Here is a 72,089-nt window from a genome sequence, read left to right as displayed (position 1 = left end):
CTCAGACCAACGATTGACCACAAGAGAGAGAGACGGGTGCAATGGGACTGGATATCGCTGGGACCTCCTGGGCCGAGGCACACACAGGAGCCCATACACCACACTAACATACCAATAGTAAACAATTGACCATTATTTATTTACTTGGAGCTCTTGGATCGATTACATGAGTACTGACCATTTTAAAAGTCATCTATGACATCCCGGATCAGTAACCCATGGAATCCATTGCAAAAGTTCCACCTCTGGGTGTCTACCCAATTAATGCCTGTGACAGAACTTCAGCTCTCTGTACAAGTTCTGTACTTTGTTTTGTATAAAACCTGCTCAATTAACTATTACTATTAAAAAAATGTCAACTAGCAGCCATTATACCAGTACTCTGTATATTGAACTCTTCACAAATTGCAATTCCCTGGTTATTTGATTGATTCATTGCTTTCCCAGAAGGCTGCAAAGAGCCTGAGGTTATGTTTCAGACATCTCCAGAACTCTGCAGTAAGCCTTTCATCTTTGGTGATATACTTGACACAGAACTACAAAGGTGCTGGGAATCCAGAGGTTTTTTTTTTAATTTCACTACAACATTGGGACTGATCATATCATTAGAGCAGACAGACCATGCCAGTTAGTATTCAGTTTAGGAAAATGACAATGACATGTCTCAGTGTCTACAGAGGAGAAGCAGACAGGAATCTGTAATGAGGTTTGTCAAAACCCAGAGCACTGTATATAAGAGCCCTGGAAAAGATTGTTTTTCTTCATCAAAAGTGAAATTTCACTTTTAACTTCTCACAAACATACTCGCTGGATATGTGTGTAGATTCAGCCTGCATTACATCACACAGTCAGGCGCTGTCTGTGGGATAACAATAAAAACAATCTGGTAATGCAGCGTCACCAATGGGTTGGTACACCAGGTCACCTTTAGGGCCTGTTATCAGTACATATATAACAGGCATTGGTGTGCTGCATTGCCATTCATTCCTGCACCTTCCTGCAGCACATGATAACACTGTAGTGATGCCATACAAAAATACTACAGGTCCAATTTTAAGTCTGTTGTGGTGCATTAGACAGCACTTTCAAATTAACCTCATAATGCATGTTAATGTGTGTAGGACCCTGTTCGTACCTATGTTGGGTTTTAGGTGCCATTTAGTTTTTTCCCTCTAAATTCCCTCCTAGTGGTAGATATAAAAGAGACGGAGGAATGTAGTTCAGGGTGCAGTGCAGTGGAGTAGTAGTACAGTAAAGATTCAAGTACTGAGGGTTGAACTCACCTATGGGTGTTCTAAGGCTGACATCTTCAAAATATAGACCCTTTATAGGTTCTTCCTTGTGGTAGAATGCTGTGAACCTTTCCCTTTAGCGGAAACAACACATGAGATGGCACGGCACTGGACCAAACCAAACATGCTTTATGGAACCATGAAGTAATTGACTGGTATAATTCCTGTTTCACAAGTAAAGAAGAGTTCCAAAATAAAGCAGAAGGAATATCTTCATCCTAGTGACCTCCATCTGTGGAACAAGAAGTATGTGCGGGAACTGGTACGGGTAAAGGAATGGTGGTAATCAAGAGAAGGAGAGTTGGCGGTGATGGGTCTCCTGTCTGGACCATGTGCAAGGAAATCCTGTAAACCTGTTGTGTCTGAATGTAAATTCACATAGGCCCCTAACGCAGGAACTGGCTTTCTAGACACCACCAGATGGCACTACAGATGCATTCATTAAATGCACCCGAGCGGTGTGAATGGGCCCCTATTGTCATGGCGAAGCACAATACTAAGTCGTCCAGGACAGCTGTACAACTTCCAGATTCCTCCAGACATGGTTCAGTGAAGGAGACAATCCTTCTCCAGGACAGATCCCTTTAGGGTGAAGGCCGACAGCCATCTTCTCAAGCTCAACAGCAACTCAGTCCACATGCTGCCTCCTAGGGCAGCAGCCCTGGATACTTTTGGAACCCTCCTGTCAAGGAAAGAACAATCTCTCCAGGGCTCCAGGCTATCAATCACCTCATCAGTCACCTTCTGGACACTCCTCTCCAGGAATTGGCTAGGTGTCAGAGCCTGGGTCTTAACTTGGGCCTTCTGCGGTGAGTGGCAATGTTTCTTCTTGCTGAGCCACCTGGAATGCTGGACAGCTCCCTTGACAATTACTTGGATGATCCTACCTTGACCTTGTTTATCTTGAACCTTGAACCCCTTGCTCCTCCTATGAACTTCCTGATATAAATCATGTCTTTGCACTTCCTGTTTGCCAGATTATTGTGCTCTCCAGCTCCTTATCTCTGCTGTTATCTGTATTTTGCTACACTCGTTATTGACCCTTAGCTTGTTCTTGACTACGCTTCTGCCTGATCCCAACCTGCGACTGCTCCTTACCGACCTTGGCTTGTTTACTGACCACGCTTCCATTTGATCCTTACCTGTTTATATGCTACCGGGCCTCCGCTTGCTCACCTCCTGGTGGGGTGATCCCGAGGACTGCGACCTGGTGCTAACACGCAGCCAAATCCATCTCCACCATTAGGAGCTTTGGTGAACACCAGTTGGTACTTAGACTCTGCACCTCGGGTGATCCCACTCCTCCGCCACAGTGACCTGCCTATGTACCTATCCTGCTTGTTTCAGGTAAGCCTTTCCACTGCTATAGTAACCGGTCTTTGAGCTTGACCCCTGATCGTGACACTAGGGCATGATAAATATTCAGGCTGGCCATTTGAATCTCCCTCCCTATGTTCTGGAAGCTTCTTCCAAAGGCAGGGGGAAGCAATTGAACGCCCAGCCGTAGTAGCCAATTTATCTAGGAGGCTCCCCTGAGCCCTGTTTATGGCAAATACATTGATTTTGGTCCATTGGAGATCTGCAACACTTCACCCCTTGCAGGAGAATTCTCTCTGTATGGGAAAATGCATATATCAACATAGAGGCTGCTCTGGTAAATTTGAGAAGTTATGGGTCCCCTGGCTAGACACCCCTGGATTCAGTCCTCCTGGAGCTGGACCAGGTGTGGCTCTTAAAGGGCCCCTTGGGCTGATGTGTATTTTCCTTTATCTTCTGTTTCTGTGGACTCTTTGTATCTGTGGCATGTGTATATTGTACTACCTATTGCCGGAATACCCTGCATATGTACACTACTGTATGACTAGGAGCTGTTGTAGTTCAAAATAATAGCAGTGTGGAGTTCTATTAGTGAGGTCATTCATTCTTTGAAAAACAGGTGGCAATTATTGCCCTTATTTAAGGAAGGAAGGCAGCAAATGTTGTACATGCTGGTTACAGTGCATTTCTCTCTGAAATTCTGAGGAAAATGGGTCGTTCCAGACATTGTTCAGAAGAAGAGTGTACCTTGATTAAAAAGTTGATTGGAGAGGGGAAAACATATAAAGAAGTGCAGAAAATGATAGGATGCTCAGCTAAATGATCGCAAATGCTTTAAAATGGAAACCAAAACCTGAAAGACGTGGAAGAAAACGAACAACTACCATTCGAATGGATAGAAGAATAGCCAAAATGGCAAGGACTCAGCCAACAATCATCTCCAGGAAGATCAAAGAAGGTCTAACGTTACCTGTGAGTACTGTTACAATTAGAAGACGCCTATGTGAAGCCAAGCTATCTGCAAGAAGCCCCCGCAAAGTCCCACTGTTGAAAAAAAGACGTGCTGAAGAGGGTACAATTTGCCAAAGAGCACATTGACTGGCCTAAAGAGAAATGGCGCAACATTTTGTGGACTGATGAAAGTAAGATTGTTCTTTTTGGGTCTAGTAGCCGGAGAGTTTGTCAGATGACCCCCAAACACTGAATTCAAGCCACAGTACACTGTGAAGACAGTGAAGCATGGTTGATCAAGCATCATGATATGGGGATGTTTCTCATACTACGGTGTTGGGCCTATTTATCGCATACCAGGGATCATGGAACAGTTTGAATACATCAGAATACTTGAAGAGGTCATGCTGCCTTATGCTGAAGAGGAAATGCCCTTGAAATGGATGTTCCAACAAGACAACGACCCCAAACACACCAGTAAACGTGCAACATCTTGGTTCCAGACCAACAAGATTGACGTTATGGAATGGCCAGCCCAATCCCCGGATCTTAATCCAATAGAAAACTTGTGGGGTGACATCAAAAATGCAGTTTCTGAGGCAAAACCAAGAACTGTGGAATGTAGTCCAATCATCCTGGGCTGGAATACCTGTTCACAGGTGCCAGAAGTTGGCTGACTCCATGCAACACAGATGTACAGCAGTTCTCAGAAACAGTGCTTATACAACTAAATATTAATTAATTGATTAAAAGGAAAGCAAAATCTTCAAACATTTTTCAGTTTATATAGTGAATGTTTGAGTTTGTAAAGAAGAATACAAACACTGCTATTTTTTTGAACAGTCTAATATTCACTTTTCTTCAATTTTTTTTAGAGGAACAACACAAATTTGATATATTTTTCTCCGTGTTTTGATTTGGAATAGAATGTGTAGTGTTCCCAATGCATTTGTGTGTATGGAAATAAAAGCAATTAAAAGGATTTTGAGCTTTATTCACTTTTTTCAACACACTGCTATTATTTTGAACACTACTGTATATATATATATACACATATAGGTCCATATATATTTGGAAAAAGGCATAATTTTAGTTTTTTTTTCAGGCATTTTGCAAAACATATTCAAGTGATAGTTATATACTGGATATGGGCTGAAAGTGCACACTCAGGTTTAATTTTAGGGTATGTACATCCAAATTGGAGGTAGGGTTTAGGAATTACAGCTCTTAAGAGTAGCCATCCCCCCTTTTTCAAGGGATCAAAAGTAATTGGAAAAATTAGTATAATCATAAATAAAATGTTCATTTTTAATATTTTCTTGAGAATCCTCTACTGGCATTGACTGCCTGAAGTCTGGAACCCATGGACATTGCCAAAGACTGGGTCTCCTCCTTTCTGATGCTTTGCCAGACTCTAACTGCAGCTGTCTTCAGTTGTTCTTTGTGTGTGGGTCTTTCTGCCTTTAGTTTTGTCTTCAGCAAGTGAAATGCATGCTCAATTTGGTTGAGATCAGGTGAGTGACTCGGCCATTGCAGAATATTCCACTTCTTTTCCTTCAAAAGCTCCTGGGTTACTTTTGCAGTGTGTTTTGGATCATTGTCCATCTGTACTTTGCTGCATGTAGCTGAATCTGGGCTGACAGTATATCTCTAAACACTGCAGAATTCATCCGGCTGCTTCTGTCTTCTGTCACATCATCAATAAACACCAATGACCCAGTGCCACTTGAAGCCACGCATGCCAATGCCATCACACTGCCCTCACCATGTTTTACTGATAACGTTGTCTGCTGTGGATCATGAGCTATATATGGACCTAATATATATATATATATATATATATAATCTCATGTAAATATAAAAACGTTGAATATTAAAAATGTGTATTTTCTTTTGGGATTCGTTTTCATGTTTGTTCCCTGTATATTTCTTTAAAAGAAAAATAACTCAGGCTAAAACTGTTGTTTTTTTCAATTGTACTGATTCTTTAGGTAACCCACATTGCTTTGAGAATCCTTTATCATGTATTAACTGTCTATTTGTAAATAAAAACATTGTATGTGAATTGTAAAATCAGATATAAAACAGCTTACCCACTTGACCTCTGGAAGGTTTTACCCCTGTCATGACCAGGCCATTTTTTTGCTATTCAGCATTTAACACTATACCCAAATGACATTTATAGCTTTTTTTTCACATAAATAGAACTTTCTTTTGGTGGTATTTGAACCCAACTGGGATTTTTATATTTTGTTACATTGTTAATATTTTCTACTTTCTGTTATAAAACATATCCAATAAAAGCAAATCTTTATACATTTAGGCCAAAACGTATTGTACTATGTGTCTTTGGGGAAAAAATCCCAATAAGTGTATGATTAATTGGTTTGTGTGAAGGTTATAGCGTGGTACCTGTGGTACAAACTGTGGTATGCAGTATATACTGGAATTTAGCCAGCTATAGATGCTATACTAGTAATGGCGGTGATTAACAACCTATAATGGGACTGTGAAAGTTTGGCGCCAACAAACACTGGCTGGGATGGACACTAACCGACACTGATGTCACTATACAGTGATCAGATATGATACTATACACTGTACTAATGACACTCGCTGTGAAGGAATTAACATCAAGGAGCAATGAAGGGGTTAACTGTGTGCCTAACAATGTGTATTGTGTGCTGCTTTTACACACAGATCAAGCTGCTTTTTCTTCCTGAACTCAGAGCTGATTTCAGGGAGCAGTAGCAGCCAAATCGCTGTCTGTGTACAGAGTTCTATGTGTTTGTAAACACAGAACTCTGTGCTGTGATTAGCCACAGCCGATCAGCAAGTTTAGAACCAAAATCACTGGCTGAAACCTGGTGACAAATTTGTAGTGAGTCCAATAACAGCACAGGTCAGCAGGGGACGTGTTCATGCATGCCGGAAATCCAGGAATTTCACCGTGATGTACAAGTACGTTGCGTTGCAGTGCCTGGCTTGAATGTACTGTTAGCTGGTGGCAGATGGTTAAAAAAACCAATAAACTTTAAATGGAAACAGCTAAATTAAAGTGATCCCAAACCATTATAGATGTTTTAGAGTCTAACTCTGGGTACAAATACTTCCCTTTACTCCTTGCTCCCTGGGACTTCCTCCACACCACACGACTGGTCCTCTGAAGCCACCTCTCTTCATCGCTCATCGCTGTTCATTATCACGTACAATGCAGGACCAGCAGTTCCCCATCCTGGGAGATCTTGGGGGAATGGAAATAGAAAGGAGAATTAGGGAGTTAAAGAGGAACTTCAGTTGTTCCTCTGTTTTTTTTTTTTTAGCCCCACTTACCCATTATGCAGCATTTTCCTGGATTCAGATACTCGCCTGCCCAGTGGATCTGGCACTGTCCTTCTGTGATCTGCTGACTATTGCAGCCCGGGTCCTGCATTACCATCTTAGTTTCCCTTGGTCATTGAAAGCAGGCTGCCTCTTCTAAGTTCAGTCTGCATGCACTTTAAAGATGTGGGAGAACTAATACTTCAACACTATAATAATGTCCTGGGGGAATCATCCTGTACAACATTAAAACAAAGAAATCCTTATATATGTTTGGGACGCTAATGATGCCAACTGGCAAATTAATTATGCACATAAATTACCATGTCATACAAAAGCATTACTTTTTATTTAGTCCATAGTCACAAAAACCCATAAAAAATTGTGACGCACAAACTAGCCATAATATGTACACTTAAAACAACTGTGTTAGCAGGGTTGAGATAGATGAGATTGGCTGAGTCCTAACAAAATGTGTATCAGATCTACGCGTTTCACAGACTAAGTCACTTCCTTAGGACCCAGGACTCTATTTTATCAAACTTGACCATCGCAGATTTAAACATACTGGAACAAAAACAAAATATAAATCCAAATATTTTTCAAATAATAAAAAAAAGAGGTTACCTTCTTCTTTCTGTGGGCGTCCCCGTTACAGGTCATGTGATATGGGGCATTCTTATGGATGCTCCACTGAGTTGGGCTGTGTGTATCCATAGACACACACAGCATGGCTCGTCAATGCCCTCTGCTCCCCCCACACAAGATTGCTCCCATTGCTGCCTGTGCTCCTTTGAGACCAGAAGGTGGAGGAGTGGTGCTGTAGACAGCACAGTGTTGGAGCAATGAAAAAAAATGTTTAGGGATGGGGGCAGTTAGTGAGGCATTTTATGACCTAAAAATAAAATCAGACATCCAATCACAGAAGCAAGAAAGGACATTTCTGGGGGTACGCTGTACACTAATAGTGCAGAGGTTGCCATACTGCATTTAATTTTTGGACGTGACATACATTTTTTTTTTTTTACGTCAGCTGCAGATTGATATGGGATAGGTAACTTTTAATAACATTAAATGACAAAATTGCTTGTGCAGCAGTATTATATCCTATATCAGGGATAGAAAACCTCAGCACTCCAGCTGTGGTGAAACTACAAATTCCTTTAAGCCTCTGCCTCTAGGATTCATGCCTATGGAGGTCAGGGTCTTGCAATGCCATATAGGGTTTTCAATGAAAGTGGTGTTTTCCTTTAAATGTCCTTGAAAACAAGTCACATAAGCCATGCATGAAGACATTGGCTGGAGATAGAGAGCCATCTAGTGCTGAAACACGTAACAACAGATTTTAGACCAAAAGCAAGTTTTCTTCTGTTACATGTAAAGTACATGATATGGGCAGCACAGTGGCTAAATGGTTAGCACTTCCACCTAGCAGTACTAGGGTTGTTGGTTCAAATCCCAACCATGACACCACCTGCCTGGAGTCTGCATGTTCTCCCTGTGTCTGCATGGGTTTCCTCTGGGTACTCCAGTTTCCTCCCACACTCCAAAGACAGGCTGGTAGGTTAATTGGATCCTGTCTAAAATTGGTCCTAGAATGTGAATGTATGAATCCCAACCATGGCACCACCTGCCTGGAGCTTTCATGTTGTGCCTGTGTGGGTTTCCTCCCGTTTCCTCCCACACTCCAAAGACATGCTGGTAGGTTAATTGGATCCTGTCTAAAATTGGACTTAGTATTATTATTATACAGGATTTATATAGCGCCAACAGTTTGCTCAGTGCTTTACAAAATAAAGAGAGACAATACAGTTCAATACAAGAGGGTCAGGAGGGCCCTGCTCCTTGGAGCTTACAATCTAGTATGTTTATGTATGAATGTAAGTTAGATTGTACACCCCTTGAGGGGTAGGGACCGATGTGAATGTACTATATATATATATATATATACATATATGTGTGTGTAAAGTGCTGTGTAAATTGACAGTGCTATATAATAAGCGCATGTGATAATATCATTGATAACAAAGGACAATAGTATATCTATTAAGTGCAAATACCCAATCTACTCCTTATTTCCTTATTTACTTAAATCTAGAAAAGTGCATCTTACTTCCTTGAATTCAATAGTCCCTTTACCTAGCCATGTAATGTTGATGATAGAAAGTATCTCCTGCTGTAAGCAACTAACTTATAATTTTAGAGATATTTGCCCCAAACTGCCTCTCTGTTAATTCCCATGACTTCCAGCACTGATCACTTCACTGTAAAGCCCTATTTTTGTTTAAAGCAGGGGCGGACTGACAACTCATGGGGCCCCCGGGCAATGGGGGGTCATGGGGCCCCTGTGTCCTTGCCCAAACTCAAAAAAGCCTATGAAAAAGGTACCAGGGGCATCTCATGGGGCCCCCTACTGACCCCAGGCCCTTGGGCAGTGCCCAAGTTTCCAAATGGTCAGTCCGCCCCTGGTTTAAAGTGTACCTGTTACAGGAGAAACATGGAGGCTGCTCTTCTTTCCGAAATTTGAATTGCCTGGTTGCCATGTTGCTTCAGCACTCTTGAAGTCATTAACCTATATGACAAATAGTTTTGACTTTAATTTACCCTTCCTGGTCTGAATACGTTTTGGTCACCAACTCAGAAAATATCAGAACCAGAGGATCAGCTTGAAAGCCCAGCAACTAGCATTATAACTAATATAAGCTGACATTATCTTTATTATTAAAGCAGAACTTATACCAATTGATAAAAAATAATGTTCTTTAGCAAGGAACATACATTCCACATTAATGATTAAACTACCAAAAATTTGTGTGTGCTGTAAATTGCCTCCAGCATTGCTCCTGTTTTGTTTCTTCTTGCTGGAGGCTGTCATTTTGTTGAAGCCCAGAGCCCCAAGAAGCAGTTAAAGTGGAACTTTAATCATAAAATTAAGTCCTGCTATATCACTTTAGAATGGTCCCTTTTGCAGGTATAGCTATGTAAAACATTATAAATAGGTGTCAATACTGTTTAACCACTAGCCCTCCTGAGGATTTACCCCCCTCCCTTCCTGACCAGGCCATTTTTTGTGATACGGCGCTGCGTTACTTTAACTGAGAATTGCGTGGTCATGCAACCTTGCACCTAAATTAAATTTATGCACTTTTTTTCCCACAAATAGAGCTTTCTTTTGGTGGTATTTGATCACCTCTGCGTTTTTAATTTTTTTGTGCTATAAACAAAAAAAGACCGACAACTTTGAAAAAAAAAACAGATATTTTTGGCTTTTTGCTATAAAATATATCCAGTAAAAAAGTTTTCAAAATCAAATTTCATCAAAAATTTAGGGCAAAATGTTTTCTGTTACATGTCTTTGCTAAAACAAAATCCCAATACATGTAAATTAATTGGTTTATGTGAAAGTTATAGCAGCTACAAATGGCAGTATATACTATACTGGAATTTTTATTTGTATTTTTTTTATACTAGTAATGGCGGCAATCAGTGACTTATAGCCGGACTGTGGCAGGCATATTGATACTGGGTGGGAACTGGAGATACCTCAGCAGGCAGAATTCCTCTATCCAACTTGTTTGTGTAGATGGAGGAATCTGGCTGAATGAAAAATAAAAATAACCCTACATGTACAGCTTAACCACTTGCTCTCCAGAGGATTAACCCTCCTTCCTGATTAGTCCATTTTTGTTGTGGTACGGCGCTGCGTTATTTTAACTGACAATTCCACGGTCATGCAATGCTGCACCCAAATAAAATTTATGTCCTTATTTCCCACAAATAGAGCTTTCTTTCGGTGGTATTTGATCACCTCTGCAGTTTTTATTTTTTGAGCTATAAACAAAAAAAGACCGACAATTTTGAAAAGAAACCTTTTTTTTTTATTTTGCTATAAGACATATCCAGTAAAAAAAAATTTAAAAAAATCTAATTTCTTCATAAATTTTTGCCAAAATGTATTCTGCTACATCTTTGCTAGAGAAAATCCCAATGTATATAAATAATTGGTTTGCATGAAAGTTATAGCATCCACAAATGGCGATATATATACTGGAATTTTTATTTTTAATTTTTTTATACTAGTAATGCTCAGGGACTTTAAGTGGGACTGTGGCGAGCATCCTGATACTGGTAGAACTGACTAACTGCTACTGATATCCCAATGACACTAATACAGTGATCAGTGCTAATAAAAAGCACTGACACTGTACTAATGATGCTGGGCAGGAGGGGTTAACATCTGGGGCGATCAAAGGGTTAACTCTGTGTGTGTGCTATTTTACTAAGGAGACATGCTGCTGTGCAGAGAAATATACAGCAGCATGTTACTGCTGGCAGAAGAGAGATCTGTGTTGTTTACACACAGGTCTCTCCCCTGCCAGTGTTTCTCAGAGATCGCCGAGGGCCAGCGGAGAATCTCCAGCCGGGACCCGGTGATTGACATCCGTAGCCACCAATGGTGCACCCTCTACCCGTAAATGCAAATCATAAATATATACAGTACATGAGTTTGCACAGCCCTGCTGCCCTGTAGTAGTATTTCTGCTGCAGGCAACTGGTTAAAATCCAGTGATACACTGTCTCACCCTGCTCTGCACATACTCCGTTGCTCTCCATTTTTAGGTACTGCTGAATGTGTAGAGGTCGATCTGCTGACAGCCTTAAAGCGGAACTAAATCCTCCTATCCTTTACAGCCAAGGAAGCTGCTTCTGTTTGATCTGCAACTGCCACAGTGCTGCCCATGTGATCAGTTATAACAGCAGTCATTTGATGGTTTGACAGTTTGGTTGAGGACACAAGATGTGACAGTTAACAATACTGGCATTTCAAGAATGTAACTGTTGAATATGATGTACTACTGCTCAGGGGCTCTGGACTTTAGCAAATTTGCACCAAAATAGCGCAGGTCCCTTTTTTTTTTTTTTTGGTCCACACCAGAATCAGATCGCATGAGTATTCACACTCATGCAATCCGATTCTGTACATCACATCGTTTTGCGAACCGATTTCAGAGTGTCGTTAACACACTCCTGCAGCGGTTCACATGAACGGGGTGTGATCATGATGCGGTGTGGAAATCACACAGAAACGTATTCCGCACCGCATCAGTGTGAACCCGGGCTCAAAGTGCAACAAAGCTGAAATCTGAAATTTGGTCAGGCAGGAAGGGGGTGAAAGTGCCCAGTAGGCAAGTGGTTAAACTGCACATTAACCTCTTTATCTCCATCCTGACACCGTATGCAACATACAGTATATACAGTGATTCCTCAGTTCACAAACTCTTCTGTTCATGAATAACTCGGTTCGTGAACAGAAGAGTTCGCAGAAATTTGCTGCGGTTTGTGAACTCTACTTCGGTTGAGGAACACGAGCCATGGCCATCTTCCCTGCTCTGACACTTCATCCTAACTTCCTTTAGGCAAGATTGCGGTCAGACAGACACTGAAATTGTACTGTGAAGACCCTTACAATACTGAAAAACCTTTTGATGTGCTTTTTAGCACATACTGTACAGCACTGTACATCCTTATGCACACTTGCTGTAAAGCTTTTTTGTGTGCTTTTTAGCACATACTGTACCGGATATCCAGTATGGCTCCAAAGAAAAAAAGCATGGTGGTAAGAAGAAAGTGTGGAGTGGTAATGAAGGTGACAAGAATGTGTGGAGCAGTAATGAAGGTGACAAGAATGTGCAGAGCTGTAATGAAGGTGACAGAAATGTGCAGAGGGATAATGAAGGTGACAAGAATGTGCAAAGAGGTGATGAAGGTGAAAAGAATGTGCAGAGCAGTAATGAAGGTGACAAGAATGTGCAGAGGGATAATGAAGGTGACAAGAATGTGCAGATTGGTAATGAAGGTGACAAGAATGTGCAGAGCAGTAATGAAGGTGACAAGAATGTGCAGAGCGGTAATGAAGGTGAAAAGAATGTGCAGAGCACGCATGTTGTTGAAAAGAATGTGCAGAGTGGTAATGAAGGTGACCAGAACATGCAGAGTGCTAATGAAGGTGACCAGAACATGCAGAGTGGTAATGAAGGTGACCAGAATGTGCAGAGCAGTAATGAAGGTGACAAGAACTTGCAGAGCGGTAATGAAGGTGACAAGAATGTGCAGAGCGGTAATGAAGGTGACAAGAACGTGCAGAGCGGTAATGAAAGTGACCAGAACGTGCAGAGCGGTAATGAAGGTGACCAGAACGTGCAGAGCGGTAATGAAGGTGACCAGAACGTGCAGAGCGGTAATGAAGGTGACAAGAATGTGAAGAGCTGTAATGAAGGTGACAAGAATGTGCAGAGGGATAATGAAGGTGACAAGAATGTGCAGAGCGGTAATGAAGGTGACAAGAATGTGCAGAGTGGTAATGAAGGTGACAAGAATGTGCAGAGCGGTAATGAAAGTGACCAGAACGTGCAGAGCGGTAATGAAGGTGACCAGAACGTGCAGAGCGGTAATGAAGGTGACCAGAACGTGCAGAGCGGTAATGAAGGTGACTAGAACGTGCAGAGCGGTAATGAAGGTGACCAGAACGTGCAGAATGGTAATGAAGGTGACCAGAATGTGCAGAGCGGTAATGAAGGTGACCAGAACGTGCAGAGCGGTAATGAAGGTGACCAGAATGTGCAGAGCTGTAATGAAGGTGACAAGAACGTGCAGAGCGGTAATGAAGGTGACAAGAACGTGCAGAGCGGTAATGAAGGTGACAAGAATGTGCAGAGCTGTAATGAAGGTGACAAGAATGTGCAGAGGGATAATGAAGGTGACAAGAATGTGCAGAGCTGTAATGAAAGTGACAAGAAAGTGCAGAGTGGTAATGAAGGTGACAAAAATGTGTAGAGCAGTAATGAAGGTGACAAGAATGTGTAGATCGGTAATGAAGGTGACAAGAATGTGCAGAGCACACTTGTTGTTGAAAAGAACTTGCAGAGCGGTAATGAAGGTGACAAGAACATGCAGAGTGGTAAAGGAGACAAGAACGTGCAGAGCAGTGATGAAGGTGACAAGAACGTGCAGAGCGGTGATGAAGGTGACAAGAACGTGCAGAGCGGTGATGAAGGTGACAAGAACGTGCAGAGCCGTAATGAAGGTGACAAGAATGTGTAGACTGGTAATGAAGGTGACAAGAATGTGCAGAGCAGTAATGAAGGTGACAAGAATGTGCAGAGCGGTGATGAAGGCGACAAGAACGTGCAGAGCGGTGATGAAGGTGGCCAGAACGTGTAGAATGGTAATGAAGGTGACCAGAAGCACCACCCCAACATAATTATAACAAACAGTGTTGAACTGATGAATGATAATGTGGTCTCATTTCCAGAGGGTTATGCAGCACAGGAAAAGACAAGTGGCATTGGACAGGTATTTTCACCAAAACTGAGCCTGCAGCTAAGAGACAAAGGAGAGAGGAAACCCCTGAAGGAGATCTCCCCAATGTCCTTATGGAGGGGGACTCTCCCTCTGAACAATAACTGTCTTCCACCGACCTTCCTGTCCTCCATGCCAGAAGTTGTCTCCAGCAAGGTTCGTGTTCTCTCTCTTCATACTGTACTGCTTTTTATATTTTTGTGGTTCAAAAACAAACAAAAAAAAAATTCAGAACGGATTATCCTTATTTACATTGAACCTTATGGAAAATTTGATTCGGTTGGCAACCAAATTCGGTTTGCAAGTGTACAATTGAAACACACACCTTCCTGCGTTAAAAATGGCTGTGTGTGTATAAGTGGGTTCTGCAGCAACCATCGGCTGGGACCAAACAGAATCAGCAAGGGAGAATGTCACCAGCATACTGTAAGCCATGTACTGGGGTGGGCTCCCCAGGATACAGTGAAGTCACGAACAAGGAAAACAACCTCAACACCAGCTTTTGCCACAACAGAATTTTACTTAGATGTGGCAAATAAGCACAACCACAAATGCTGGAAACATACAATAAATTTACATACACCCAGCCCAAAGGCTGAGACTCTTGTGCTGCACAGCACGGCGCCCCTGATGGATGAAGGTGGAAAGTGTAGTAATTTACCTACTGGCGGGCACAACTAAGCTGCCACACCTTACCCGTTATTACCCTAAAAGAGCAGGAATCAGTGTATGGATGTACGGTATGGGCTAGCCTGTGGTGCAGCACAACAGCTTACAATCTTACACAAATCTACAGTATTCCCTCTCCCATAACTGGTCCTGTAGCATGTGCCTGAGTATTCCTTCTGAGCAAAACGCCAGTCTGGCTTGAGTTTGTAGGATTTTATCAGCTCTCCAATGTGAAATGTCGCTTTAAGTTGTGGAGTCCTTCCAATAATCAGTAACAACACTTGTGGTCTGACACAAGGAGAGACCCTAACTAACTATAGGCCTGGACTCAGTCTCAAGGCACCAACACTGAAATGAGGTGCGTGCACGATCTTACCGACCCGGGTCTGCTTTGCATCCGCTGGTGACTCTGAACAGAACAAATGTCTCTCCAACAAGCATGCGGTCTTGCTTAGTTCCTCTGGTCTCATCAGCCTTCCTGGCAGCAATCTCATCAGCATTCCTGGCAGCAATCTCATCAGCATTCCTGGCAGCAATCTCATCAGCTTCCTGGCAGCAATCTCTGGTTACTGAGGGACGCTTTCACATGTCATCAGATTCTCAGCTCACATGGCCCCTTATTCACCATGCTCCAAAACATGGCTTCTCTCACTCCTTCCTGTTCTCTCCAACTCTGTGTGCAAAACCCCACCTCTTCATGAATATACAAATATCTATGCAGTATGAGGCTGTTAGAAAAACAGTGACATCTTGTGGCTAAACTGCAGAATGTCAGTCAAAACATTAATTTACTTCCACACAAACAGTGTTCAAAGAATGAGAGCTGTTTCCCCATTTCACAACACCAAGGATCACCAATATGGGTCCAAACGTTTAATAAATGATCACATAGTTACAGAAAGGCAACATTTCAGAGTCTCGCATGACCCCTTCATCAGGCATGTGACCACGGGTCATATTGGTGATCCTCGGTGTGCTGGTGACATTCTCCCTTGCAAATTCGGTTCGCGACCACGTTCGTAGGGGTCATAACGGATTAACCTGATTTACATTGAACCCTATGGGAAACCAATTCAGTTTGTGTCGTGGAATGAATTAAGTTTATATATATATATATATATATATATATATACACACACACCACTCCCCCTCCTCCTGCCTCTATGTATGATACTGTACCTAGTGCATCATGATCAAAGCTCCACATGTAAAGTGTTTGTAAACCATTGAAGTTACATACCGCAGAGCTCTGTGAGGAGACTTCTGAGAGCTGTTTGGAAGAAAGAGACACACCCCCATCACGCAGCACACAGAAACAGAGCTAAGGCTATGAATCTCCTGGAGGTCCCTCCTCATCACCATTTTTCTTTTGGTGTCACGAAAACGTGTCAGAAGTGATTCATGCTGATAGCAGAGGAACAAGGCAGGAAAGAGAAATGACACTTAGTACTCTGGATTTAGACAAGTACACATTACAGAGAGTTATGCTTTGTTCATATTTCATGTCTCAGGTTTAGGCCTTGTTCACACCTGTGTGCAGAAATATGAGTTTTTCTGCACTCGTTTCTGCAAGGACACACATAAAACATTGTTCTCTATGTGCCCTGTTCACACCACAACACTAGTATCATGTGTGGATTTTTTCTGTGCAGAAATCTGCAACGTGTATAAATCTCATTAAACACGTACGAAAACTGACATAAACTGATGTCTCTGCAAGTGAAACCTGTTTTTTCCATCATTATTACTGCATGTATGGTGTGAACGAGGCCTTATAACTAATCCTTCCTATCCTTTTCAGCCAAGAATGCCATCGTAACCTCTTTTTGATCTGCAGTTTCCATGGCTCTGCACATGTGATCAGTTATGACACCGGCCATTTGATGGTTTGACAGTTTGGTTGAGAGCACAGGCAGATGTGACAGTTGGCATTTCTGTCATGCTGGGAATGTAAGGCTGCTTTCACACTGATCAGTTTTTGTTAAGTTAAAAAAGTGGAAGAAAAATGCATCCCTTTAACCACCGCCTGCCATATAGTAATATGCAAGGTGGTTCTCTCGTTCTGGGAGGACGTCATATGACGTCCTCCCATTCTAACCGCGCATGCGCGGCTCCCGGAGTGCGCAGTGATCGGCGGTGCACTGTGTCCCTCGGGCACAGCGAATCACCGATCCACGGAAAGATGTCGGCTCGGTCATGTGATCAGCTGTGTCCAATCACAGCTGATCGCATGTAAACAGGAAAATGCCGGTTATCAGCATTTCTCTCCTCTCGAGCTGTCACGCTGACAGAGGAGAGCTGGTAATCAGCTTTCCGCGGAGGGGACATGTACACTGATCATCAGAGCACTGATGATCAGTGTGCCCTGATGATCAGTGTAGACCCAGCAGCGCCACCTGTCAGTGTCCATCAGTGCCAGCTGTCAGTGCTCATCAATGCCACATATCAGTGCCCATCTGAGCTGCCTTTTTGTGTCACCTGTCAGTGCCACCTATCAGTGCTGCCAGTCAGTGCCACCTAACAGTGCGCATCAGTGCCACCTATCAGTGCCATATATCAGTGCTGCCTTTCAGTGCCCATCAGTGATGCCTGTCAATGCCCATCAGTGCCTCCTTACCAGTGCCATCTATCAGTGTCCATCAGTGCAGCCTATCAGTGCCCATCACTGCATTACTGACCAGTGTGAAAGGGCCATTCAGCCTAGGCTCCCACGTATGTGGTTTTAAGTGCGTTTCTCAGTTTGCAGAAACACACTACAGTCCATTTAACATGATTTCCTATGGATCTAGTTCACATCTGTGCGTTTTTGAGCTGGTGCAGATATTTGAAAGGGTCAGGGATTTTTTCCCCGCAGCAGATTGCGTTTTGCATGTAATAGACTTCAATGGAACTGCATCAAAAACACATACAAAATGCATGTACATGCGTTTTTGGTGCACATGACAACAGACCCCTGCCCCTAGCAACATTAAACACATGTCAAAAAATGTAAAACATTTAAAAAGTGTCAAAACCGCGTGTGAAAACAATGCAAACAATGCACCGGGAAAAGGCAGCAACTGCAACCTGCACAAGTGTGACCCTAGCCCTAAACACGTACCAGACGTGCAAAAAAATGCAACACGCAGGACTTTTTAAAACGCAACTGACCAGTGTGAAGAATTCCATAGGATTTAAAGGGATGCATTTTTCTTCTGCTCTTTTAACTGAAAAACAGATAAATGTGAAAGCAGCCTGTCTTTTTAAACCATTAAATTGATGGATTTGGTTGCACTTTAACCCCATCAGTACCGGCATCTTTCTTTGGTATTTTTATTTTAACAGAAAATATAAAAAACCTTTTCTTTCTCCAAATATTTTGACTTTTTACAGTAAAACCTCAAAACTCAGCGATGATTAAATTCCAGCAATAGAAACTTGTATCTTAGACATGATATCATATTGATCTGATTGAGGTCTGTGCTGCACTACTAATTGTCAAACTATCACATCCCGCTAATGAGGAGGTATTGGTGCACAATGGGTTAAATCACATTTTAAAAGACAGAAAAAGTACTTTTTTTAATTCTAAAAAAAGTACACGTTGCCATAGTGATGGTTTTATCTCGGCCTGATTTGACCTGATCCACCCACCTAACACTAACTGGGTAGAGCTAATCCTAATCCTCGTGCAGAATGCTTCCAACCCAGAGATGGGGCACTTGCAGGTTCTGACGTCATCAGCAGGCGCCTACTGGAGGCCTCTGGAAATCAGCTAGTGCGCCGTAAGTGAAGTGTTGGGAGCTGTCAGTGTGACCCCTAGCTTGTGTCGGTCCTAGCAGAGGTCATCATGCCCCGAGGTGGACGCAGTGTCTCTTCTCGCCAAGCTGCCAGGTAAGATCTGATCTGACATTCTCCTCCTGAGAGAGGACACCACAATGACAATGTCACCACTGCAAGGGGACTGGGATCCGTGGGACTGACTGGGCACAGAGGGACTACAAGGGAGACTGGGATCTGTAGGACAGACTGGGGAATACAGGGACTACAAGGGGGACTGTGATCTGTAGGACAGACTGGGGAATACAGGGACTACAAGGGGGACTGTGATCTGTAGGACAGACTGGGGAATACAGGGACTACAAGGGGGGACTGTGATCTGTAGGACCAGGGGCGGACTGACATCCCCTGTGTCCTTGCCCAAACTCAAAAAAGCCTATGAAAAAGGTACCAGGGGCATCTCATGGGGCCCCCTGCTGACCCCAGGCCCTCGGACAGTGCCTGAGTTTCCAAATGGTCAGTCCGCCCCTGTGTAGGACTGACTAGGGAATACAAGGAGGACTGTGATCTGTGGGACTGACTGGGGCACAGAGGGACTACAAGGGAGACTGTGATCTGTAGGACAGACTGGGGAATACAGGGACTACAATGGGGACTGTGATCTGTAGGACTGACTAGAGAATACAAGGAGGACTGTGTTCTCTAGGACTGATTAGGGAATGCAAGGACTACAAGAGGGACTGTGATCTGTAGGAAAGACTGTGGCATACGGGGACTGTGATCTGTAGGGAAGACTGTGGCATACAGGGACTGTGATCTGTAGGACTGACTGGGGAATACAGGGACTACAAGGGGGACTGTGATATGCAGGACTGACATGGGAATACAGGGACTGCAAGGGGGGCTGTGATCTGTAGGACCAACTGTGGAATACAGGGACTACATGGGGGACTGTGATCTGTAGGTCAGACTGGGGAATATAGGGACTACATGGGGGACTGTGATCTGTAGGACAGACTGGGGAATACAGGGACTACATGGGGGACTGTGATCTGTAGGACAGACTGTGGAATACAGGGACTACATGGGGGACTGTGATCTGTAGGACAGACTGGGGAATACAGGGACTACATGGGGGACTGTGATCTGTAGGACAGACTGGGGAATACAGGGACTACATGGGGGACTGTGATCTGTGGGACTGACTGGGGCACAGAGGGACTACAAGGGAGACTGATCTGTAGGACAGACTGGGGAATACAGGGACTACATGGGGGACTGTGATCTGTAGGACAGACTGGGGAATACAGGGACTACATGGGGGACTGTGATCTGTAGGACAGACTTGGGAATACAGGGACTACATGGGGGACTGTGATCTGTAGGACAGACTGGAGAATACAGGGACCACAAGGGGGACTGTGATCTGTCAGACAGACTGGAGAATACAGGGACCACAAGAGGGACTGTGATCTGTAGGATCAGCTGGCGTACAGACGGACCATATAACTGAGGATTTATTTGAAGTTTTTGTTTAAAGTTGGAAAAAAATGCAAATTAAAAAAAAAGAAGTGTAAATCCCTGCCGTTCCTTCAGAGTCCCTGCGTCAGCTGCCAACAGGAGAGAATACCTCCTGAACTGTGCAGGTGTAGGAGGGGATCATTTTACCTGCAGGGAAGCTTTATTGTAAATGTACCTCTAGAGAGAAATCACAAAGCAGACTTTACTACGGCTTGTAGTTTGATGTGACTTTGAATTCCACCACAGCTGTGGATGGCGATTTGCTACGTCTGGTCATTTTTATATCAGTGCATTCACATATTAGTCCATGAAGGACAGAGGCAGAATAAATGATTACCAGAATCCTTGGAGCACGTGATGTTTTGGATTGCTATCCTTCAGACATAATTCAAAGGTCAAGCAGTGAAATGGAAAAGTCCGTAGCATCTGGAACCATGCTCTGGGCAGGCTCTAGAAGTATCCATTGAGCACAATGGATGTTTCCATTTGGTCACCTTTTGGGTAGTGATAGGTTCAGCGGTGCCTATAGAACTGGGTGGTATCTGCTTAGTTCTCAAGTATTGAAGGTCACAGACAGCTTCCCACAGACACCCATTTCCCCATACAAAATACACCATTTATCATACTGCATCATATCAGAATCATATCATATGTATCATATCAGAATGTGGAGCAGGTGTACATGGCAACCAATGAGCTTCTAGCTTTCTTTTCCAAAGCCTACATGAACAAGTTGAACATAGAAGTTAATTGGGTGACAAGCACAGCGACTCCAGTATGATAAATGCCTGTGTTTGAAAGCTTCCCAGTGGCAGAATACTTGTATAAGTACAATTACTAGTCCAGTTCCAGCTTTATGTATGTTTTAAAGCTGAGCTCCAACCTGGGGAATCTAATATCAATAAAGGCATAGTCCACCTTAGAGACCATGTTTCATGTTCTGTCCAACTCTAGGATTTACCATTAAACGTGGTTACATTTCCCAACCACCCCCTACCCTTCCTCTCACCCCCTACCCTCCCTCTCACCCCCTACCCTCCCTCTCACCCCCTACCCTCCCTCCCACCCCCTACCCTCCTTCCCCCTACCCTCCTTCCCACCCCCTACCCTCCTTCCCACCCCCTACCCTCCTCACCCCCTACCCTCCTTACCACCCCCTACCCTCCCTCTCACCCCCTACCCTCCCTCTCACCCCTTACCCTCCCTCTCACCCCTTACCCTCCCTCTCACCCCCTACCCTCCCTCTCACCCCCTACCCTCCCTCTCACCCCCTACCCTCCCTCTCACCCCCTACCCTCCCTCTCACTCCTTACCCTCCCTCTCAAACTGCCTCCTACTTGCCTGGTTTGGCATTTGTAGACACTTGAATTTTGGCTTTGTGGCTCTGCCCACACCCATTCACAGGGATCTATGAATGGGAGAACTACAAGTCCCATCTTCCTTTATAACAGAGGGACTCCCAGATCATGTTGGCACAAGTACACTGACATCACCACCGCCATTGTTTACTTTCTCCAGCCCAATGACAATAGGTTCATACCTCTGTATGGATCTGGGGCTGGGGGGTAAATAATGCACCGATGGCAGTTGCAATACTCTGCTGGCTTCAATGCACCCGGTCACAACCCATTCACATCCATTGATTGGCCAGATATGGGAGAATTTAGCAGCCAGCAAGTAACAGCCCTGTGTTCCACCCATAAATGCCCACCAATTTGGTGCACTTCCATGATGCAGTGCCTATACAGATCCTTCCCCTGTCACCCAATGTTTGGCAAGAATCTGTTGGCATTACAAGAAATAAAAGGATAAATTACACAAAAAATAAGGCATTTAAATAAAATGTAAACATGTGATGTTAATATGGAAGGAAAAAAAAGAGATCAGGATCCACAGTGACGGGGGACCTGGAGTTCAGCTTTAACAAGTTCATCAGCACAATTCAGGTATGTCTAAAGGCCCATTCACACTAAGTGCAATGACTGGCATCTTCCTGCATGTGATCAATGGCAGTCACAGCAAAGGCACACAGAAAACAGTTGTTTTCTATGTGCCCCATTCACACCACAACACTAGTGTGATATATGGTGTGGAAAAATGCAGACATGCTGCGGTTTCTGCAGACCATCTGGTGGCCCTTCAGCGCAACACTGCACTGAATGAAGTGGAGCTTTGTACACTCTAAATAAAGTAAAAAAGAGAGGAAACAACATTGCACTGCCCCTAACTGGACAGCAAAACAGAAACCACCCTTTTGATTTTGGATAGGGTAGGAAATTAATAAAACTCCAGTCAATGCCACCCCTCTGAAAAGCAATCTACAGGTTGCTTTTCAGAGGCATTTGACAGGTGGCTCAGAGATGATAGGTTGCCTCCTCACCACCTGTGATAGCCTGCCGCAACTGTGGTAGTGGTACTGTCTGCCGAATGTGACCTGTGCCATAAATTTTGCTGCACTGCAACTACAGCAATGTGTACTAACATGGCTACTGGCCATGCTAACCTGCAGCTTGGCGTTCGATGGGTGGTAAATCGGCCTCCTTCTACAGCTCCCTGCCTGCCTGTGAAAACAAGGCTTAATGTGATTCTAAAGGTTGTAATTAAAAAAAAACAAAAAACAAACATGTTATACTTACCTGCTCTGTGCAGTGGTGTTGCACAGAGCAGCCCCAATTCTCCTCTTCTCGGGTCCACTGACTTTCCTGGCTCCCCCCTGCCAAGTGCTGTATTCCTGTGAATAGAAATTGTCCATTCACACAGTGAAGGCAGCATGGCCCCGCCCCCTGCCCTCTGCTCATTGGCTCACTGGCTGTAATTGATAGCAATGGGAGCCAATAGCTCCCTCTGCTGTGTAAGCCAATGAGGAGAGAGAGAGACCCCGGAGAGCTGCTGCTCTCATGCACATTGCTGGATTGAGATGGGGCCCAGGTATCTATTAGGGGGGACTGATGTTGGAACTGCACCCAGGTTTTTAAAAAAACATTCTACCTTTTAAAAGCACTTTAAGTGGCAGGAAATCTTCCTAAAGGGGAATCCTCTCTTAGACAGTTGACACTGGAGCAAGTGATCCTTTTGGAAGATCAATAATCCTATTCCAGTGACTACCCTGAATTTTCTCTCATTTTCAGTCCTGGCGACAATGGTCATCAAGGTAAATCCCGAAGGTGAATTTCCTTGACAGGGACATAAACAGCAAAAAAAAAAAATCCTGACAGGTGTTCTTACCCTTCCTAATTAATCCAAAATGGCCACAAAAGCCAAAACATTGGCGTTAGACACACATCAGGTATATTTAGGGTGATCAGATAGAGTATGGTCTAGTGTTTTGGTGATTACGGATTTTGGAAGTTTTTAGTTGCGGTAACCAGATGTATAATCCAATAAAAGTCTATACTAATATTTTTTTTGATTTCTCTGAACAGCCCAGCACCTTCTCATGCTCCGTCTCCAGCACAGTCATCTCTTTCGACTGTGTCCGCTCCGTCTCAGGGGCCCGGACTGATGGCTCAGATGGCTACTACTGCAGCTGGGGTAGCTGTGGGCTCCGCAGTGGGACATGTTATTGGTGGAGCCCTCACTGGAGCTTTCAGTGGAGGTAGCTCAGAGCCAGCAAAGCCTGCTGCACAGGTTGGTAATAACCCATTTGTATGATCAGTGTGCTCAATGTAATGCCTGTTTGTAAAGAAACTTGTACTTGCTCCTCAACAAGTGGATAGTCCTCATACACATTGCATGGAGACATCTGCTTTTCAGTGTGTCCATGATGTGTGCTATACAGCTTAACCCCAACTATTCCTAAAACTGCTTACAAACCTTTAGAAGAAAGAGATATATACTTATTTTCAGGCTGCTTTGGTCCGGCCACGTGAACTCTCCTGTGTCATCCAGCAGCAGCTGCAGGGGAGAGGAGAGATAGCCCTGCAGCTGCTAATAAGGACTGGAGTAGTGCTATCACCCATAGGCTTCAATTGCCCAGCTGTTGTTGGCGCTCCCTCCTCTCCCCGGAAGCTGCGCTGGCTGACGCAGGGGAACGGAATCAAGTGACCAGACCAGAGCGACCTGCAAAGTATACAGTGTTAGGAGGGGAGAGTTTTAAGAGTAGTTAGGGTTAAGCTGGGATTACACTTTAAAGTGATTCTAAAGGTTCTTTTTTTTTTTTGTAAAATAACAAACATGTCATAACTACCTGCTGTGTGCAGTGGTTTCCCACAGAGTATGTAAATACTATGCCCATTATGGACTTCCTATCCTTCCTTCCTATCCTTTGTGCACACAGAGTTGAAGAAGGTATGCAAAAAAATTGATTTCTGTTTGTCCCCAGTAATCAAATCTAAATTATCTTGTAAAGGGCATACATGCTCAGGCCTGATCTTTTTTTTTTTTACTTTTTTACTAATGTACTTAATTTATACACTAGAAGAATTTTGGATGATTTGTCTTTCACGGTCTGTCATTTGTTTTGAATTTTTGAAGCTTTTAGTTCCTTTTATAGATATTCTAAATCAGCCACATAGGTTTTATTTTTAAAACCTCCCCTTCTCGGGCTCCTCGGCAGGCTCTCTTGGCTCCTCCTGTCTGTCGGGTGCCCCCACAGCAAGCAGGTTGCTATGGGGGCACCTGCTGCTCTGTGTGTCCATTCACAAATGGAGCTGTGGCTTGGCCCCGCCCCTTCTCATTGGCTGACTGTAATTAACAGCAACGGGAGCCAATGGCTCCCATTTGCTGTCTCAGCCAATGAGGAGGCAGAGACCCGGGACAGCCAAGGCTGTCATTCACATTGCTAGATTTCAATGGGGCTCAGGTAAGTATTGAGGGGGCTGGGGGCATTGCTTCACACAGATGTTTTTTTCCTTCATGCATTGAATGCATGGAGGTATAAAACCTTGAGCCTTTACAACCACTTTAAAGCTGGACTACGGGTGATATAAAAGTGGGGATGTGCCCGCACTGCCAGAATTACCTGCTCATTTCTGTCTAGGAGACCAGGAAAAGCACTCTTACTTACCTGATCCTCCACTCCTGCAGGCTTCTCAGTGCTGCTAGACCTGTTATCGCAGCCTCTTCACCCCTGTACTCTGGAGATTTAAGGTCCTATGACGTTATCAAGACCAATGCAGAGACCATAGCCCTGGATTAGACATGAGGACTCCAAGTGACAGTCCACTGTCAGAGCAGGGGGGAGAACTGTTTGCCAAGGAGTGGAGGATCAGGTAAGTACAACTGCTTTTCCCGTCCCCTAGACCTAAAACCAGCCATAGACAAGTCAAAAACTGAACGATTCGTCAATCGAAAAACAAAAATGGTGCATACGATTGTGCCATCATTTGTTTAATTCTTTTTTAAAAATCCAGCATGTTGGATCAGGCACTTTTGATTGCAGTATGAATATCGTGTGTCGCAGCTGGCACACTAATGATGCAAAAAACAAAAGATCTGACAACTGACAAGAATTTTCGTTTGGTTTTCAACTTCTCTATGGCCTGTTTAAATGAGTAACTAACTGCATGGGTGGACTTTTAGTTATCCTGCTGTTTAGTTATCCCGGCTTTAACTGTTACTATTTTTTCATTCTGCTGTCTCATTCTGGATCACATGTGAGAACTGTGTTATGTAATCTGTGTACAGTGCTTACAAAACCTGCCTCCCCAAGGACTTCTTGTCCTCTCCTGAACAAACCAGCTCTTATAGGTACAGTGTGTTTGTAATACTTTGTGACATATTTTGTAGCTTTCTATAAAGTGTATAAAAAGTATCGGTTGGTAGATATTTTCTTTCATTTTCTAGGCAGCTTTGGAAATTTGCTTGCTTGCATGCTACGGACAATAAAGACACTTTTCTTTCTGACACTTGTTAGACCTCATGTTTGTTGTTCTCAGTGCTAGAATTAGAATTAGGCATGGTTATTTATTTTATTGAATGCCACTGACACAGTAAAAGTAGCCATACACATTTAGATTTAGAAAATCAATGCATGGAGGAGGCAGCTGCACTGCCAGCTATTGTATCCAGCCAGCAGCAGCACCTGTGGACACCTGAATGTAGCTTCTGTTAGAACACGGTCCTTGTTCAGCCAATAATTTTCATCTTGGCTCAGTCGATTTTAAAGTGTTACTAAACCCCGGACCCTGCAACCACTATATCCGGTGTCCCACAGTACACAGAACATAGAAGTGCAATTAATTTAGTACAGTGAAGGAAATAAGTACTTGATCCCCTGCTGATTTTGAATGTTTGCCCACTCACAAAGAAATGATTAGTCTAAAAATCGAATGGTAGGTGTATTGTAACACTGAGAGACAGAATAGCAACAAAAAATTCAAAAGAAATGCATGTCTAACAAATGATGCACTGATTTGCATGTTCATGAGGGAAATAAGTATTTGATCCCCTATCATTCAGCACGATCTCTGGCTACCAGGTGTCTTTCATACAGGTAATAAGCTGAGATTAGAAGCAGTCTCTTAAAGGGAGTGCTGCTAATCTCATTTTGTTACCTGTATAAAAGACACCTGTCCACAGGAGCAATCAAACAATCAGATTCCAAACTCTCCACCATGGTAAAGACCAAAGAGCTGTCCAAGGATGTCAGGGACAAGATTGTAGACCTACACAAGGCTGGACTGGGCTACAAAACTATCGCCAAGCAGCTTGGTGAGAAGGTGACAACAGTTGGTGCAATCATTCACAAATGGAAGAAAGACAAAACTACTGTCAGTCTTCCTAGGTCTGGTGCAACATGCAAGATTTCACCTCGTGGAGTGTCAATGATCATGAGAACAGTGAGGAATCATCCCAGAACTACACATGAGGATATTGTCCATGATCTCCAGGCAGCTGGGACCACAGTCACCAAGAAAACAATTGGTAACACACTACGCTGACAAGGATTGAAATCCTGCAGTGCCTGCAAGGTCCCTCTGCTCAAGAAAGCACATGTCCAGGCCCGTCTGAAGTTTGCCACTGAACATCTGAATGATGCAGAGGAGGACTGGTTGAAAGTGTTGTGGTCAGATGAGACCAAAATCGAGCTCTTTGGCATCAACTCAATTTGCCATATTTGGAGGAGGAGGAATGCTGCCTATGACCCCAAGAACACCATCCCAACTGTCAAACATGGTGGTGGAAACATTCTGCTTTTGGGGTGTTTTTCTGCTAAGGGAACAGGACAACTGCTCTGCATCAAAGGGACGATGGACATGGCAATGTACCATCAAATCTTGCGTAAGAACCTTCTTCCCTCACCCAGGGCATTGAAAATAGGTCGTGGATGGGTGTTCCAGCATGACAATGACCCAAAACACATGGCCAAGGCAACAAAGGAGTGGCTCAAGAAGAAGCACATTAAGGTCCTGGAGTGGCCTAGCCAGTCTCCAGACCTTAATCCAATTGAAAATCTGTGGAAGGAGCTGAAAGTTCTAGTTGCCAAACGTCAACCACCAAACTTTAATGACTTGGAGAGGATATGCCAAGAGGAGTGGGCTAAAATCCCTCCTGAGATGTGTGCAAACCTGGCGGCCAACTACAGGAAATGTCTGACCTCTGTGATTGCCAACAAGGGATTTGCTACCAAGTACTAAGTCATGTTTTGTGAAGGGGATCAAATACTTATTTCCTTCATGAACATGCAAATCAGTGCATAATTTGTTAGACATGCATTTCTTTTGACTTTTTTGTTGCTATTCTGTCTCTCAGTGTTACAATACACCTACCATTCGATTTTTAGACTGATCATTTATTTGTGAGTGGGCAAACATTCAAAATCAGCAGGGGATCAAATACGTATTTCCTTCACTGTATATATAAACTGCTAAATACCTTTTATCATCATCAGTTAGAGCAGTCTTGTGACTTCTATCAGTGCCCAGCTGAGCACTGGTTAAAGCTTGTAGGAGTTTTGTTCTGCTCTAGGAGAATGCAGAACCCTTCACCTCAGTCTGCACAGTGCTGATTAGCCCTGTGCTGATCACATGCAGTCTCCCAAGAAAGAAAGAAAAGAAAAAAAAAATCTCTCTAGCAATATACACTAAACTGAGCATGTGCGGAGTGACTCCTAGGGCTCTGTAGTATAGCAGATGGATTGGAGACTGTGGAAGAAGGGGAGGATCAGACAGGAGCAAACAGCCTTTTTACACAATGCAGAGGATTAACCCCTTAGGTTCCACAGTGAGTATAACAAGTATGCTTTTATACAGGCTAATTTTACTGTTGTGGGTTTAGTAACACTTTAAATCAACTTTGTTAGTCCAGGTGGTACCAACAGGACCACCCATGGCTCTAATTCCAGCAGATTCAATAGGAATCAGCCAAAAAATATGAGCTGAATATGGCCAACTTTACACAACGGATGGAAGAATCATTTATGCCGCCACTTTCTAGTCTTTTAGACTGTACTTACTTCCTAAAGTGGTATTAAACCCAAGTCTGAAAATGTAATATATTGCAGCTTACCAATCATTAGATGTGGTAGCTGCATTCGGTTTCCTTTTTTTTTAGGCTCTTGTTCCCTCAGTTGTCACCTGGTGATGTAGCCAGTAACACACCGTCAGTATTTGAGAGAGACCACTCTGGAGGAATGAGCACAGGAGCACCTTTGGACAGCAGCATCATCAGTCTGGGGGGGATGTGTTAGATGTACTAGCAGATTTAGATACACTAAGGGCTCTTTCACACGAACATTCTGATCTGGTCTGCCTGCCCGTTTTTCAGGCGGACCCAATCAGAACTTCCATTCTTCTCTATGGAGCGGCGGGTGTAAACGGATGTGTGTCCGTTTACATCCGATCCGCCAAAAAGGGACAGATGGGGATCCAATTCCCCTTTCGTCCGTCGGATTGGATGAAAACGGACAGGCGGTCCATTTTCATCCGACCCCCCATTGAGGATAGCGAGCAGCTCTGTGTCTGCTCTGCAGCAACGAAATGGACACAGAGCTGTCATCCGCTGGCTCAGTGGGGATCAGAGGAGAGATCCCCCGCTGAGCCAGCGGATCCACTAAATGGCTCTGCTCCATGTGACAGGACTCTTATAAATTGAAGCCAAATCCCAGATAACAGATTACAGATTTTAACCGCTTAAGGACCGGCCTACAGCAGAAATACTGCTACAGGGCGGCACCTGTGCGCAAAATTATGTGTGTATATATACATGATTTTGCATATCCAGGTAGGGGGCACGTACCCTAACCGCACCGCCATTCGCGGCCGCAGATGTCAATCACTGGGTCCTGGCCGGTAATTACCCTCTGCCGCCCGGTGATCACCGACAATCACTGACTGGGAGGAAGACTACTTTGTTTACAAACAGTCCTCCTTCCTGTCAGCTCGGGCACACTGCTCGGGATGGCTGCGCACAGCTGTCCTGATCAATGTGCTTACAGTAAAGCACACACCACCTGCCCCCTAGTAAAACACTCCCTGCACACAGTTAACCCTTTGATCGCCCCTCACATTAACCCCTTTCTGACAAATGCCATTAGTACAGGGTCAGTGCTTTTTTTTTTTGGTAGCACTGATCACTGTATTGGTGTCACTGGGGATGTCAGTGACACCAAGTTAGTTCCCCCCAGTGTCAGAATGTCTGCCGCAGTCCCACTAAAAGTCACTGATCGCCGCCATTACTAGTAAAAAAAAAAAAATCCCCGTATCTGTACCGCCAATTGTAAATGCTATAACTTTCATGTAAACTAATTTACACATATTAGAATTTTTTTTAGCAAAGACATGTAGCAGAATACATTTTGGCATAAATTTATGACAAAATTTGATTTTTTAAAATGTTTTTACTGGACATGTTTAATAGCAAAAAGTCCAAAATATTGGGTTTTTTTTCTCAGAATTGTCAGTCTTTTTTTGCTTATAGCGCAAAAAATAAAAACCACAGAGGTGATCAAATACCACAGAAAGAAAGCTCTATTTGTGTGAAAAAAAGGAAGTAAATTTGGGTGCAGTGTTGCATGACCGTGCAATTGTCAGTTAAAGTAACGCAGTGCCGTAACACAAAAAAATGACCTGGTCAGGAAGGGGGGGGGGGTGTTAAATCCTCAGGAGGGTGAGTGGTCACAGCAACAGTTTGTGTTCCTTTTGGGATAAAGGTTTACATAAATACAAGCTTATCATTGTAAGCATCCCTGTCAGTGATAAATGGCTTGTCTCAACCCTCTAACTGTTACATCTGCAGGGCAGCTTGTTCTGTTGCAAAACAGCAGACTTACTAGCAGGATCACTAGTTGACAATAAAGGAAAGCCCAAAAAAAGAAAATTAATGCAGCCACCACATCTAAATTGGTGGCTCTATTGGTAAGCAGCATATGAAAAATGTTTCCTTTTGGGTTTATTACCACTTTGCAGTAACCCAACAGCTAACAAGAATTTATTTTGTATTAGTCTACATTCAGCAAAGTGAATTCTAATCAACTCTGCAATTTATGTGTATACAGCTTTATATTTCAGAAATCCAAACTTGTCCCATGCAGTCTGCCTGTGTTATTTCAAGGAGTTTAATTGGCCCTGCTCATTCTTTGTATGAACTACAAAACTCATCCATTATGTTATGAATAGTGGAGTGTTTTTGTAAAACAGAACGGGCTGGGCTGACAGCATTTTTTGCATTTCTAGTAAAAGGTGTTCTTGGCACACAACATAAAGTTAGTTGAGCTAAGTGCCAGAATAAACAGGTATTTTCTGTATTTGTGATGTCTTTAAATAGATGAAACATGGGGAAATATGCATGTATTGCAGAGATGTACATGTATGACTGTGTGCTGGGGACCATAGATTGTAAGCTCTTCAAGGGCAGGGAGTGATGTGAATGCACAATATATATGTAAAGTGCTGCATAAATTGATGCCATTATATAAGTACCTGTAATAAATAAATGTATTACTGCATATGTTTGTTTGTTTTTTTTAATTTGATCATGACATACATATTAAAGTAACCCTGGACTTTGTCCAGAACAAACAAATTTACTTGTTAGCTGCGCCCCTCTACTGCTGGTACTTACCAATCCAATTGCTCCCCTGTTCATCTGTTGAAGCAGAATGCCTTATGTAGCTTTCCGGGTATGGCAAGCAATATGGCTCTTTCCCATTAAAGTAATTAAACCCTCAATTTTTCAATTAATCACTTATGTATGCAGCTTCATTATTTTGTAATCCCTGCCTATGTTTTTTTTAAGCTGGTGCCATGACTGCTCCCCAGGTTTCCTGTTTCAGGGTGGCTCTGTTCTCTTGTAGCATCCAATGGAGCCACCCTTTTCTGCAGGTACTGTAGTTGTGCCTCCCTACACTGTGTGCATCATAAGAAAACCCCATAGCCATGGTAAGGCATTCCCTTTCTCCTCCCAGACTGGCTGGAGACTACACTGTCCACTGTTCCCTCTTTCCTGTGAAGATCAGAAGTTCAGAGAAGCAGCACTGAGAGAGCAGGAGCCAGCAGCATTGAAAGCTGCAAGTGCTGGAGTAAACATTTTAGTAAATAGTTTGCTGGGGAATGTTTATTTTATATTGATCAGCGTATTAAATAAAAATGCAGAGAGTTTAATATTACTTTACCCTTGTTTCTTTTCTTTTTACAACCTCTTGACTGGACAGTGAATTAGCTTTGTCTACCATGTAGTTCAAGGAAGTTTTTTACCTAGTGGTATAAAGTTCATTCTTTGTTGTTTTTCCTCTAGGAGGCTCCAAAGCCCCCCACCTACTCCCAGCAGCCACAGTCTACTCCTGGCCCCTGCCACTATGAGTTGAAGGAATTCTTGAACTGTGTTACCACTAACAACGACCTGCTCTTATGTGAGGGATTTGGTGAAGCCCTGAAGCAGTGCAAATACAACTATGGTGAGTTATGAAGAAGGAAGGGAAACTGATATGGGATTGTCTTCATAAATCCTTGTAATGATTCTTTTTGCAGGTGGAAATAACTAAAAGGTGAACAGAGTAATGATTCCTTGGGAGCATGTTATATATGAGTCCAGGGGTTGTGTAGGCAGAATATAAAAAAAAACAAATAAAAAAAAAAAAAAAAAAACACACTCTTGATTGTTAATAGAGGTGAGCAAATAATGAAAAATCTCCTCTTGCGATTCAGTGGTGCGGTCCTCATTGGTCTCTCATCCGTCATAATTAGTAGACTGGTAAAAAGCAGCCTAATAGACAACGTAGCAGGTCACTGTTCTGTTTGCAGGATGGCAGCAGGACCCCATCAACATGAAACCTGCACTTTAGGAGCATACATTGCTTTCTTATTTAGCTCAGCACACTACAATCTGACAGCACAATCTCTTCAACTCTCAAGTCACTTTGCCCCCAATCAGGCGAGAACTTGCACTACATAGTTGTTGGCAGATATAAAAGAGACTGTAAAGTTAGATTGTAACACGTGTGTTGGACTTTAGGCAACGTGTGTTGCAAGGGTAGGGTTTGTTGCTCTATAACTCTTACCATTACTCTGGTCATCCCCTTCCTTTATCCTATGCTCTTTCACTCACATCTTCGACCTCTCCCCCTCTACTGGCTCTTTCCCCTCCTCTGTAAGGCCTCATGCACACTGGATGTTTTTTTTAATGTTGCTGGTAGGTGGTGTCTGACATATTTTTTTATAAATACCCCGCATGTTAGCCTATGTGTCCATGCGCACATTTAGAGGCATAAAAAAAACTGTGTAAACTGACGCCATTTTATAAGTATCTGTAATAAATAAATATTCTATGTACTGTATATGTTTTTTTTTTTTTTCTTATTTGATGGTGACATACATATTAAAGTAACCCTGGACTCTGTCCTGGGCAAATAAATTTGCTTGTTAGCTGAGCCCCTCTACTGCTGGTTCTTCCCAATCCAAATGCCACATTTAGAGGCAGAAAAATAACAGCGTAAATTGACGCCATTATATAAGTCTTTGAAATAAATAAATGTTCTACGTACTGTATGTTTTTTTTATTTTATTATTTTATTTTGATTGTGGCATGTATATTACAGTAACCCTGGACTTTGTCCTGGGCAAACAAATTTGCTTGTTAGCTGAGCCCCTCTACTGCTGGTACTTACCAATCCAAATGCTCCCCTGCCACATTTAGAGGCAGAAAAAAAACAGCGTAAATTGACACCATTATGTAATTACCTGTAATAAATAAATGCCCTACGTACTGTATATGTACGTAGAACATTTATTTATTACAGGTGCTTATGGAGACATAGGCTAACATGCAGTGCAGAAAAAAAAACTCATTGTCAGCGCATCCAGAAGCTGCAGCACTTTGGCAGAAAAAGCATTTAATGCGTGTAAATGTGTAAATGCGTCAAGTGCTTGAGTGTTCATTCATTTCAATGGCCAGAATAAATTATTATTAATTATTAACACCCAAACAATTGACCCACCTAAAGGCATTTACAAGCTTCCAGTGTTTTTCTTCCAAAACGCTGTTGCCAGGAGGAAAGGCATCTAGGAGAGATGGGCAAACGCCCAGTGTGAATGAGGCCTCAAGCAATGCACAGATCATTCTTATAATTAAAACCTCTCACTGGATCCCAGTAGCCTGAACAACCTAAGACCCATCTCCTTGTTCCCATTATGGTCAAAATATTTAGACTGCTTCGTCTACAACCGTCTAGGTTCCTACCTCACTGACAACAACTTTCATAACCCCTTACAGTCTGATCTTCACTTGCAGCACTCCACAGAAACTGTCCTCTTAAACCTCACTAACAATTTACTAACTGCTACAACCAATGGTTACTATGCTGTACTCTTACTACTAGACCTCTCTGCGGCCTTTGATACTCCTCAGCGTTTCTTCAGTGTTACCTACAACTCTCCACTTCCTCTTTCTGTAGGGGTTCTTCAAGGCTCTGTTCTTGGACCCCTCCTTTTCTCCATCTACACCTCCTCTCTTGGTCGCTATTTTTTTGTTAAATAAATGAAAAAAGACAAAACTTTGGAAAAAAATGTGTTTCTTTGTTATAAAATTTTGCAAAACATCTTTCTTCAAAAATGTAGAGCATAGTGTATTTTGCTACATTTTTTGGTGAAAATAACTCAAATCAGTGTTTTATTATTTAGTTGGTAGGAAAATTATAGAGTCCACAAACTATGGTATATATCTGAAAATCGATCAAATCAATGTAGTGACTGCCTATCTCATTTCTTGAGGCCTAAAGTTTCAGAACAATACAAATATCCCTCAAATGAGCCCTTTTTCGGAAAATAGACAGTCTAAGGTATTTAGTAAGAGGCATGGCGAGTTGTTTGAAGTTGTAATTTTTTTGTCATAATGTTTTGTATAATTAAATAAAAAAAATTAACATTTTGTTTTTTTTTCTTTTTACACTCTGTCATCAGTGCAGTACAGTGTCATCATATAACTTGTGTGGCGGTGATCAGGGACACTGGCTGGTGACATTATGTAAAATAAAAATGAATCCTTATTTTTTTATTCTTTTTTTTTTTTTGTTTTTTTACCCCTGTGACCAGAGCAACACCATAATGTTACCATAATACCACTGCACTACTCTGGGCAATTATAAGGATTTTTTTTTTTTTTTTTACACAATATTAATACTTATACTAGTTAATTTCACTGGTATAAACAACCATTTTTACTGAATGGAACTGATTGATTCAGTAAGTATTGTTGTGATTAGCTGTAATTGGCCACAGCTAATCAAATGGTGTAAATGAATGTGATTGGCCATCTTTGTACAATGGATCACTTTGATTAATCTCAGCTATCAACACAATTGTAAGCAATTAATGGCATGAAAGGAAGCCATTCATTGTTTACATTTGTCATGTGATTGGTCACCGCTATCACATGGTACTGGATTCGGCCAGTACAGTGATCAGTCATCTGTCAATGGCTGTGTCTACTGGACACGGCCATTGACAGAATGTGCCACAGCGCGGCCGCACAGCCGCCTGAAAGGCACGTTTTCGGGAGGATGGAATTTGATGTCCACCTGGAACGATGAAAGTCCCGACCAGCCATCATATTACAATACACTGGTTGGGAACTGGTTAATAACTTCCCATGGCTTTCAATACCATCTCTAGCTGATGACACCCAAATCTATCTCTCTACTCTTCACCTCACTCCTTTGGTCAGCTCTCGCATTACTAACCTACTAAGTGACATATTGACATGGATGTCACAACATTTCATCAAAATCTATCTTTCTAAAACCAAGCTTTTAATATTCCCCTCCCGCTTGTGCCCACCTCCCTGACTTTTCCTTCAAGATCAATAATACAGCTATCAGTCCCTCTGCTCCCATCAGGCAACTAGATGTAACCCGGGACTCTTACCTGTCCTTTCAGTTCCAAATCCAATGACTCTAAAAAGCTTGTAGACTTCACCTCTGTAACATCTCTGAAATATGCCCGTTTGTAACTAATGAAACCACCAAGCTACTCATTCATTCTCTTGTTATTTCTTGCCTTGACTATTGCAACTTCCTTCTCATAGGCTTCCCTTTACACAGGCTATCCCCCCTACAGTCTATCATGATTGCTGATGCCGGAATCATCCACCTTACCAACTGCTCAGTGTCTGCCATCTCTTGTACTCCCTTTTACAGCAGGGCTGGAGCTTGAGGGGAAGAAACAGCACAAGGAGCCAGTCTGTTTATGTGCTGACAAGAAGCTTGCACATAGGAAAAGAAAGCAATGATTGCTAGGGATGCTGGAATTGAAAGCATTGCTACTGTAGTCAGCAAGTATATGACCAGTTAATGATAGTGGTAGCCATGGCCAGAGGTGTATGGTATGCTTTGCTGTATTCATGGCCTTCAAAATGTAATTTTCACTTTTGCTTTCTGCAGGTATTTCTTCCCTGATATAATAGTCTTCTGGGTCCTCGCTGAACTGTGAAGAACCATTTCTCAGCAGCATCAATATTGTTTAATTCTCTTCCCACTACATGCCGAGAGCACTGCATATGTCCTGGAAGTTATCTGTGTTGTCTTTCAACAGAATATTTAATAAATATATTTATATTTTAATTAAGCTTTAATTGTTGTATGTGATTCCATTGTACAACTCTTACCGTTAGTGTGGCTTCAAAATCCGTCACAAAATTACTTAATAAGATTGAAATAATATATGAATAACATGTATTTTCTGTACTGGCTAAAAATGTTCTTGGCCTGAAAAATGAAAACAAATGCAGTCGAAGGACTAATAAGCTGCAATATATTACATCTTTGTTTTGTTGGTTTAGATAAGCTTTAACAGAGAGACAGAGTAACTGCACTACACTACCAGTTAAAGCTGAATTAAAGGGATCTAAACTTACCTTCCCTTTCCTCCCTGGTGCTGGCATCTTCTGGGTGCTGGTCTTCGGCCGTTTTCATTGGCTGCTGCTGGATGACGTCACTCCTGTGCATGTATCATCCTGACCCTTAGGGACCGAGCACGCGCAGCTCAGTTTACATGCTAGAGAATGCTGAGTAGGCAGGAAGGAGTATTTAATTGCAGAAGAAACATTGAATGTCTCTTCTGCTATAAAGAGTCTGCCTGCTTGCAGTTTGTGACAGATTAACTTTAGTTCTGCTTTTATCTAAAAATCTAAATATTTATTGCCATAACAAAATATACAGTCAGGTCCATAAATATTGGAACATCAACACAATTCTAACATTTTTGGCTCTATACACCACCACAATGGATTTGAAATGAAACGAACAAGATGTGCTTTAACTGCAGACTGTCCGCTTTAATTTGAGGGTATTTACATCCAAATCAGGTGAACGGTGTAGGAATTACAACAGTTTGCATATGTGCCTCCCACTTGTTAAGGGACCAAAAGTAATGGGACAGAATAATAATCCTAAATCAAACTTTCACTTTTTAATACTTGGTTGCAAATCCTTTGCAGTCAATTACAGCCTGAAGTCTGGAACGCATAGACATCACCAGACGCTGGGTTTCATCCCTGGTGATGCTCTGCCAGGCCTCTACTGCAACTGTCTTCAGTTCCTGCTTGTTCTTGGGGCATTTTCCCTTCAGTTTTGTCTTCAGCAAGTGAAATGCATGCTCAATCGGATTTAGGTCAGATGATTGACTTGGCCATTGCATAACATTCCACTTCTTTCCCTTAAAAAACTCTTTGGTTGCTTTTGCAGTATGCTTTGGGTCATTGTCCATCTGCAACCAAGTATTAAAAAGTGAAAGTTTGATTTATGATTATTATTCTGTCCCATTACTTTTGGTCCCTTAACAAGTGGGAGGCACATATGCAAACTGTTGTAATTCCTACACCGTTCACCTGATTTGGATGTAAATACCCTCAAATTAAAGCGGACAGTCTGCAGTTAAAGCACATCTTGTTCGTTTAATTTCAAATCCATTGTGGTGGTGTATAGAACCAAAAATGTTAGAATTGTGTCGATGTCCCAATATTCATGGACCTGACTGTAGTTACATAGTTCGTCTGGCTGAAAAAAAGTCCATCCAGTTCAACCATAAAAAAAGTTATAATCCTATACCCACAGTTGATTCAGCAAAGCATGATACAATTTGCTCCAGCAGGGGGAAAAATTCCTTCCTGATCCCCGAGAGGCAATCTGATATTCCCTGGATCAACTTTACCTATACATGTTAGTATCCAGTTATATTCTGTGTATCTAGGAAATAATCCAGGCCTTTTTGAAAGCAATCCACTGAGCTGGCCAGAACCAACTCTTGAGGGAGTCTATTCCACATTTTCACAGCTCTCACTGTGAAGAAACCTTTCCATGTTTGGAGATTAAATCTTTTTAAAATATAAAAGAGCAAGTTTGTAAAGTTTAAAAAAAACACAATGCAGTTAAAGCAGAATTAAACTCTGCTGATACTTTCCTCCAATATGATGTCTGCAAGATCTCTCACCATCTGCAGCATTTTCTTCAGCTTCTTCATCCACCTTGATTGGCTGGCCTGGGATGATGTAACGTCCGGTTATAAATTCATTTATCCTAACACTTAGGCACTGTGCAAAAAATGTAAACTGACCAGCCCAGTGCATTCTAAAGAAGATTGCAAACAGGCAGGTAGGTTTGTTTTTTTGCAGAAGGGACATAGCAATGTCTCTTCTGCAATAAAGCATCTTTCTGTTCATGTTTATTTATTGTACCTTTTTAGTCTGGCTTCAAAAGTAACTGAAAATGTGCTCACAGGAACCACCCTGTTCTTTCACTATTAGGAAGTTGCCTGTCTACCCCGCATGATAATTTAGTAGCATGGTGTCTGCCCGTACATACACTGGGGGGGGGGGGGGCGCAATGGTTTCCCTTAATTTGCAAGGATTTCTTCTTGCTTCCTGCTTTGGCTATGGGACAGGAAGTGAAGGGAAATCTCTGCAATGACAGACACAGATGGCGAAAAAATATGACAGAGATTTTAATCCTTTAGTCTAGGTTTACACCTATTTATTTCTGTTACGTTTTACAGAAACGCACAGCAGTCCATTTAACATGATTTCCTATGGGACAGGTTCACATCTCCGCATTTTCACCCGCTGCGTTTTTTGGAAAGGGTCCGGGACTTTTTTTAAATGCAAAAAATTGCAGTTTTGGTTCTATAGACTTCAATGGAGACGCTGCAGAAAAGCATGTAGTGCATTTTTGACGCGATTTTGATACATTTTGCGTTTTAATCTGCCTAGCAACAAGTTGGAAAACAAAATGCACCGTGGCAAAAAAAGCAAAAAGCACTGCAGAAATGGATCAGACGCAAACTGCATAGGTGTGAACCTAGCCTTAATCTATCTGAAATGGAAGAAAAAAGTTTTGCCTATAATTCTACTTTAAAAATAGAGAAAATTGTTCTGACAGATTTGGCTGCTGTTGACTTCAATAGGGTTTGGATTCGGCATCCAAACTTTTGTTATGTTTGGCGAAAACCACTTTAAACTGACCTAGGTAAGTTTTCTCATCTCTAGTCGTAAGACTCTACATGTACCAGAGAGGTGTGAGCCAATGTCAGATAAAAGCAAATTGGACGGCAGTGCAGCTCTCACATGGTGACATAGAGTGAGGAGGATAAGATTCTTCTTTGTGCTATGGAAGATCTCACTAGAGGCCTAGATACTAGGAACCAATGTATGTGTGCTAAAAATAGTTACCTAGTTAGTCTGGCTGGAAAAAGAAAAGTTGATCCAGAGGAAGGCAAAAAACCCCAGCAAAGCATGATCCAATTTGCTCCTGCAGGGGAAAAAAATTCCTTCCTGATCCCACGAGTTCAACTTTACCTATAAATGTTAGTATCCAGTTATATTCTGTGTATCCAAGAAAGAATCCAGGCATTTTTTAAGGCAATCCACTGAGCTGGACAGAACCAACTTTTGAGGGAGTCCATTCCACATTTTCACAGCTCTCACTGTGAAGAAACCTTTCCATGTTTGGAGATTAAATGTATTTTTCTCCAGACGTAAAGAGTGCCCCTTGTCCTCTGTGATGACCTCTGGGTGAATAGCTCTACATCAAGTCCACTATATGAACTGGCGTGCTGTGCTGGAGTGTATAACTATAACTTTTATTTAGCATCCAAAGGGTAAAACACGGCCACAGGGGCATTTCAGCCTACGCAGACCCTAATCAGCCTGTACAAGGATTATCAGGAAAAGACACACATGTATGGATCAGACTAATCCTGATTCTGGTGTGCTGCCAGAAAAGCCACAAGAACCAGAATGAATCAGTACTGCCCTGCTTCCTATTAACAGTATATATAATGAACATGACATTACTATACCAACAATAACCAGCATGAAAATGTGTTCCACTATATTAAAATAATATCAAAACTATAGTATCATCAAATGCTATATACATACAAGGAACTAAAACCATCCACAGTAAATATCCTCAAAATATATACATTCACAAATGGAGCTCCAAATAAGGAAAGATTGCAACATAGTAAAGAAATACCATACTATAATACATGAAACAAATCTAGGCAAGTCTTGAATGGAAGCTCAGATCTACCATCTATTGGCAGAAATAAAGATTGCTGTTTAAATCTACAAGAATACAATACACTGTATGGTTGTAGGTAAACTGCTAAAATGCAAATAATATTAGGAATATTACCATTTTAGTCAAATATAAATAAATCAACATCATATCTAAAGATAGGTTTCTGTATTGTGTATATTTTAAGTTTGTCACCTTTAGGGTCCCAAAGCTGGCCTTTCTGCACCGAAGGTCAGATAACTTTATGTACCTTTCAAAATGTTTTGAGACATTATATGGGTGTATAACATCAGGATTAATTGCACTGTGTATGTTAATACTCTGTAAACAAAGTCTCATGGGCCTAATCAATTTTACTTGTCCTAGTCAGTTCTCCTATTGGGATGCTTCTATTGTATGGCGACAACCCTTAGCTTTTTATACGGGGTTGTCCATTGTAGATTTACAGGGAGGGGGGTCACCAAAGACGCCTAGGTCCTTCCACTAATGATGAAGTTAAATAACAAAGGTGAAATTTGTGGATTTAGAGATGTTTAGGTAAATGAATAATAACCATTTCAATTTGTCATTCATATACACCTTTCTTAGTCATAAGATTCGTTTTTTTTGGATCTCATTTTGATGGTGGTGGGAAACTTGAAGATAAAAGGTAGCACTACGTAGGAACAAAAAGTATTGTAAAATGCTGGCAAAAAGACATACAGTAGAGAAGTTTGATCTCATGTGGCTTCCCTAGTAAAAGACATTATAAATGCACGTAAATAAACATATTGACAAAACCATATTCTTAAATTGTATTTGTCTAAGCTGTATAGCTTCCCTAAAGACTGTAGATCTGTGGATAGTCCCCAAAATGTACACCAGCTCTTCAGGCTGGCCGGCTCTTCTGCTGTGAAGCAGCTCTTGGTTTTGTAGGAGAAGCAAAAGGAGTTTCTTTGGAGACTCGAGATTTTTTGCCGATAGGATTGCGCAATTTGTCCTTTATATGAGGATTAGACAGCTTTTGTAGGCGTTCTGGCAAAGAAAGACACACACGGTAATCTTCATTTCTGGAATTACATACATTCACTATCAAAATCCAAGACGTTAGAAGCCACCGATACTCCACAAAATACTGTACTGTTCAATAGTGGGTGAGGGCACAAAAAGAACCAGCATGCCTTCAAATGATTTCAATGCAGGGTGGACAAAAAACTATTGTCTGGGTAAGCAAATCAGCTAATTCCATTTATGGTCCTCTCAGCTTTAACAATAGAATAAAACAGTTTAAACTGAAATATCTAGACAGCTTTGCTAATATATGCAATCAAAGAGTATGAGTAGTAGAATAATAATAGTATACAGTATAGGATACTATACATTATAATATATTATCATTACTATTATATTTTATGTACAGGGTGTCTCTAAAGTCTAGACACATAGGCAAAATGCATATTTTCAATACATTTTTCAACAACATTTTAATTAATTGGAACATTAATCAATAACATCTTCAATGTAAATGAAGGTAATTGCAAGCGCAATAAACGTATAAGCAGCCAGCATATAAAAGGTAAACCTCTGCACCTCTATAAGACAGTATATAATTATAAATATGCAGCGCTGAGTAATAACATATAGTACACAATAATAATAAATATAAAGTGAGCGCTACTGTTGCGCATGTATGGTGATGTGATAGGTACATCTTAAGGTGACACTTCAATATGACAAGAACAGGACCTGATGAAGTCACGAGGTCACGTGACGCAACGCGTCGACGGCACTTACGTGTGACGCACTTCCGGCATGGCGCCATTTTTGTACACCTATCAGCGCTTTTTCTTCATGTAGTACACCTTGCATATTGGATTCTACCTTGATACAAGCTGTATACTGTGCTGTTTGGATTCTACCTTGATATATGCTGGACTCTACTTCATGCAAGCTACATTTATGTGAGTGCACTTCTGGCTTATTTCCTTTATATGCCATTAAACAGTAATACACTATGGAGATTATGTTCTCTTTCTGTTCTATGGGCATATGATTTATGACACCTATGAGAGTGCTAAGCCACCTGCAGACCGGTCCAGTGGAATGGTGATTAGTGATTACCTGTTGGCACCATCTGATTAATAGAGTGGTTACTCTGAGGATCTAGAGAAGTTTTTTTGCTTTGTGGCCCTGCAGGGTCATGAAGTAGAGGTGAGAGGCTATTGCAGCCATTCCTTTGGGGATCACATTGAGGGTGTTTTGACATCCACACCATGCATGAACAGGAAGATCACTACACCAATTTATGGACTTTTAAATCACTAAATATGTGATGTGTGTTTCACATAATGTGTTCTTTTGATCCCTCAGCAGGGATTCACATCAGTGTTTGCTATTATTGTGTCCCATCAGGGTACCTGGGGGTCACAACTTATTATATCCCCATGTGGATTGGGGTCACTTTTGCTGTGTGATCACTGATAGGTCTGATTCTTAGACCTTTTTATATTTTATCTGTTTTATACACTTTATCACTCATGATTGTTTATTTTTCTACAATAGCGCTGCATCATTATATGATTTAGACCTTATGGTATAAGATAGGATGTTAGCTGCTTCTTAAATATCTATATATATTCATATTTTTATCTGTTTACATAAGAGCGCAGGAGGATCTTTACTTTTTTAACATTGGGTAAAAGGTCAAGTATTGCAGAAATGTAATGTACTGGGTTTTTCTTTTTACTCTTGCACATACTTACTACTTTATTAGGCTCCATTCACATTTGGACAATTAGGAATCGCAGCAAAACATGCTTGCGGTGTTGGTACAATTTTGGTGCAACTTTGCAGCGATCATCAAACATGCTACAACTTTGCTGTGATCATCGTGTAAGAATTGTGACAAAACAAACATGTAAAAACATGCCTGGATAAGGGCCAAAATTTGGTCTCTGAGCTTCTTTGGAGTGACAAACACGCATAGGGCAGCCCATTTTAGTGAATGGGCTTCCCTATGTGTTACACACAGAGATGTGTGTAATTCCCGCATTTAAAATCAACAGCAGGAACCCAATTTCCACCTAAGAGATATGTGAATACGTTAATATGGGGGCCTTACTCTATATACTATATTTATATTAATACTCTACAGGGTGCCCCTAATGTCTGGACACATAGGAAATATCACTATATGTGTGTGTATATATATATATATACACACACACACACTGCTCAAAGAAATTAAAGGAACTCTTTGAAAACACATCAGATCTCAGTGGGTAAAAAATATCACGCTGGATATCTATACTGATATGGATTGGGTAATGTGTTAGGAACGTAAGGATGCCCCATCATTTGATGGAAATGAAAATTATCAACATACAGAGGACTGAATTCAAAGACACCCTGACAATGAAAGTGAAAAAATGATGCATCAGGCTAGTCCATTTGCTGAAATTTCATTGCAGCAACTCAAAATGGTAGTTAGTAGTTTGTATGGCCCCCACGTGCTTGTATGCATGCCTGACAATTTCGGGGCATGCTCCTAATGAGACGACGGATGGTGTCCTGGGCTACTTCTTCCCAGGTCTGGACCAGGGCATCACTGAGCTCCTGGACAGTCTGAGGTGCAATCTGGACCAAAACATGATATCCCAGAGGTGTTCTATTAGATTTAGGTCAGGCGAGCATGGGGGCCATTCAATGGTATCAATTCCTTCATCCTCCAGGAACTGACTGCATACTCTCAGCACATGAGGCTGGGCATTGTCGTGCACCAGGAGGAACCCAGGACCCACTGCACCAGCGTAGGGTCTGACAATGGGTTTCATCCCGATACATAATGGCAGTCAGGGTGCCATTGTCTAGCCTGTAGAGGTCTGTGCATCCCTCCATGGATATTCCTCTCCAGACCATCACTGATCCACCACCAAAATGGTCATGCTGAATGATGTTACAGGCAGCATAACATTCTCCACGGCTTCCCCAGACCCTTTCACGTCTGTCACATGTGCTCAGGGTGAACCTGCTCTCATCTGTGAAAAGCAAAGGGTGGACCTGCCAATTCTGGTGTTCAATGGTAAATGGCAATTGAGCTCTATGGTGCCGGACAATGAGAACAGAGCCCACTAGAGGGCCCTCAGGCCACCCTCATGAAGTCTGTTTCTGATTGTTTGGTCAGACATTTTACAGCAGTGGCCTGCTGGAGGTCATTTTGTAGGGTTCTGGCAGTGCTCATCCTGTTCCTCCTTGTACAAAGGAGCAGATACCAGTCCTGCTGATGGCTTAAGGACCTTCTACGGCCCTGTCCAGCTCACCTAGAGTAACTGCCTGTCTCCTGGAATCTCCTCCATGCTCTTGAGACTGTGCTGGGAGACACAGCAAACCTTCTGGAAATGGCACGTATTGATGTGCAATCCTGGAGGAGCTGGACTGCCTGTTCCACCTCTGTAGGGTCCAGGTATCGCCTCATGCTACCAGTAGTGACACTGACCCTAGCCAAATAAAAAACTAGTGAAAAACAGTCAGATAAGATGAGTAGGAAAAAAAATGGCAGTGGCCTCCACCTGTAAAACCATTCCTGTTTTGTGGGTCGACTCATTGTTGCTCAACTAGTGCACCATCATTGGTGCCAGTGGGATGAATAGTGCCCCATCATTGGTGCCAGTGCGAAGAATAGTGCCCCATCATTGGTGTCAGTGGGAGGAATAGTGCCCCATCATTGGTGTCAGTGGGACGAATAGTACCCCATCATTGGTATCAGAGGAAGGAATAGTGCCCCATCATTGGTATCAAAAAAGGAATACTGCCCATGGTATTATTTGGAGGACTAGTGCCCCAACCTTGGAATTAGTTGGAGGAATAGTACCTAATGGTTTATATCAGTGGGAGGTATTGTGCCCCATCATTGGTGTCAGTGGAAGGAAAAATGCCCCATAGTTGGTGCCAATGGAAGAAATGGTGCCTCCTTGTTGGTGACAGTGGGAGGAATAGTACACCGAGGGCCGAATAGAGGCAGGCAAAGGGCCGCAGTTTGGAGACCGCTGTGCTAAACCATACAATAGTTTGTTGCCTGTCCTATTTGAACTTCCCCATATGTGAATGACTGTTAGAGGTAAGAAAACAGCCCTTTCTGTAAGAAAAAAAAAAGCTATTATTATTTCCAAAAATTACATTGGGGTTACACTGTATTTAGCTTAAATTCAAACAGTGTATAGTGAAGTTACCTTTAAAACAAGAGCAGTATTTAAGCTGTGGTATCCCAAAGTACAACACACCATTATTCCCAGATCTTTATGCAGGATATACAGGTCCTGACTCTATTAAGAGTTATCTAAATTCCATTCTAGTGCACTACCACTGCTTGTGCTTTTCTGTACAAATACATTTAAACAAGGAAAATCTGACTGTTTCCTGACCGTGATGTATAAGGTATGTGTAGCATATTACTGCAAAGGTGTGGGATCCATCCAAAATTAGATTTTATGGCAGCAGTCCCAAAATCTATTGCAGGCATCAGTATGCGATGATGGCACTCTCATCCTCACCATGCACAGATATTTTCTAGGCCACAAGACAACAATCTAAGTGCCAGCAGACTGAGCGTGGTCATCACTGGGGGTCAGCTAATCACGCAGTTTAATCCTTACACACACAACAATATCTGCCACTACATGATTTATGGGAAAAAAATCGTACCATTCTCAGTTTCTGCTGTAACTATTTTGAATTTCAAGAAATACCTATGATACACAGTTTGGGATGATTTACTAAAACTAGAAAGTGCAAAATCTGGTGCAGCTGTGCATGGTAGCCAACCAGCTTCTAACTTCAGCGTGTTCAATTAACCTCTTCCCTACCACCCTATAGCAGAACTACTGCTACAGGACGGCAGTGCTGCACAAAATCACATACAGTATATATAAGTGATTTTGCATTTCTGGGTAGGGGGCACGCGCGCCGCCATTGGCGGTTATAATGGTCAGTCAACGGGTCCCGGCTGGAGATTCCCCGCTGGCACCCGGTGATCACTGAGGAACATTGACAGGGGAGAGACCTGTGTATAAACAACACAGGTCTCTCTCCTGCCAGCAGTATCATGTTAACTCCTTCCTGCCCAGTGTAATTTTTTTTAGCACTGATCACTGTATTAGTGTCATTGGGAAGTCAGTGGCAGTCAGTTCCCCCCAGTGTCAGAATGCCTGCCGCAGGTTCACAGTCCCGCTATAAGTCGCTGTTCGCCGCTATTACTAGTATTAAAAAAAAAATTTGTAGATGCTATAACTTTCACCTAAACCAATTATTTTACATGTATTGGGATTTTTTTTTAACAAAGATGTAGCAAAATACATTTTGGCCTAAATTTAGGGCGAAATTTGATTTTTTAAATTTGTTTACTGGATGTTTTATAGCAAAAAGTCAAAAATATTGGTTTTTTTTTTCAAACTTGTTGGTCTTTTTTTGTTTATAGCAAAATAAATAGAAACGCAGAGGTAATCAAAGAAAGCTCTATTTGTGGGGAAAAAAAGGACATAAATTTCATTTGGGTGCAGCATTGCTTGACTGCGCAATTGTCAGTTACAGTAATGCAGCGGTATATTGCAAAAAATGGCCTGGTCAGAAGGGAGGGGGGGTGGGTAAATCCTCTGGAAGGCAAGTGGGTAAGCTTTGACAAAATTAAAAAAAAAAAAATCATGGAAGCTGATGTTTCGAGCGAACGCCTTTGAAAACGAGCGTTCGCTCGAAACATGTTAGGGGATCCACCCAATTGACGCCTACACCACCAGGGAACCACTAACCACCAGGGGAATCTTTACACCAGACCTGGGTGGCTGAGAATCTGGTTATATATTGTTCTATTGATGAGACCACTAGCCACCAGGGACTTTTAAAACAGACCTGGATGTATGTCCTTTATGCTGATGGAACCACTAGCCACCAGGGAACCTATGTGTGAGACCTGGATTTATCGGTTTATGCTGATGTGAGTTCCTTCCTTTTATTTTGCTTATTTTTACTCTGAATAAACGTATTTCACCATTGATACCTTCTTGCCTCCTGGCTCGTTTTTAATGAGCTTTGCAAGGTGGTGATCTGGAATAAGGATTCATTGGATGCCTGGACAGCATTGGACCTACTGGTGAGTCTGAAAGGACCCCTGAATACCCGCTTTGGTAACCGGATACTACTCATGCTGCTGACTGGACCCTGATGTCCTGATGTGACCACATGCTGCTCATGCTGCTGACCAGACCATGATGTCCTGTTGCTGAGGATTTACATACAATGTCTATATTGTATGTATTTGTGGTAAGCGCATAACCGCACTATTTTTCCATTCTATCGAGCTGGATTTGGAACAATATAGAATTACATCCATTTGTCTTCTCGATATATCATATGAACAATCCATGTCCGATATTATTGTCACTGTATATGGTGACACCTTCTTGGTTTGATATTTACTTCTAGCGCTGCATACCCCATGTTTGATATATTTTACGTTTAAGGTACTGAGGATTACCCTGTATGTTAGCTGCTTATCCTGCTAGTTTGCGCTCACTTACCTTATTCTTTATATATATATGTTGCTAATCAACCTTCCCACCCCCAAAGTACACTGCCCCCCTCCATCCCATTTAGCTAAAAAGAAATGGGGGCGGGAAACAGAACACCTTGTATTCTAATAAATTCTTTGCATGCCTTTAATGGGTATTTTTGTAAAACGGGATTCCGAATTTTATAGAAATAAATCAAACCCCTTTAATGTATATGGTGTGGGGACAATAGATGATGCTAAGCCCAACAATGGTTGTGATTGCTGTGACTTTGTTCCTTTACTGGATATTTTTGTTAAATATAAGACATCATTATTGTTTGCTGATTTAAACTCCAGTGACTACAGCTACACATGACTATTTTCACAGGACTCTGTATTGTGTATAGTATATGCACTTTCATCACAAATATGTTATGACATATATACACATATATACAGTATGGTCTATAACTTACTGTTCTCTCCATCCTTCCGTATGTTATAACAATTTGAAATGCATACCAAAAGTTTTCGATAAATGATTGTCTATTTGATTTGTTCTCACCTGCTAACTCTGGATGACGTTTCGAAAGGTTCTCCAACATGGATTCATAGCGGGCTTGCTCTGCTCCTTCTCCTACAATTCACAGAATTAATTGCAGACAGCAACAGAAAACCTGTTACTACAGACATGGGCACAAAATATGATCTGCACTTATAAAAGGCACCATAGGGTATCTGCTACCAAGTTAGTCTTTGTCACTTCATGCCCATGATACACACAAACAAACACAAATCAGATTAGGCTAGCAGTCTTGGTACTTGTCTGTTGATTCACCGGATTTATTTATATATATATATATATATATATATATATATATATATAAATATATATATAAAGAAATATATATATATTTTTGATATATTGAAATAAAACATATAAAAAAAAATATATTTAGTTTTATATATTTGTATATATATATATATATATATATATATATATATATATATATATATATAAAGAAATAAATCCGGTGAATTAACAGACAAGTACCGCAGTCTTTTCCAGGTTGTGAGCTATAGGCACATTCATCCAACATTCCACATATAAAGCTGGTCATACACTGAAGTTTGACCTGATGACCTGGATGAAAGTTGCTTTTCAGGTGCTCCTGTCAGCCCACTCCTGCCCTACATCCATCAACTGAAAAATCTAAGGAGCTGGGTGGAACATTGTCAGCTGAATAGCGACTGCATCCAATTAGATGCAGCTTGTATTTGGGTTCTTTGGCAGCCGGCAGCAGCCCATCCTACATAGCATGAATGGAGGAATCTGTTAGATATTTTGGCCTGAAGGATGCCAGCTTAAAGTGATACTAAAGCTTTGTGTTTTTTTTATAAAATAACAATTATGTCGTACTTACCTGCTCTGTGCAGCTGCTCTAATCCTCTTCTTTTTGGGTCCCCCCGCAGGCACTCTGACTCCTCCCCTTGAGCAGTGCCCCCATGGCAAGCTGCTTGCCCTGGAAGGGGGGGGGGGGGTGCTACATCCATAAAACACATAGAGCTGTGGCCCAGCCTTGCCCTTCTGCTCTCTCCTTCTGGCTCACTGGCTGTGATTGAGAACAGCGGGAGCCAATGGGCTTCCGCTGCTGTCTCAGCCTATGAGGAGGGAGAGTCCCCATACAGCCGAGGTTATTGTGAACATCGCTGGATCAGAGGGGGCTCAGGTAAGGATTGGGGGGTGGCTGGGAGGGTGCTGCACACAGAAGGTTTTTTACCTTCATGCATAGAATGCATGGAGGTAATAAAAACCTTGAGCCTTTACAACCACTTTAATGCTCTGAGCCAGCACAATTCATTTTAAAGTGATTATAAAGGCAAACATTTTTTTCCTTAAAGTGTTACTAAACCCAGGACCCTGCATTCACTATATCTGGTCTCCCACAGTACACACAACATGGAAATGAAATTATTTTGCTAAATATAAACTGCTAAATATCTTTTCTCATCAGCAGTTAGAGCAGTTTTGTGACTTCAGCAGAGCACTGGTTACAGCTTTTAGGAGGTGTTTTCTTTCTGCTCTAGGAGGATGCAGAACGCCTGACCTCTGTCTGGACAGTGCTGATTGGCCCTGTGCTGATCACATGCACTCTCCCAAGAAGAAAAAAACCTCTCCAGCAATACACACCAATCTGAGCATGTGCATGTGACCACAGGTTCAGTCTGTATCAGGTGGTCATTTCAACAAGAGGAGGGGCAGAGAAGAAAGGATCAAACGCCCTTTTTACACAATGAAGAGTATTAACCCCTTAGGTTCCACAGTGAGTATAACAAGCATTCTTTGCTGCATATACAGACTGATTTTACTGTTGTGGGTTTAGTAACACTTTAAATGATAGATAAGTTATACTACCCACCCAGTGCAATGGTATTGCCCCCTTATCCCCTCTTCTGAGGTCCCCCACCAGTCTGCTCCTCCTCTTTTGCGAGTGCCCCCATAGCAAGCCAGCTGCTATGGGGGCACTCATCTGGGCATGCTCCCGAGCCAGGCTGTGTGCTGTGTGTCCACAGACCTACAGAGCACTGCTCAGCCCCTCCGTCAGCTCACTAATGACAGGATTTCATGGACAGCAGGAGCCAGTGGGGGTCTTGGGGTTATACAACTACTGAGACATTTTTTACCTTAATGCAGGGAATGCTTTAAGATTTAAAAAAGTCTTATCTACAGAACCACTTTAAGGCTCAGCTATGTTCATCAGAAGAGTTTTAGGTATGCCTATGCTTATGCAAATACTGATCTAAGAAAATAGGTATTTGCATAGACACTTTGTAGGGAGTGCAGTGAAGGGATGGAGACTAAAACTAATACTAAGGACAAATATTATATGGTATCTGTTATTATTCAAAAAGGAGAGTTGTTTAGAGAAATTTTTTGGGACTCCATAATTGTCATAGAGTAGCAATAGGTGTCTTAATCTAGATATATTATAATTATTTGTTTACTAAAACTATTTGATAAAGAATATTGCTGATGTAAACTAATGAGCTTATTATCATATTAGGAAGAGGCAAAGAGCTGTTATTTCATACCTAACACCTGACCTTTTCAAAAAAGTAAGCAATTCTCTGCATCAGGGTTATGTTTTGTGTTTTTGTTTTTTTACAGGTAATTCCTATTTATTTATTTTTTTCCACAGCATTAAGGAAGTTAATACACACATCTCAAAAAGAAATAGACAACATGTGAAACAGTAAACTTCATGATTTAAAAAAGTCATATTTGTGTGTACTTACGGATTATTTTGACCAATATATAGCACTGCCTTTCCTTTAGATGATTAGTAGCAACTTCTTGGGAGCCCTCCAGATCACTGAGATTTATTAATGTTCCTGATTCATCCAGGAGATCTATAGAAACTATAAGGTAAAAGTGGTAAGACAAAGAGGGAATTAGGTAGGGATTTAGGCGGTCTATAAATGGATTAATAAAAGAAAGCAATGTTCCAAGTTCCTTGTGCACTGTAATTCCAGTGTCTTATTTGTCTGCTTTCCACCATTGCTTGTAGTCAGCATTGTGTCTGGTTGCCCTGCATTCTGCTTCGTTCAGCCATTGGTAGTAAAGAAAAATACTTGTATTTAGGGGAAGTGAAGAAAGGAACACATTCTTTCACCAGTGGCAAAGACTTAGTTCAGCACCCCATTCCCACACCAAAGGAGGTCAATAGCTTTTTATTTTTATTATTTTTTTTTTATTTTTAGGAGCCCTGTTTGGGTGCTTTGGCAAAATATCAGGGGTATAAACAGACCCCTGATTTCTCACTGTTGAGACAGAGAAAAAGACAAATGACGGATTCCCCAGTCCCTTTATCTGCATCCTCAGCTGAACTGGACAGTGAATGAATGGGAAGTACTCTTTCCTGTTCATTTATAAACTAAAGCACAATAAACAAAGTTTACTATCCTATACTTGGGAATGTACACAGTGAGTGACCAGTCCTAAAGGAGGACACTAGTGCTCGGTGGGGAGACAAGGGAGCACTGGTGTTCATTGTAGGAACTAGGGGGGCACTGGTACTCAGTGGGAGGATATGGGGGGGTACTGGTGCTAAGCCTGGGCAGATAGGGGGGAGATGGGGGGGTCTTAGTGCTTAGTGGGGTGGAGTTGGGTGGTCCTGGTGCATAGTGGAGGGAGATGGGGGTCCTGTCGGGTGCTTAGTGGGTGCAGATTGGGGGCACTGCCAGTCAGTGGGGGGCACTGGTGCTCAGTTGAAGGGGGAGCTGGGGGGCACTGGTGCTCAATGGGGGAGATGGGGGCACTACTGCTCAGTGGGAGAATATGGTGGTACTGGTGCTCAGTGGGGGGACAAAAGGGGGCACTGGTGCTCAGTTAGGGGAGATGAGGGGTTCCAGTACTCTGTGGGGGAAGGGGGGTCCTGGTGCTTAACGGTGAAGCGGTCAACTGTTAGTGGTATTATAACAAAGTGGAAGCAACTGGAAACAACAACAACTCAGCCACCAAGTGGTAGGCCATGTAAAATGACAGAGCGGGGTCAGCGCATGCTGAAGGGCACAGTGCGCAGAAGTCACCAACTGTCTGCAGAGTCAATAGCTAAAGACCTCCAAACGTCTTGTGGCCTTCAGATTAGCACAACAACAGTGTGTAGAGAGCTTCATGGAATGGGTTTCCATGGCCGAGCAGCTGTATCCAAGCCTTACATTACCAAGTGGAATGCAAAGCGGCGGATATAGTGGTGTAAAGCACACCGCCACTGGACTCTGGAGCAGTGGAGACGTGTTCTCTGGAGTGACTAATCACGAATCTCTGTCTGGCAAACCAATGGACGTGTCTGGGTTTGGTGGTTGCCAGGAGAACAGTACTTGCCTGACTGCATTGTGCCAAGTGTAAAGTTTGGTGGAGGGGGGGGATTATGGTGTGGGGTTGTTTTTCGGGGGTTGGGCTCGGCCCTTTAGTTCCAATGAAGGGAACTCTTAAGGCATCAGCATACCAAGACATTTTGGACAATTTCATGCTGGGGTGGAGGAACCTGACTGTCCTGACCTAAACCTGATAGAACACCTTTGGGATGAATTAGAGCAGAGACTGCGACCCAGGCCTTCTCGTCCGACATCAGTGCCTGACCTCACAAATGCGCTTCTGGAAGAATGGTAAAACATTCCCATAGACACACTTCTAAACCTTGTGGACAGCCTTCCCAGAAGAACTCAATACTGAACCCTACGGACTAAGCCTGGGATGACATTAAAGTTCATGTGTGTGTAAAGGCTGGCGTTGCAATACTTTTGGCAATATAGTTTAGATATAAAAAAACACGCAACAAATACTTTTTGTTCCCTTTTTTTGTCTTTATGTTACACATTGTCCCCCCCCCCTTCTTGAATCTTTACTATTTGCTTGAAAAATTGATGTGTGTTAAAGCAGGTAAAAGCTTGTTCCTATAGTATGTGTCATTTATAATTATATATGTACATGGGGGCAGTCATATTTGTATTTTTCACACAGGATCTGCTTAATGCTTTGCAGTATTGCACAGTTTTTTATGGCTTTTTGTCTTATATCAACAGTTGCTGGGCAGGGAGGAGGAATTATTATAGTGGCTGATGTACTCTATCCATTGATGGCTCAATTACAAAACCTTGTATTTTAGACAGTATCAAAAATGTACAAGAGCAAAAATGCAGCCTGGTCTGTGCACAATAAAACCATGTAGGGGCAGGGAGACAGGATCTGAGTGCCACTTGCTGGTTGCATTAAAGAACTCTATTCACTATTCTTAGGCATGGCATTTGTTGGTCCTGACCAATATCAGTTAATAAAGAAAATAAGTACAAGATCACTATACATTGTTTTAATTCAGATGTCTAGCTTTTTTGTATTTGCTGTGCTGTCACACTTGTGTGAAAATATACACAATACAGTTATGGTTAATGCTAATATGCTGCCATCTTGTGGATATTTTGGCTATTGCACCTTCCTTTTCTGTCTTCCATCCTGTCCCCTCCCACTAGCTAGTGATGCATTTCCTCTTCTTTGTTTCACTGTCTTCTAGGGAAGAAAATGGCCGCTTGCAATCTGCTCGCATTTGGAAACACATTACCATGTTTTGACCTGCAAATACTGTCTTTTCAATCATCTGTCGCATCTGTTGTCTGCTGTTAACCTACTGCATGCAATAAAGATTTTGTGGATGGGAAAACAGGTGTTTGGTGAGTTCGACTATCTAATTGTCAAGGTCCTACCTTTCCTCAGACCTTGTGCTGCTCCATGTGCTGACATCCATCTTAGGTGTCTGCAAAGCATTGTGGGATCCTTTATGCTTTCAGCCCTCTGCGGCTCCTCCCCCAGGAGGTGGCGGCTTATCACATATAAGTTTGCTGTTTGTGGCTGTCCATTGCATTTGTGTCCTGTCTGTTGCACAACAGCAAGCTCCTGTTTAGCTACTCATTGCTTTCCTGGATACCGACTCGGCTTTGGCTAAGACTCCTCCTGGCTTCTGACCCCGGCTCTGCTCTGGTCTGAGCAAGGGATAAGTCACTAATACCACAGTTGGAGTCAGAATATTTGCCCTTAGGTTGATAACTTACCTTCACTTCCACATTGACATTTCTCCCTCAAGACTTCTGCTAAATTCACCAACTTGCAGTTAGGATTCAATAAAATCTGATGATCAGCTGAAACAGGATAAAATCCATGATTAGATTAGACATGGTATAACTGAAACCACAGATAATGCAAATCTAAACTAGAATGTAATAGAGTATAAATGATATGTAAACGTCTCCTGTCCTACTGTGCCTGGCCCACTGCTTCATTCATTGAATGTAATTTTTTTTTCAATTCTGGAGGCTCAGCGTCACATGAATGCGTTAACTAGGGCAATATACAAGCAAATGCAGACTGTCTAGGACCACCAACTCCCCCAGGCTGACTTCTGATCATCAAGAAATTAAGATATTTGCATAATTGCTTGACACAAGGCTGAGGGCTCTTGACAGGCGTACATAAACACACATACTGAACTGGACAAATTTCAGTCTGCGTGTACTGCTGTCTGATCAACAGAAGCCAGTCTAATGACAATGTACGTAGCCAAAAGCTGCAAGTGCTGATCTGTGTATTGTGATGATGATGGTGGGAGAGGGTTGTCCCTACCTCAGAATATAAAGACACAGTGGGAGAGATAGCCCCGCATCAACCTGCTGGTTGAACAAAAAAAAAACTGTACATATATACCCTAGACAGGGTGCTGTGTTGTTTTTAGGAAGCCATGTAAAGCACTCTGCCAGGCCCTCCTATCAGACGTCATCTGCCTACATTGCATTGAAAAGCACAAAATATGGTATATAATAGAAGTGAACATAAGGTATGTTATGAATGTAATGGAAATGGAAAGGTTTTATTTAACTGCTTCCTGACTGCCCTATAGCAGAAATACTGCTACAGGGTGGCACGGGTGCGCAAACTCACGTATATATACATACATTTTGCATTTCTGGGTAGGGGGCGCGCGCGAGCTGCGTGCACGCCCTACCTGCGGCTGTCAATCACCGGGTCAGTCTTCCTCCCTGTCAGCTCGGGCACACTGCTTGGGATGGCTGTGCACAGCACAGCCATCCCAATCAGTGTGCTTACAGTGAAGCACCCCGCCTCCTAGTAAAACACTCCCTACATATAGGTAACCCTTTGATCACTTCTCATGTTAACCCCTTCCTGCCTAGTGTCATTAGTACAGTGTCAGTGCTTTTTTTTTTAGCACTGATCACTGTAGTGGTGTCACTGGGGATGTCAGTGACATCAAGTTAGTTCCCCCCAGTGTCAGAATGTCTGCCGCAGTCCCGCTAAAAGTCACTGATTGCCGCCATTACTAGTAGAGAAAAAAACTAAAATCCCAGTATCTAAACCGCCATTTGCAAACGCTATAGCTTTCACACAAACCAATTAATTTACACGTATTGGGATTTTTTTTTAGCAAAGACGTGTAGCAGAATATATTTTGGTGTAAATTTATGACGAAATTAGATTTTTTTTATTTTTTTACTGGACATGTTTAATAGCAAAAAGTCCAACATATTGTTTTTTTCTCATAATTGTCAGTCTTTTTCTTTTTATAGCGCAAAAAATAAAAACACACAGGCGATCAAATACCAAAGAAAGAAAGCTCAATTTGTGGGAAAAAAAGGCGTAAATTTTATTTGGGTGCAGCGTTGCATGAACACGCAATTGTCAGTTAAAGTAATGCAGCGCCGTAAAGCAAAAAATGGCCTGGTCAGGAAGGGGGGTAAATCCTCAGGAGGGCAAGTGGTTAAATATGTAATTAGCATGTTGATAAGGGTGGGGAGGGTGACCAAGAAAAGCAAAATATATGCAGATTAAACGTCAGCTTTAATCTCTTCTTTGAAAAGGTTAGTTGCCTAGCTCCCACACTCTTCCAGTGGTTTTAGTACTTTAAAGGCACAGACCTGCAGAGTGCCTCCCAGTGACAAATGATTATCAAATTAACTACTGCTCATGTAAAAAATGCTGATCAATGTGGAGAGATAGATAGATAGATAGATAGATAGATAGATAGATAGATAGATAGATAGATAGATAGATAGATAGATAGATAGATAGATAGATAGATAGCTAGGTAGATAGATATTCTTTGCAATATCCTGAACTCTTCCTTCACTTGCAGTCTAAATGATGCCAAGAGAAAAAGGGAGAAGCATGCTGCATGTCTCAATACTGGTCAGGCAGGCAATCTATTTGCATATTAGCAGATCAGGTCTATGGGTAAGACATGAATAAAGTGTTACTAAACCCACAATAGTAAAATTAGTCTTTTGCAAAAATGCTGTTTGATCCTGACTTCTCTCATCCTCCCCTTCTTCCAGTGTCCCGCTCTTATCTCCTGAACATATCGTGTGGAGTCACACTGCACATGCTCAGTTTGGTGTGTATTGCTAGAGAGGTTTTTTTTTTCTTGGGAGAGTAAATGTGATCAGCACAGGGCCAATCAGGTCAGGGGTTTGCAACTAGTTTACCAGGGTTATGGCTGCAGCCATAATCCCAGTATCTTTTTTTTAAGCCGACGATTGTCTAAGTGGTCCAAGCGTATGTCTATCACATGAAAGCGGTCCCCCCCCCCCCTCCTGCCGCTTGCCGGTGTTTCTAGGGCATACCGCTTTTACCAGCGAGTCCAAGAAATGATTAATTGCTGGCCGGCCATAGAGGTCATCAGAGACCAGATCATCTCTGATCACCTCTATGATCTTGGAGCACCAGGGTGACGTCACGACGTCACTTCTTATAGACCCCAGATCTCTCTATAAAGGGGAGCCGTCATCCATTATTTCTATTACAAGGGATGTTTACATTCCTTGTAATAGGAATAAAAGTGATAAAAAAAAAATAAAAGGACAGCGTAAAAATATAAAAAAAAAATAAAATAAATTAGAAAAAAATAAAAGCAACTCCGTCCCTCTGTGCTTGCATGCAGAAGCAAACGCTTAGGTAAGACACACACGCATATCTAAAAGGTGTTTGCACCACACATGTGAGGTATCACCCTGAACAGTAGAGCGAGAGCAATAATTCTAGTGCTGGACCTCCTCTGTAACGTTAAACAGGTAAACTGTAAACATTTTTAAAGCGTCGCCTATGGAGACTTTTAAGTATCACAGTTTGTCGCCATTCCACGAGAGTGTGAAATTGTAAAGCATGACATGTTAGGTATCTATTTACTCAGCGTAACAACATCTTTCATATTTTACAAAAGAATTGGGTTATATATTGTGTTTTGTTTTTCTCATTCATTAAAGGGTATATTTTTTTTAAATTGCATTTGAAAAATCGCTGTGCAAATACCGTTTGGCATAAAAAACTGCAATGGTCGTCGTTTTATTATCTTAAGGTCTCTGCTAAAAAAAAGAAAAGATATCATGTTTGGGGGGGTTCTAAGTAATTTTCTAGCAAAAAATACAGATTTTTACTTGTAAACAAAAACTGCCAGTAAAGGCTTGGCCCTCAAGTGTGCACAGTATGTTGGGATGGGAAAGAGTCGTATTTCTAGGCACATCACTCTCTGAGTTAGCAATGGGGTGATCAAAGATTCACAGAACTTTCCAGGAGATTGTGCTACTAAATTTGTGTTTATGTGTTTTTTTTTACACAAATAGGCTATTGTTTGTACACTATGGTGGACATTTACTAATAACAGAGCAGACAAAATCTGGAGCAATGGTGCATAACAACCAATCAGCTTCTAGCTTTCATTTTTAAAGCTCAACTGAATAAGGTGAAAGCAGAATTAAATCCAAAACCAAACGTTATATTATGCAGCTTACCGTTCATTAGATGTGGTGGTTACATTACTTTTCTTTTTTTAGGCGTTTTCCCCCCTCTCTTTTCACCTGGTGATCTGGCCAGTAACACACTTCCTGTATTAGTGCCTTAGGGCTCATGTACACTTCAGCTCATAAACTCATGTTCCTATGTGTCCATATACACATCTTCCTTTACAGTCGTTTACAGGCATTTGAGTTTACAGTTGTTTTTTTGAACGCAGAAAACTTGCATTCAGCAGTCGATTTTATCAGCATTTCAAACGCAAAACGCTTGTAAACGTGGTAAATCACGTTTATAAGCGTTTGCGTTTGAAAATTTTTTTAACTCTTCCAGTTCCCGATGCTGTCCAGAGCCTTATTTCATCATGAAAAATGCATGCATAGCAATTTCAAGGTACTCAGATGGACAAAACACTGCACACAGGATGTTCCTACCAAGCTTGTCACACACTGTACTGTCCTATTCACACCTCAGACCTCTCCCACCCTTGGAAACAAAAGATATGTTAATGCCCATTCACACCTCAAATTCCTCATGAAGACCCCCTACCAGGTGACCTTAATGACTCACTCCATCAGACACCTTCCCACCCTTGGAAACAAAAGAAATGTTAATGAGCAACTCACACCTAATTATCTCAACACATACTGCTGGCTCTGCTTCTACTCTCCGTATATCTCTGAAACAGTCTGAAATAGTTAATAATTTACCACTTTTAAGTGCATTCTGGGCATTTGGGAGGTTCTCCGGTGCTTATCTTTAAAAAAAAGCTTCTAAATGCAAATGTGCATAAACGTGTTATGCAATCGTGGCTAAACAGATGTTTTTTAACCTACGGTTTCCAGCAGTCAGTTTCCATTGTTCAGAAGTGTCCCGTGTACATGGGGCCTTAGAGGAGCCACTGAGACACTTTTGGACAGCAGCACTGTAACTCTGGGAGAGGGGAGTGTTAGATACACTAGCGGATTTAGATACACTAATAAACTGAAGCCAAACTCCATTTAACACTTTATAATCCGTTACAGCAACAGTTTTGTTCCTTTCTGGATAATGGTTTTACTTAAACAAATAAAATCTGATCATTGTAAGCACTCCTGTCAGCGGTAAGTGGCTTGTCTCATCCCTCTAACTGCTGCATCTGCCGGGCTTACTGGTTAGATCACCAGATGAAAATAAAGGAATGCACACCTAGAAAACAAAACTAATGCAGCCATTACATCTAAGAATTGGTAAGCAGTTGCTGAGAATTTTGTCTGCTCCAGTTTTCTTAAATTCCTCCTATGACTGCTGATCATGCACTATACAAACCTCCTAAGAAATTCAACAAAACCTCTTTAGACAAATTAGTGTAAAGCTAACACCATGATGGTGATCCAGCACAGAGGAATAATGAAAGGCCATATGTTGGAGGCTAAAACTTTTCTGACAAATCATTCCAAAAAGACTCTTTATTAGTTATTGGCGATAATTGGAGATCATTTATTTCATTAGATGGGACTACGATTTTTCACCATAACTGAACATCTGGTTACATATACCCAGCCTAAATATACTATTAACAGACAATGTCACGTGAAATAATGCTGTCAAGCTACGTACCTCCATACTTCACAGTTATAAACATTTTATGTATGTCTTGATGCTTCTCAACAATCACAGCAGTGGTCTTCAGCTCCTAAATGTAATGAAGTCCTTTGAAAATATGACGCTGTCCTGGTTTTTCACACTGTTACAGAAGGGAGAGGAAACCTCCAGATTGTTGTTGCTGTTGTCTCTAATGGGCTCAGCTCAGCAAAGAGTGCAGTCTTTTGTCTTGGTATCTAAGAGGCAACAAAAGCTTGTGCCAAGAAGCCTCTAATTATCCTCTATGGGATTTTGCAATGACAAAAGTAGACAGAACAGGTTTTACATCTCCACTTTAACAAATCTCAGTTTCTCATTATAAGAACGCAAGTAACTAAAAGCAATAATTTCATATTGTTGGGTGATGCTGTGCAATGCCAGTAGTACTAGTCATAAATGCGGATGTTTGGTGAAATATAATATAAATGTCTGATATGGTTATGTGTGTAGGCAGGGGTGTCCCTAGGGTTGGTGTCACCCGGTGCAGTAACACTTGGTAACACCCCCTCCGACGATCCCCGTAGAATGGATCGGATCAGATCTGCGGATTAAGCATAATGGATCAGAGTCCGATCCATTATGCTCCCCAATCCGCAGATCCGATCCATCCTGCGGGGATCGTCGGCATGCAACCTATACGGGGTGACACCGGACCCACTCCATGAAAAGGTAAGTTGTAAAGAAAGCCAACGATCGTCGGCTTGCTGTACAACTTACCTTTTCGTGGAGCGGGTCCGGTGTCACAACGTGCGGTCGGTGTCACCCGGTGCATGCTGCACCCTCCACACCTGCCTCGGGACGCCACTGTGTGTAGGGCTGGGTGATGGCCATACATAAACTTGTCAGATACAGGGTAAAATGACAGTTTTGTACAGCAGACTGAGGCATTGGAGAAATTGCTTTTACTTAAAATGTAACTAAACCCAGGACCCTGCATTCACTATATCTGGTCTCCCACAGTACACACAGCATGGAAATGCAATTATTTTAGTAAATATAAACTGCTAAATACCTTTTCTCATCAGCAGTTAGAGCAGCCTTGCGACTTCTATCAGTATTATTTATTTATTTAAGGTACTTATATAACACCGTCAATTTATGCAGTGCTTTACATATATATCATACATTCACATCGGTCCCTAACCCTCAAGGGGCGTACAATATAAGGTACAGTATCCAGCAAAGCACTGATTAAAGCTTATAGGAGGAGTTTTCATTCTCCCCTATGAGGCTGCAGGACCCCTGACCCTCTGTCTGGACAGTGCTGATTGGCCTTGTGCTCCCAAGAAAGAAAAAAAAAACTCTAGCAATACACACCAAACTGAGCATGTGCAGCTTGCTCCCAAGGCTCTGTTCTATCAGGAGATGGTTTGGGGACATTAGAAGAAGGGGATAATCAGAGAAGACAGGATCAAACATCTTTTTTTACACAATGTGGAGAATTAACTCTTTAGGTGCTACAGTGAGTTTACAGACTGATTTTACTGTCGTGGGTTTAGTAACACTTTAATAAATTAATGTTCTGAATTTAATTTTTAGAAAGTGTTCATTCCCCCTCTCACACGTATAGTTTCAGTTAGCAGAATTCATAAAGAATTTCAGTGCTACACTTTAGAATTCCATTGTGCCTGTTGGAAATGGGTACCTGAGGTTGGGGCAAACACTGACATATTGATGATGTCATAATCAACATGGGACTGAGAGGTGGCCTAATACAAGAAGATGCCAGAGGGACAATGCTGGATCCTCTGGGTGGGTGAGTATCAGAAATGTGCAAAACAGACCATCCGGTAAGCAGGGTTATTTTGATTTATGATGTTTTGTAATAGCAGATACAAACAGCAATACCAATCTGAGGCAACAAGCTGATTGTCCAACTTATGCCTGGTACACAGGAACTTGATGTACTTGATGTCCTAACTATGCGATGTTAGTACAGCGATCTCCCCGCGGAGCTATTGTGTTATGACAAGGGGTCCGCCCCTCACCGGAACACACCGGTCAATGGCTGTGAGCGCTGATCCCATGCAGATCAGCGGATGTTTTTTCAGCATGCCCCTTCAATGGAAGCCAGATGTTGCAGACAATGTGTGAAATTTGCCAGTTCATACATTGCCCAGGCATTCTATAGAATGAAGGAAAAGGGGGAAAAAAAGGTTTCTAGGCCCCTTTTCCTCATGGGACTGCGGCAGTGGAGTTTCAAGTCTCTCTAACTGGTAAAATGTGCGGGAAAGCTTCTGATCACAGTGGCCCTAGTAACAGAGCAAACATTTGACCCCAAGGGCTGCTGTGAGCGGGAAAATATGGCTATATAGAGAGGTCCGTTACCCCTTCGTTCAGGCGCCTCAGAAGGCGTAGTCTGTGGTGCTCCCTCCCACCTGCCTGGGTTGTCGCGGCCATTATTATGTGGTAGTGTCACCTTTAAGGACTAAAGAGGGAAAGTTTTGTTTATGGAACCCGAACTTCAGTGGTTGGGTTTCCTTTTTAAGTCATATTATATGAGTATTAATAAAGGATATTTTAACCCCTTGGCGCCGGCGCCTCCTGGCCCTTTAAGGGTTTCAGAAGCCGGGACGGGGTTTAGAGTCATGTGACCGCCGTGACGTTACATGATTGGGCAAGGTCCTGATGGAAAGAGGAGATTGGCAATGTGTGAAATCTCAGCACATATGTATTTTTTTAATAGAACGCAAATGTGCGGCCGCTCGGCATCTAGGCACAGACGTCGGGAGGCCGCACATTTGCGTTCGGCCAGCGCCAAGAGGTTAAGTTATTAAATTACTTTGGCTTGAGCCATAGAGGCTGAGCTATTTGAGGCTTTGGTTTTTTAAATACATTTATAAAGAGTTAATGATGATATGTAATTGAAACCGATAATTAACGGCCTATTTTGTCCAGCTGGGCGTGTTGTGTCATTATTTATTTATTTAGGTAGTTTAAATGAAGTACCTGCCTCCTGTTGTTCCATGCCTAATTTCACACATTGCCTATAACATGTACACAGTAACTATCAGCCATAAATCCCAACTATGGCCAAAGAAAGAACACCCTGCCTCCCCTCTCTTTCACCCCATTCTAGCTGATCACTAAAACAATAAATTAATTCTAAATGCCTTATTTACATACCCGAAGATGTAGTCATGAGACCTTTGGGTCCCAAGCCTCCTCTCCTCTTTTGTTTACATCTGGCAGGTCCTGCTTGTGTGATGTGGGCACTTCCTATTGGTAGAGAAACACGTTCCAGAGGCAGGGATCCTTTAACAGAGGCTTCGGAGGCAGCAGAGCTACAGGGGGTGGCGAGGGGACTGCTACACAAGATTTTTTCCCAGAACTGGGTTTAAAAGTAACAGTGAATAACACCAGATTTATATTTGTTATATGTTCTCATTCACAGAGCGTAACTTAGGCCCCATGCCCTCTGTGGGCATACCACAGCATACAATGCCATGTGGCTAATTTTTAACCCCTTGGCGCCGGCACCTTCCAGCCCTTTAAGGGTTTCAGAAGCCGGGAGGCAGGCAGGGTTTAGGGTCATGTGACCGCCGCGACACACCATCACGGCGGTCACATGATCGGGAAAGGTCCCGATCGAAAGAGGAGATCGGGACCTTCCCGTGAGTACTTGACGTGTGCTGGGAGTGCACAGCTCGTTTTTCTTAATTGCACACAGATGTGCGGCTGCTCAGCGTCAAGGACCAGACGCCGGGAGAATGTGCGGCCGGCACCAAGAGGTTAATATTATGTATATAGCTATGATGATTTTAAGTCGCTAGGAGGTGCTGCGTTATACCTTTAATTAGAAAATGGGGTATTTAAGCAGCTTCAACTGACTCCTCCTAGTTCTGAAGAAGTCTGCACTGATTGGCGGACTTATTTTTGCTCGCCACATGTCCTGGATGATCTAGCCTTTACATGTCATGATATATATTAAGCTGCTAATTGTTATTGCTTTTTAACCACTTGCCTACCGGGCACTTATACCTCCTTCCTGCCCAGGCCAATTTTCAGCTTTCAGCACTGTCACACTTTGAATGACAATTGAGCGGTCATGCAACACTGTACCCATATGAAATTTTTATCATTTTTTTGAGACAGATAGAGATTTCTTTTGGTGGTCTTTAATCACCTCTGGGTTTTTTATTTTTAGCTAAACAAATCAAAAACAACTGAAAATTTTGAAAAAAAAAGTTTTTTCTTAGTTTTTGTTACAAAATTTTGTAAATAATTTATTTTTCTCCTTCACTGATGTGCGCTGATGAGGCTGCAGTGATAGGCACTGATAGGCTGCACTGATGAGCACTGATAGGTGGCACTGATGTGCACTGATGAGGAGGCACTGGTAAGTGGCACTGATGGGCATTGACAGGCATCACTGATGGGCACTGAAAGGCAGCACTGATAGGCGACACTAATAGGCGGCACTGACTGGCACTGATAGGTGCACTAACTGGCACTGTTAGGCGGCACTGATAGGCAGCACTGATGGGCACTGATAGGCGGCATTGATGCACACTGATAGGTGGCACTGACTGGCGGCACTGATTGGCAGTACTGATAGGTGGCACTGACTAACATTGATAGGTGGCACTGACTGGTACTGATAGGTGACACTGAAAGGCAGCTCAGATGGGCACTGATGTGCCACTGATGGGCACTGGCAGGTGGCATTAATGAGCACTGACAGCTGGCATTGATGGACACTGACAGTTGGCACTTCTGTGCCCTGATGATCAGTGTACATGTCCCCTCTGAGGGATGCCTATTACCGGCTCTCCACTCCTCACGAGCTGTCAGCGTGACAACTCATGAGGAGAGAAATGCTGATAACCGGCATTTCAGTATTTACATGCGGTTAGCTGTGATTGGACACAGCTGATCACATGACCGAGTCAACATCTTCGGCTCTTTCTATTGATTGGTGATCCACTGTGTCCTGGGCAGGAAGGGGGTATAAGTGCTCAGTAGGCAAGGGGTTAAGGAACATACCAGCGCTGTACAATCTCACTATAGTCTAAAGCAGGGGTGGGCAAACTTTTTGACTCGAGGGCCGCAATGGGTTCATATATTGGACCCAGGGGCCGGACCAAGAGTAGATGAATTATGTGTATGTGTCATCCATAGTAAGTATAGTAATATTCCCCCATAGTAAGCATAGTAATTAATCCCCCATATAGTAATTCATCCCCCATAGTAATTCATCCCCCATATAGTAATTCATCCCCCATATAGTAATTCATCCCCCATAGTAATTCATCCCCAATATAGTAATTCATCCCCCATATAGTAATTAATCCCCCATATAGTAATTCATCCCCCATAGTAATTTATCCCCCCAATAGTAATTCATCCCCCCTATAGTAATTCATCCCCCATAGTAATTCATCCCCCATATAGTAATTCATCCCCCATATAGTAATTCATCCCCCATAGTAATTCAGCCCCCATATAGTAATTCATCCCCCATAGTAATTCATCCCCCATAGTAATTCATCCCCCATATAGTAATTCATCCCCCATATTAATTCATCCCCCATATTAATTCATCCCCCCTATAGTAATTCATCCCCCATATAGTAATTCATCCCCCCTATAGTAATTCATCCCCCATATAGTAATTCATCCCCCATATAGTAATTCATCCCCCATAGTAATTCATCCCCCATATAGTAATTCATCCCCCATAGTAATTCATCCCCCATATAGTAATTCATCCCCCATAGTAATTCATCCCCCATATAGTAATTCATCCCCCATAGTAATTTATCCCCCATATAGTAATACATCCCCCATAGTAATTCATCCCCCATAGTAATTCATCCCCATATAGTAATTCATCCCCATATAGTAATTCATCCCCCATAGTAATTCATCCCCCCCATAGTAATTCATCCCCCATATAGTAATTCATCCCCCATATAGTAATTCATCCCCCATAGTAATTCATCCCCCATATAGTAATACATCCCCCATAGTAATTCATCCCCATATAGTAATTCATCCCCCATAGTAATTCATCCCCCATAGTAATTCATCCCCCATATAGTAATACATCCCCCATAGTAATTCATCCCCATATAGTAATTCATCCCCCATAGTAATTCATCCCCCATATAGTAATTCATCCCCCATATAGTAATTCATCCCCCATATAGTAATTCATTCCCCATATTAATTCATCCCCCATATTAAGTCCCCAAGTCCCCCCTGTGTCAATTCACTTACCTTTGCTCCGCGCGTTCCTCTCGCCGTGTCCCGCGCCGTTCCGGTGCAGCATGAAAATCTGTCTCCTATGAGGATCTGTCCCCCTCGACGTATCTGCGCATGTGCCAGTTTCAGGCATTAGCAGCCAATCGGCGATCTCCGGCACATGCGCAGATACGTCGAGGGGGACAGATCCTCATAGGAGACAGATTTTCATGCTACACCAGAACAGCGCGGGACACGGCGAGAGGAACGCGCGGAGCAAAGGTGAGTGAATTGACACAGGGGGGACTTGGGGACTTCAGGGCGGACTGTGAGAGGAGCCTAGCCCCGCGGGCCGGATTAAAAGGTCCGCCGGGCCGTATACGGCCCGCGGGCCGTAGTTTGCCCATTGCTGGTCTAAAGCGACAATCTCTATGGTAAACACATTGGAATCCGGATTGCTTTTTTTTGTATTGTTTTTAATTACATGTTCAGTGGTTGTGTGTTTCACTGTCAACAGATATCACTCTTTTTCCCTGTTATAGGATTCATAAATATGTGGTTTTACACGAGAGCTACATTGCTTGGGTGGTTATTACCTACCTTGGTAGTCTGCGCTATGCAACTACTACTCTGTGTTTCTTGCAATATGTTAGATTTACACCCACACCTGTATTATTGGGTGAGTCTTTGAGCTTAATATAAGGTTACCCTGCCTATCTCTGGTGGCATTTTCCCTTTTTTTGTGTGATTCATAATATAGCATATGCCTGTGTGAGGGCCATTTTTACCAGCACTGTCCCAGAGTTCCAGAGTCACTGTTCCAGAATAAGATATAGAGCTAAAGAAATTCTGACACTTTTCTGACACTCATTTACAGCATGCTTCTTCTAAGTTTATGACTGAGTAGTGTTTAATCCAGACATTGCCAGGCAAATAGTGTTTTCAGAAGGATAATATCTACAGGTATAGGAAACTCATCTGCTGCTACCAGTAGCAAATAATGGCAATTTTAATTGTTTATATGAACTTTTTAAGAGCGTACAACCAATTTTTCCTGCATATTCCAATATTTTCTGTGCCATGGCTTCTTTTACCTGCAGCCATCGTTCAGCACCACAGAGGTATTAATGCTATGAATGTCTTTTTGGTATAGGAAAAGTGAAGTGTGGTACCAAAGAGGTTACGTGGAAGTCACGAGATGGGGTAGGACCATGTGTCATCCTATTATCATTAACACGCTTATATCTATATATCTACTCTTGCTTTGCATATGGGGCACAGTACCCCCCTGTATATTAAAGCCAAGTAGTAGTTAAACCCAGTAAGCTCAGCTTTGCAAGTCTAGTCTTAGGCAGTCTAGTCTCTTTCTGCATCATGCTCAGCTTACATAAACTCTGTCTCCTGGGTATTCTACTAACTGGTAAAAGGCTTTCATTATCTTCAATGTAAAAAATTATAAAGTACAGGCTTATTGTGATAAAGGGTAGGAGTGGGATATTGTTGCATTTCAGTTAAATTTTTATCAGTGAATGCATTTTAATTATTTAACATAGCTGTGTATCTTCATTATAATAGAGATTGGAATAGCTTTGATATTAGGACCATAATGATTACAAGTTTTTACACATACTTTTCTTTTTTTTTTTGCAGGGTCTCAAGCTCAGTACACAGTGACACAGGATCCCACAGTGACAACATCACCTGAAAACAATGTAAGAATGTCCTGTCACCTAGGAGGGGGCCCTACTGTCAGTGGTAACGGTGTGGCATTTTACCAGCAAACTGATTGAAACAAACCCAAGTACCTCATGTACTACAGCAGTGAATCTAGCCAAAAGAGAGGAGATGGGATTCCATCTCGTTTTGTAGTATCGGGCTCTGGAAATACAGGTTATTTGAACATCAACGGGGTGCAGGTAGAAGATGATGCTGTATATTATTGTCTAACATGGACTGGAAGCCAGTATCACAGTAATTACAAATGATGAGGAAGTACCACAAATACAAAAGATTTAGGAGGGTGTGTGTGTATTGTTTGATAGTTGCCTACTGAAGAAAAAAAGTAACTCTGCAAGAGGGTTTTAGCATGTTGCCCTGTTACCAGGTTACTCCCAGTACAGATTATGGCATTTGATCAGTTGGGTCCAGAGTACCTCCATAACTGGGTACACCTCACACCCACATTTTGGATGGATATTGGGTCATTGTGTGACTTGCCCTGCCAGTGTGTTATTGTCATTCAAACTCTGAAAGAATAAAAGTGCACTCTAAAAAATAATGTTTTGGCTCAACAAAAAAAATTTACGCAACAGTTTGCATCAAGCTTTTTAAGTTATGACAATGTCTGGTGAAATTAAGTTGAAGCAACAAACTACATTGCATTGAGGTAATTAGCTTTTCTGATAGAAATTAATGCATTTTTATTTACCGCCAACTTAATTACTGGCATTATAAACACATGTTTTTAAGTTGAGTACTTAAACATATTAAGTTAATTCAAATAGTTTTTCCAGTTTTTATAAGAAACCTTCAAGTCACGTGTACTTAATTGCTACAATTATGAGCACGTTTTTTAAAGTTAAAAAGCAGTTAAAAATCAAGTTGATCCAAATTGATTTTCTGTATTAGTTTTTAGCTTTGTTTTTTTTATACTCGCTTTCAAAAATGAATTAATCAGTTTAGGCTTACACTAGAATGTGTTGCAGAAACCCCGCAATCTGTGTGCATTTCGCGCACCGCATTCAAATCGCACTACCCTTGCAGTCTGCAGTGGATGTCAGTGTTGCAAACACAGTGCATTTGCCGCCACCAGATTGCATGGTACAAAACAAAACATGCAATCTGGTTGCACTGTGGTTCAAAAATTGGTGCATGCATGTCTTTGGTACGATGTGGTGTGATTTGAGCTCATTCAAAATGAATGGGCTCAAATTGCATTACACTGAACCACATGTGAATTGCACAGGAATGTGTTGCAGTTCCTTTGTGATTCACATGCACTTCATTGTGTGAACCAAGGCCCAACAATCCATTTGTTAAACAATTGACATTTTTTGCACACCAAAATCAAATCCTTAAAGTTGTACTGATGAATGAGTAAGCACTTTGTATTAAGATTTTTTTAATATTGTCTGTCTGGTGCAGAAACTGTTTCTCTACAAGACCTTTGCTATATTGTGCAACAAATTGTGGCAATATAGTGAAGCTATTGGAGGATATTGAAAGTTGATATTTTGTGAGCTTTCTTACAATTTGCTATATTCTTTCCGCATTACCCTGCGACAACCATTTTGTGAACTGAAATAAAAGTGAAAAATGTCATCTGAGTATGACTGTGCTATGGAACACATACGTTCTTCAGAGAATACTGTACTTGAGACCCATTACTTTAGCACTGGCTTTCAGTCCATCAAGTTCAAGGAACAGTTTTTGAAACAACTGAGACTTGATTTGTGTTAAGTGAATGGGGGTGGAGACTTGCAATGCAGCTCTCAATGTAAAGCAAAATTAAGTTACCAAGTCAAATTTATTAAGGTACCTTAACTTAAATTTCATTGTACAACAATGAATGCAGAAATGTAACTGTACATGACACACAATATTAAGTTGATATAATTTCCAACATTATCATTTCAACACAACTCATGGAAGTAGGTTTTTAAATGAAAAAGTTTATTTAAACCAATAAATTAGGATTTTTATCTTGGAAATACACATTTAATTAAGTGGTGGTAACAGGTCGCTTGAGTTATTTTTTAGAGTGTGTCCTGATGTGTTTTTGGTTGTTGTCTATGATGTGCACTTGGGTAGTCAATGAAATTAATGCCCAAGTCTAGCTACTCATAATGAAAAGCCTATTACATTGGCTCACTATTGGTCTATCACTCATAATGTGTATTCTATCATCAAAAAATGATTCTATCATAGATTTTCTGCATTGCCTAGGCAAATGCTGGCTCTATGGTTGGCTTTCCAGTGAATGTACTGAATCATTTCCACAAATTTACAGCATGCTGTAGGGAATTATTACTAATTTTTGCATTTTATCACAGGTGTCAGTCTGTGTTTATTGGCAAAAATGGATGTGATGCTTAGTGGACTGTAAATATAGGACTGATTTTTGCCGAGCCAACCCATATGGAAGAAAAATATATTTGAAATATATTTTAAAAATATTCTTCCCAAATATATTGCTATATATTTGAAATGCTACAATTTTGGTCATATTCAATATACTTCATTATATATATACAGTTGTGTTCAAAATAATAGCAGTGTGTTGAAAAAAGTGAATAAAGCTCAAAATCCTTCTAATAGCTTTTATTTCCATACACACAAATGCATTGGGAACACTACACATTCTATTCCAAATCAAAACATGAAGAAAAATATATCAAATTTGTGTTGTTCCTCTAAAAAATTGCAGAAAAGTGATTAGACTGTTCAAAAAAATAGCAGTGTTTGTATTCTTCTTTACAAACTCAAACATTCACTATATAAACTGAAAAATGTTTGAAGATTTTGCTTTCCTTTGAATCACTTAATTAATATTTAGTTGTATAACCACTGTTTCTGAGAACTGCTGTACATCTGTATTGCATGGAGTCAACCAACTTCTGGCACCTGTGAACAGGTATTCCACCCCAGGATGATTGGACTACATTCCACAGTTCTTCTCTATCTCTTGGTTTTGCCTCAGCAACTGCATTTTTGATATCACCCCACAAGTTTTCTATTGCATTAAGATCCGGGGATTGGGCTGGCCACTCCATAACGTCAATCTTGTTGGTCTGGAACCAAGATGTTGCACGTTTACTGGTGTGTTTGGGGTCGTTGTCTTGTTGGAACACCTGTTTCAAGGGCATTTCCTCTTCAGCATAAGGCAGCATGACCTCTTCAAGTATTCTGATGTATTCAAACTGATCCCTGATATGCGATAAATAGGCCCAACACCGTAGTATGAGAAACATCCCCATATCATGATGCTTGCACAACCATGCTTCCCTGTCTTTACAGTGTACTGTGGCTTGAATTCAGTGTTTGGGGGTCGTCTGACAAACTGTCTCCGGCCACTAGACTCAAAAAGAACAATCTTACTTTCATCAGTCCACAAAATGTTGCGCCATTTCTCTTTAGGCCAGTCAATGTGCTCTTTGGCAAATTGTAACCTCTTCAGCACACGTCTTTTTTTCAACAGTGGGACTTTGCGGGGGCTTCTTGCAGATAGCTTGGCTTCACATAGGCGTCTTCTAATTGTAACAGTACTCACAGGTAACTTTACACCTTCTTTGATCTTCCTGGAGCTGATTGTTGGCTGAGTCCTTGCCATTTTGGCTATTCTTCTATCCATTCGAATGGTAGTTTTTCACTGGTTGCCATTTTAAAGCATTTGCGATCATTTTAGCTGAGCAGTCTATAATTTTCTGCACTTCTTTATATGTTTTCCCCTCTCCAATCAACTTTTTAATCAAGGTACGCTGTTCTTCTGAACAATGTCTGGAACGACCCATTTTCCTCAGAATTTCAGAGAGAAATGCACTGTAACCAGCATGTACAACATTTGCTGCCTTCCTTCCTTAAATAAGGGCAATAATTGCCACCTGTTTTTCAAAGAATGAATGACCTCACTAATAGAACTCCACACTGCTATTATTTTGAACATGCCCCTTTCAATTAGTGATTCAATTACACAGAATCAGCAGCATGCATGTCATGACTGTTGGGTCTGTTGGATTTCTATTACTCTACTACACCTGCTAGTAAATTATTTTCCATGTAGAAATATAATTTCTACCAAAAACAGTGATTGATCAGGTTAGTGATGTCTGACTGCAATTATTTTGAACACAACTGTATATATATATATATATATATATATATATACACACACTGCACGCTGAAATGCGTTTTTATTACAAAATATATGAAAAATATGCTTAAAAATACATTTCAAATATACTGTATGTCTTTAAAAATACAAATCTGCATTTTTGGAATGCATTTACAAATATATGTAAAAATATATGTTAAAATTACTTTTTTATATGTTAAAAAACACCTGAAGAATATATTTAAAAAAAATATTTAAAAAAATATTTTTTTAAATACATTCTTCAGATTTTTTTTAACATATAAAAAAAGTAATATATACAGTGGCTTGTATTCATACCCCTTGAAATTTTCCACATCTTTCTACCAAAAACGTAAATGTATTTTATTGGAATTTTATGTGACAGACCAACACAAAGTGGCACATAATTGTGAAGTGGAAGCAAA

General features: G+C 41.8%; 2 protein-coding genes across 3 annotated transcripts; one reads left to right on the top strand and one right to left on the bottom strand.

Annotated features, from left to right (window-relative positions):
- The first annotated feature begins 18,623 nt into the window (after window positions 1–18,623).
- CHCHD10 (coiled-coil-helix-coiled-coil-helix domain containing 10) lies at window positions 18,624–36,191 on the top strand. Its single transcript, XM_089653193.1, has 4 exons — window positions 18,624–18,782; window positions 23,612–23,816; window positions 31,863–32,022; window positions 36,001–36,191. The coding sequence occupies exons 1-4, from the start codon at window positions 18,739–18,741 to the stop codon at window positions 36,018–36,020; spliced, it is 429 nt and encodes a 142-aa protein (XP_089509319.1). The 5' UTR covers window positions 18,624–18,738; the 3' UTR covers window positions 36,021–36,191.
- Window positions 36,192–39,670: 3,479 nt separating this feature from the next.
- On the bottom strand, window positions 39,671–59,799 carry CUNH22orf15 (chromosome unknown C22orf15 homolog). Of its 2 annotated transcripts, none has more exons than XM_089653192.1 (5): window positions 59,604–59,799; window positions 54,260–54,346; window positions 50,951–51,073; window positions 48,219–48,290; window positions 39,671–41,183 (listed from the first exon to the last, which is right to left on the bottom strand). In XM_089653192.1, exons 1-5 carry the CDS (start codon window positions 59,626–59,628, stop codon window positions 41,116–41,118), a joined length of 375 nt encoding a protein of 124 aa, XP_089509318.1. In that variant the 5' UTR covers window positions 59,629–59,799; the 3' UTR covers window positions 39,671–41,115. The 2 variants fall into 2 exon arrangements, with proteins under 2 accessions (XP_089509318.1, XP_089509317.1); XM_089653191.1 differs by having other exon boundaries at window positions 39,671–41,148; window positions 59,604–59,797.
- Between the last annotated feature and the right edge of the window lie 12,290 nt (window positions 59,800–72,089).

This window comes from Staurois parvus, unplaced genomic scaffold (genome assembly GCF_062004578.1).
Source record: "Staurois parvus isolate SC_StPar_1 unplaced genomic scaffold, SC_StPar_1.0 ptg000704l, whole genome shotgun sequence".
In the NCBI taxonomy this organism is placed as follows: domain Eukaryota; kingdom Metazoa; phylum Chordata; class Amphibia; order Anura; family Ranidae; genus Staurois; species Staurois parvus.
Note: the sequence above shows the minus strand (reverse complement) of the source record. Positions and strands in the feature narration are given on the sequence as shown.

What these genes read in the sequence shown, in the direction of transcription:
- CHCHD10 (XM_089653193.1), top strand. Translation starts at nt 18,739, where the DNA reads ATGCCCCGAGGTGGACGCAGTGTCTCTTCTCGCCAAGCTGCCAG. An exon ending in TCTTCTCGCCAAGCTGCCAG is followed by an intron (nt 18,783 to 23,611) that starts GTAAGATCTGAT and finishes TTCTCTGAACAG; the next exon opens with CCCAGCACCTTCTCATGCTC. An exon ending in GCAGTGCAAATACAACTATG is followed by an intron (nt 32,023 to 36,000) that starts GTGAGTTATGAA and finishes TGCTTTCTGCAG; the next exon opens with GTATTTCTTCCCTGATATAA.
- CUNH22orf15 (XM_089653191.1), bottom strand. Translation starts at nt 59,628, where the DNA reads ATGTTTATAACTGTGAAGTATGGAG. An exon ending in TATAACTGTGAAGTATGGAG is followed by an intron (nt 54,347 to 59,603) that starts GTACGTAGCTTG and finishes ATCCTGTTTCAG; the next exon opens with CTGATCATCAGATTTTATTG. An exon ending in ACGTCATCCAGAGTTAGCAG is followed by an intron (nt 41,149 to 48,218) that starts GTGAGAACAAAT and finishes TTTCTTTGCCAG; the next exon opens with AACGCCTACAAAAGCTGTCT.